Source organism: Lygodium microphyllum, unplaced genomic scaffold (assembly GCF_053477565.2).
Source record: "Lygodium microphyllum isolate KBCC unplaced genomic scaffold, Lygodium_microphyllum_v1.1.10 scaffold_379, whole genome shotgun sequence".
Lineage (NCBI taxonomy): Eukaryota > Viridiplantae > Streptophyta > Polypodiopsida > Schizaeales > Lygodiaceae > Lygodium > Lygodium microphyllum.
The window spans coordinates 1-60,644 of record NW_028229845.1 but is presented as its reverse complement, the minus strand read 5'-3'; the positions used below and the strand labels follow the sequence as shown (position 1 = coordinate 60,644).

Sequence of the window (60,644 nt, the reverse complement as noted above, 5' to 3'; positions counted from 1 at the left end):
TCAAGCATTTTGCACATATGGCTTCTCCACTTCATGACCTTACAAAGAAGAAGATCTCTTTCCAATGGAAGGAAGAGAAGGCAGCCTTCACACGGCTGAAAACAGCTCTTACTTCTGGACCTGTTCTTATCATTCCAGATCTGGTAAAACCATTTGTGGTGGAAGCAGATGCTTGCGGTGATTGTATTGGTGCAGTGCTAAATCAAGAAGGCCATGCCGTAGCCTTTGAAAGCCGCCGTCTAAATGATGTGGAGAAAAGGTATGACATTTATGAAAAGGAGCTCTTAGCAGTGGTTCATGCTTTAAAGATATGGAAACATTATCTTTTAGGCAATGAATTCCTTATTAAAACCGATCATCAAAGCTTGAAGTATTTCAAGACTCAAAAGCATTTGCAGGAGAAACATGCAAGATGGGAAAATTTCTTGTCTATGTTTCATTTTCAAATTATGTACACTCCAGGGAAACAAAATGTAGTTGCTGATGCACTTTCTAGAGTGCCTCGCATTGCAACTATTACAGTGGCTCATCATGAAGATTTTCAAACGATGAAGAATACTTATGATGAAGATACTGATTTTGCAGCAATTTGGTCAAATTTACAGCAAGGAGATTCTCATCCAGATTATTCCATCAAAGACGGTTACCTTCTCATGAACAATCGCCTTTGTGTCACTCTTCCTGTTCGACAAAAGGTGCTTAAAGAAAGTCATGAACCCCCTTATGCAGGGCATAGAGGGAGGGCAGCCACTCTAAGTGCAATTGAGCGCTACTTTTATTGGCCAACATTACGAAAAGATACACATAACTTCATTGAGGCTTGTCTGGTATGCCAAAAATCCAAATATGATAGGCAGAAGATTCCAGGATTGTTACAACCTCTTCCAGTGCCCAAAGATCCATGGGAATCTATCACAATGGATTTCATCTCAGGTATTCCAAGAACACCTCAAGGTCATGATATGATTTGGGTCATAATTGATAGATTCAGCAAACAATCACATTTTATTCCATGTCATAAAACATTGAAATCCGCACAAGCTGCAAGACTTTTCATTCAACATATCTTCAGATTACATGGTATGCCTTCTGAGATCATTTCAGATAGAGACTCCAAATTCACAAGTAACTTTTGGCATGCTTTATTTGAGAATTTGGGAACCACTTTAAAGTTCTCTTCAGCTTTTCATCCTCAAACTGACGGCCAAACAGAGGTGATGAATCTCACTCTTTTGGATATGTTGAAAGCTTATGTTAGTGAACATAAGTCACAATGGGAGAAATATCTTCCATTATTGGAGTTTGCTTACAACAATACAGTGCACTCATCCACAGGGAAAGCTCCAAATGAAATAATACAGGGTAAAGTGATTCCCCCTCCAATTATTCGCACTAAAGATAAGATTTTTGCTGCTGATGAGTTTGCTTCAGATTTAAAAACCGCAGTGGATCAAGTTCGAGCCACTATCAAAGTTGCCCAAGAGCGACAAAAGAAGCAAGCAGATAAACGAAGAAGACCTTTGGCTTTTGAAAAATGTCAATATGTCTTGCTAAAGTTTGATAAAAGCAGGCTCAAACAAGGTTCTGGTCAAAATTCATCTTTTCCAAAGCTCTCCAGTAGATACTTTGGACCCTTCAAAGTGATTGAGAAAATAAATGAAGTTTCTTATCGACTTGAGCTTCCTACTCATTGGAAAATACACAATGCTTTTCATGTAAGTTTGCTAAAACCTTACATAGGACCAGAACCAAAGGAACCCATTACTGAAGATCCCCCAGAAGTTGAAGAAACAGAGCAACTCTTGGAACCTGAAAAGATTTTGTTTCTCAAGGATCGAACCACGAGAAGTGGCCTTGTGACACGAAAATTCTTACTAAAATTCAAGAATCTACCCACAACAGATGCACAGTGGGTAGATGAAAAATTCATGAAGGATTACCCAAATATTCTACAGCAATATCAAGAAGCTTTTCAGCTGAGGACAGCTGAATAAAAGCCAGAGGGCTGTCACAACTCTATAGAAACAGAATTTGTATCCTTTTTTCATTAATTTGTCTATATAATGATTTATTAAATTTATTTTCTTTGCACTAATTAGATATAAAGAAAAGTGCATTGGAGCTGGCCACTGATGAGTGGTCACAGGTTATGGTGGACCCACGCGGTGGGTTAGAGAAAAGATAGTTCACACTTCCACCTATATGACCCGATTGGGCGCCTGTGACTAGAACTCACGCATATCAGGGTTAGACTCGCACACAGAAAGGATTGATGCCTTGAAGTGTGGGCTAGATCCACTAGAACAGACAGTTACAATCAACAAGATGGCATGATCATGAAATGCTTGTATAATGTGCATGTGTGGGCTGAAAGCTTGAAATACACATTTCTTTGCATAGGAAAGTCACATGAAGATTCGGATACCATTTTTGCGATGTACACGGAAAAAGCTTTCATATGATACCCATATTGGGGGGTCCCTAAATTTTAGGAGATCCCTAAATTTTAGGAGGTCCCTAAATTTTAGGAGTCTCGAATTAGCCTAAAAATGCTAGTCCTAAAAAATAGGGATGTCATTCTCAAAATAGTAAGTTCTGTACTCTGACTGTGCTTACTAAATTTGGTTGTTTCTATTCTTGACAGTATTCAACCCAAAAAGGAAGGCCATAGAGAAGAGACAAGTGTCAAGACACTTGTCACACAAGTTTCCAAGTGTCCCACCACTTGTCACATCTCATGACATGTGGCTGGACACTTGTCTTGTGCTACTCCACTTTCCCCTTTTGTACTAGCTCTCCCCTCTCCTATAAATAAGAGCTCGTTTTTCTTCATTCAACATCATTTTTCTTTGCTGTAAACTCATGTACAGCACCCACAGATAGCCAGAAACTGGCCCCATCCATCCCCATCAGCATCCCCCACTTCTCCATTATCAAATTCCTCCATATGCCATCTTCTATCACTGCTGTTTTACAAGACAGCAAGCTTGTAAATTCATTACAGCACCTCCTTCTTGAGCTTTTTCTTCCATTTTAGCAACAAGAAGCAAGCCCTATCCATGTACTGCTGATCAACGATGGAGAAAGGCTAATTTCCCCTTTTTCTTCTCTCATACTGTAAAGAAATCAGTTCTTATTATTGCATAATAGATAATGCATGTGTGTTTGTACATCTTTGCATGATCTTGTGAGAGTGAGAATTACCTTTTTCTCACTCTCAGGTTGATTGTATCTGAGCTCTTCCCTAAGGGACTTGGGTTGAGCAGAAATACATTCCTTCGGGGGGGGTTGCCCATCTTCAACCCTCAATCTTGTCTCCATTACTTTTACATTTTCATGGCTATAATTTTGTGAGTAATTTTCATTTTTAGCTTTAAGTGTTCATTCTCTTTTATATTAAATCTTGAAAACAAGCGAATATCATAATTGTTAAGCATACTACGTTGTTCGGGGTGTTTACATTGGAAACATGGCAAAAAGCCTCACATCCAAAGACACACAAATGACTATATGATGGAGGTTTTTCAGAACATCCCCCCCTTCCAACCTGACAACCAATAGTAGTGCAAGGGAATTTATATATCAAATATATAATAGTAGTAACTACCTCAATCCAAAAATATTATAGTAAACCTACCTGGCTAAGTATACTATGAACTCTCTCTTGAATCATTCTATTCATGCACTCTACAATACATTCTAGGGTGGGGTGTAAGGGGCAATCAACTAATGCTTAATATCCCATTCATCACAAAAATACTCAAATGTTGTAGAGACATATACGTCCCCATCATCTAATCTCAAGCATTTTAGCCTATACCTAGGCTGGTTCTCAACAAGAGCAAGCCAATCAACGCATTTGATTTCTTCTCTATGGAATATGCCCATACCTTATGTGGATAATCATTAATGAAATTCACAAATTACTTTATGCCACCTAGTGATTAATAAGACATGGGACCACATGCATAAAAAATGAACAAGATCTCGAGGCTTACCCATATGCATAATACCAAACTTCTTATGAGAACTACATGTCTACCTACCATAAAGACAAGGATCACATGAATCAAAACATTTATAGTCAAGAGGCAAAAGATATTGCAAATGAGAAAGCATTATCATTCCTTTTAAGGACATGTGTCAAGGGTGAGTGCCATAAAGATACATGTGGTATGTCAGTCATATCCAAAACATGGTCAATAATTTCAAATACAAGCAAGGAATAGAGGTTTCTAGTCTTGGTACCTCGAGCATAAACAAGATTCCCACCGGTAATCTTTCATGTGGAATTGCTAAAATCCACATGATACCCTACATCATCCAATTGTCTAACAAAGAGTAGGCTTTTGGTCAAAGTTAGAACATGGCATACATCACGCAAAACAAAAGTTCTCCTTGAAGCAAACTACAACCTAACATCACCAATGCCAATAATATCCAATGCCAAGTCATATCCTAGTCTCATAGAACTTGTCGTGCTTCAATAGGAATGAAATCAATCCTTATACAGGGTAATATGAAATAAAGCCTCTGATTCAAGTAGTCAACACTAAGAAAAAGTGGATGAGGCATCAATAAACTGACTAGTATCAAGAAAAGAAGTTTTCAAGATGTAATCATCATTAGACTCAAGCTCTAAGGCATTAATCTCCTCAATTTTCACACTGGACTTATTAGGAACAATGCTATGATCTTCAGACTTATCCTACACTTTACCCTTGCCTTTCTTCTTGCACTTATCAAAGCGTATCTTATGGCACTATGGCCTAATATAACCCTACTTTCCACAATAATGACATATAAGAGAGGCCTTATCTCCTCAATTTTCACATTGGACTTATTAGGAACAATGCTATGATCATCAGACTTATCCTCCACTTTACCCTTTCCTTTCTTCTTGCACTTATCATAGCGTATCTTATGGCACTATGGCCTAATATAACCCTACTTTCCACAATAATGACATGTAAGAGAGGCCTCATGACCACACGACCCTCTATAAGACTACCCACAAGACATAGACCTCTATGAGTCTCTATCATTGTGGTTGTCACCGCTCTTGTCATCACGTCTACCCTTAATAGTTAATGCATGAGAAGTACAGGTAGCATCCACATTCTGTTTGTTTATCTCCTCTATGAGTAAGGTACCCTCAACATCTTAGAGTTGCAAACTATCCTTACACATAGCACACATGACAGTATGAAAAGTGTCCCATGACTCATAAAATATCATGAGCAAGAACAAGGAAGAAAGATTATCCTTAAACTCAATGACCTATGAAGTTGACTAGCTACTCGTGAGACTAAGACCTTTGTAAGTCTCTACCATAGTGGTTGTTACCGCTCTTATCATCATGTCTGCCCCTAATAGTCAATGCATGAAAAGTACATGTTGTATCCATGTTCTTTTTGTTTATTTCCACTGTGAGTAAGGCACCCTCAACAACTTGGATTTTCAAACCATCCTTACACATATTAGCACACATGGCAGTGCGAAAAGTGTCCCATGACTCAAAAAGTATCAAAAGCAAGAATAAAGGTGAAAGATTATCCTTAAACTCAATGCCCTGTGGAGTCAACTAGCTGAAAATCGAGTGAAAATCATTCAAATGCATAAAAACACTAGTCTCTTCCTTCATGCGAAAATTCATGAGTTGTTTCAACCAATACATCTATGAGGTAGGGCTTTGCTTATCATAAAGATTACATATCTTCTCCCACAATTGTCAAGCATTATCCTCAAGTACCACAACATTGAAATAATGTACTATTTATATGATAATGGTTTCAAGCAACAGCATGGTGTTGGCCTTGATTGCTCAATTAGATCTCGATCTCTATCAGATGCACGCTAAGATGACTTACATGGAAACTTGCATGATGAGATTTATATGTAGTAGCCTAAGGGCTTTTAGGAAAAGGGTAGAGAACACCTAGTGTGCAAGTTGAGAAAGAGCCAAGTTTATGGTCTTATGTAGGCACCTAGGGAATGGTATCATAAGTTTAATGCATTTATGGAGTTATAGTCTTACTCTTGCAGTGATATGGATCCATGTCTCTACATGAAAAAGGCTTGTAATGGCAGCCTTATTATCTTGGCACTTTATGTGGATGATATGTTGATTGTTGGGAGAGCTCATGATGAGTTGGATGTTTTGAAGTCTCATTTCAAGGTGAGCTTTGAGATGAAGGACATGGGGCATTCCTCACATATTCTTGGTATGTGCATCACACATGATCACTCTAAGCGGCTTCTTTACATGTCACAATTTCATATGCAAGATGTTAGGCCTATTGGATATCCTTTATCTTCCCATATAAAGGTCAATCAAGCCAAATGTCCCCAATTAGATGAGAAAAATGCCAAGATAACCAAGATCTATTATGTATCCGTAGTGGAAAATTTGATGTATGCCATGATAGCCACTCACCCTAACATAGCATTTGCATTGGAAGTTGTGGCACAATATATGGCTACATCTAGCCAGGGACATTGGGATACTGTGAAGGGTATCACAAGATGCCTGAAAGGCACTGTAGATATGTGTATTTGCTATGGTGGTTAGAATATTGTATTTATGGGTTACATAAAATCCAACTATGCATGACGACATACAAACAATATAAAGTCCACCTCTAGGTATAACTTGAAGGGAGAAGCCAAAGTGGAAACACGAGCAAGCGGAAGTAAGAGAGGTGTGAGCTATGGTGGATGAAGCAAGAGAGCAAGAGAGAGAGAGACTTAAAATGTGGAAACTTCAACAGTCACTGTCAGTGTGGGTACTGTAGGTGTGTGGGTACTGTCAGTGTAGTAATACACGGGCGACTAGGCATAGGCACCTTTACTCCCAACAATCTCCCACTTAAAGATGAATGTGCCTTGAGTGAAGAATAAATAAGAAAAAAAAGTGACAAATTACAATGTGTACATAGAGTGCAATAGGATGAGGAATAAGGGTCATCTTATCCAACACCCCATCAACTTCCTAGGGAAGGCAAAAAGCTCTACTGAGAAACTTTTCATAAGCATATCTTTAGGATTTTGGTCATTTGAGATCTTGACAAGATCAACATACTTGTCTTCAATGGGCTCTCTAATAAAATGGTACCGCACCTCAATGTGCTTCATGTTTGCACGGAAGACTAGATTCTTGACTAATCGGATATCACTCGTAGAATCCGAATACAATGTAGGAACCATGTCATACCAAGGTCTACCACCATACGGCCTACTAACCAGAGAGCCTCCTTGTTGCAAGTCTCAGTAGGCTATAATATACTCAGCCTCTGTAGTAGAAAGGACCATGCATTTTGGCACCCTAGACATCCAAGAAACACTACCCCCCAAGCAAAGGTAAACACATAGCTAGAGGTGGATTTTCTACTTGCATAATCAGAGTCAACATACTCCATGGCTCCTATATCTTGGCCACCATAACATATACACATATCTGCTATGCCCTTCAGGTACCTCATGATAACCTTGATGCATCCCAATGCCACCTTCCAGGTATAGCCATATAGTGTGCCACAACTCCTACTGCAAAAGCTATGTCAGGACAAGTAGCTATCATGGCATGCATCAAACTACCCACTGTAGATACATAAGGGATCTTGGCCATCTTGGCCTTCTTCTCATGAGACTGCAGACCAGACTACAATAGAAAATTGGCATGGCTCACCTTCACATGAGAAGGCAAAGAACAACCAATAGACTTAACGTCCTACATAGGAAACCGCTCAAGGACCTTCTAGGTATACTCCTTTTGTGACAAGTAAAGAAGCCCTTGAGAGCGGTTACGTGTAATGCGCATCCCAAGAACATGTGAGGCCTATCCCATGTCTTTCATCTCAAAGCTCTTCTTGAGTTGACTTATTAGAGCATCTAGCTCATCAGGAGCTCTCCCAACAATCAACATGTCATCGACATAGAGTGCCAAAATCAAAAGGTTGCCATCACGAGCCTTCTTTTGTGTAAACACAAATTCAGATCACTATGTGTATATCCTTGTGAATGCATAAAAGCATCAAACTTGTGGTACCATTCCCTAGGTGCTTGCTTAAGGCCATAAAGGCTCTTTCTCAATCTACACACTAGGTGTTCCTTGCCTTTTTCCTCAAAGCCCTTAAACTACTGCATATAAATCTCCTCATGCAAGTATCCATGTAAGAAAGTTGTCTTAACATCCATTTGATAAAGATCTAAATCTAATTGAGAAGCCAATGCTGGTACCAGTTGTAGGTTAGTCATCTTAACTATAATAGAAAAGACTTCCTCCAAGGCAACACCATGATATTGTTTAAAACCCTTAGCAACCAATCTGGCCTTATAGTAGGCAGGCTTGGGGTGTCTAGGAGTTGTACACCCACATGGCAATGCACACTTTCCACCAACCAAAAGAACAAACTCTCATGTATGATTTTCTTGTAAAGAGTCAAACTCTAACTGCATGGCCAAGAGTGACTATCACCACATCACATAACCTCATCATAAGTGAGAGGCTCACGTGCATCTGTCACTATCACATAATCAATGAAGGGTTCAAACCACTCAAGAGGACATGTGGCTCTAGCAGAGCATCTCAAGGCAAGCTGAGGAACCTAGACATTCTGTCTAACATCATGGTCATAGGCTAGTAGAGCATCTGTTGCTACTACAAGCTATCTAGCTGGCTGTACAAGAGCAAGAGGCTTCTCCTAAAAGATAACCTGACATATCTCGACTATCTTCTCAGGCTGCTTATGCACCTTTTCCTCATGGAAAACTACATCATGGCTATGGATGACTTTTCGAGCCTGTGGATCCCATAGGCATATTGCCCATCTCACCTGCATCCCCATAACCAAGAAAGATGCATTTCATAGACTTACGATCCAACTTTGTGTGCTTGTCCTTGGGTACATTGCAGAAAGCCTCACAAAATCAAAGATGTGCAAATGATCATACGAGAGAGGTTTTCCAGACCACACCTCCTCTGCAACCTAAAAGTTGATAGAACTACAAGGAGATCAGTTGATCAAGTGTATGGCAGTAGTCACTACCTCAGTCCAAAATTGCTATGGTAAGCCTACCTAGCTAAGCATAATATGGACCCTTTTTTGTATTGTCATGATCATGCGCTCAACCATACTATTTTGGGGTGGGGTGTATGGGACGGTCAACTGATGCTTAATACCCCTTCCATCACAAAATTTCTTAAAGGATTTAGAGACATACTAACCTCCATTATTTGATCATAGGCATTTCAGCCTCTACCCAGACTGGTTTTCAACCAATGCAAGCCAACATTGAAAGGTAGCCAAAACATCATATTTCATCTTTATGGGATATGCTTAGACCTTATGTGAGTAATCATCAATGAATATGTGACAAAGTACTTTGCACCTCTTAACGACTAACAAGGCATACATCCACAGACATTAGAATGAACAAGAGCCAAAGGCTCCCCATGCACAGAGTGCCAAACTTCTTATGTGTACTATGTGTCTGCTAGCCATACAAACAATTATCACATGACTCAAAACACTTATCATCAAGGGGCAGAAGATACTACAAATGAGTAAGTATTTTCGTTCCCTTTAAGGACATATACCCCAAGACGATGATGCCAAAGAGATACATGTGGAACTCCATCTACTGACAAAACATGATTCACAGATCCAAATACAACCAAGGGATATAAAGTGCCAGGCTTGGCACTCGTGTCAGAACAAGGTTTCCATGGGTGATCTTCTAAGAAGAATCCCCAAAGGAAACAAAGTAACCATTATCATATAGTTTGCCAATAGTAGAGATAAGACGCTTCATGAGAGTGTCAAGAACATTATGCAAAGTAAACATACTACTTGAATGAAACTACAGTCGAATATCACCAATACCAACTATCTACAATGCTAAGTCATTCCCCAAATGGACAAATCCAGTCATATTGTGATAGGAGTGAAACCGCTCTCTATGAGGGGTCACATGAAAGGAAGCCCCTGAATTCATCAACCCACACTAAGTAAAACTAGGCAAGGCATCAGACTGACTCATCCAAATAAGAAGTTGCAAGTATGTAATCACTATTAGAGTTAGGTTGTTGCACTACATTGATCTCTTCAATCTTAATACTAGACTTAGCAAGAATAATGCTACGATCATCAGACTTGTATTGTGCTTTCCCTTTGCACTTTTCCTTGTGCTTGTCATTGCGCATTTTATAGCACTAAGGCTTGATATGTCCTGCTTTCTCACAATAATGGCATGTCAAATCAGACTTACGTCCACGTGACTTAGTGTGAGACTATCCATGGGACTTAGAATAAGACTTCTGCAAGTCTCTACCATGGTAGTCATTCCCGCTCTTACCATCATAGCAACCCCGAATAGTCAAAGCATGAGAAGTACGAGAAGCATCCACATTCTTCTTATTGATCTCCTCTGTCAAGAGTGCACCCTCTACATTAGACAATTTTAGCCCATTATCGGGTACATTTACACACACAACAGTACAAAATGTGTTCCCAAGACTTAGGTAGTATGAGCAACAAGAACAAAGGTGGAAGATTGTCCTCAAAGTCAATACCTTGCGATGATAGCTGGTCAATGATAGCATGAAACTTGCTCAAATGCTAAGAAACATTGGTACCTTCCTTCATGCAAAGGTCCATAAACTGCTTTAGCCAATACATCTGAGAAGCAGGGCTCTGCTTATCATAAAGATTATGGATTTGCTCCCTAAGATCCCATGCAAACTGTCCATTTGTGATAACATTATAATAAACCTGCTTGTTGAGGGACAGGAGAATCGTGGACCTATAGAGCTCATCTAAGTCATCTCATACATCTTGATCATGACCTTCAGGCTGCTTAATGCTTTTACGTTTGATCAACCTAATTTGAAATTTCTACACCAAGACTTGTCAAATTTGGGTCTTTCAATAGCCATAATTGCTACCATCCAATGTTTCAATGTTGAAGATGGCACTGTCATTTGAATGACCAACCATACTACAAGAAAAAAAGAGGCACAATACAAACCAGACAAGCTACTGTAATCATTGCAAAGAGCCCCAAAACCATTGTCAAAACGAGATGAAAATAAGAGGTAATTGATCATTTTATTTTAAATCAATAGATTTGGGGCAATGCCAGATTTGAACTACATAAATGAGGCACTTTATTGACTGGGCTAATTGCCTTCATTATTTGAGCTAATTGATATTGACCAAATAATGAGCTATCCACACACTATGACCAAAATAGCATCAAATGGAGGAGACTTGTCTCATAAATAATACAATAGTCTACACTTACAACATGCTGAAAATGAAGGAGACTTGTCTCATAAATAATATAATAGTCTACACTTACAACATGCTGAAAATGAAGTACAGCATAGTTAAGCTCACTGTAAATAAAATCCAAAGCTCAACGTAACATCCAACTGTCAAGTAAGTGGTTCCCACAAGAGCAAAAGTTAGATGCTAGACGAGCAAATAAAGCTCAAATCCTCATGTGAGTGGCATCCAAGCATCTAAGATACATTAAGTACATAGTTGGGAGCATAAGATCCGATAAAAGCTTCATAGACCTTTGAAGCATCCAATGAAGTAATTGACAACAAATGTCAAATGTCATAAGCTCAAATCAAAGCTCAAATGCATTCAATAGCATAACCAAGCATAGAGCTTCAATGTCATGCACCAATACATTCGATAGAATGCCCGAATAGCATGAAAGAGAATTAGGTATATACTATCCCTGTTAAAAGCTTGTTGTCCACCACTATATGTAGTACAACAGTAAAATGATAGTTAAGACTGAGAAAATATGAGCTCAATCAAAGGCCAAAATCATTCCGAGAGCATGGCCAAGCATGTGGCATCAACCATTGACATGAATGTATCATCCCAAGTAGCGAGAAGCATCAACAAGCAATAGGCATATGCTTTCATTGATAAAATAACCTTCAACCCTGCTTATTATAGTAGTAAAAATGACAGTAAAACTGTGCCAAATATGGACTCAAATCAGTCCAAAACCTTTCCAATGCATTGGCCAAACAAGTGTCCATCATCAAATGAGCATCTCGAGAGAATCACATAAGCCAAGAGCATGACATTTCCCAGATAAATAGCATTTAGCCCTATTATGACAGTAGTGATATCTATGAGAAAATTGAGCTAAAAGAGTGCTCAAATTAGTCCAACATCATCTCAAACTAATGACATATGATCCCCCAAGTATTCGACAACAAAACATAGGTATACGAGCATCTTGAGAAGCTTATATGAGCTCTAAGCCTTGAAGATATGATTGTCCCTATTTTATAACAACATGTTGCCCTATTTACACAGTTAACAATTGAAGCTCAATGACTCAAAACCAATGCTCAATGTTAATGGTCAATGCCTGGAGGAGTGGTTGAGCAAGCACAAATATTTGAAAGTGGCAACAACTAAAAAAACGTATTTGTATTTCCAGCCCTAAATATTGAATTAAATACTCCTAAAATAAGCTCAATATAGGCTCAAAATTGCCCTAAGATGGCCCCAATAGGTCCTGAAAAGTCTTAGAGCAATGAGAGCTCAATATGAACCTCAAGAGGTGGAGCTATGGCCGCTAATGGTGAAACCCTATTGTAGGTACCTTGAATGAGAGAAGCAATGCCAGATTGAGCTTAAGCTCATGGAGAATGTGGCTTTGATACCAGTTGAAGGGAGAAGCCCAAGTGAAAGCATAAGCAAGCGGAAGCAAGAGAGGTGTGAAGAAAGAAATAGAACCACAGGAAAGAGAGGGGTAAAAAATGAACGACGAGGAACAAAAGAGTAGTGTCTTTTGGTGCGAAAATTCAAAAATACAAGATTTTGCAATTTCCAAGAGAATAAGACTAAAAAGGTAACACTTAACGTCCATTAAAGATTGAAGATATTTAATACCTGACCTCTTAAATGAATCATACGTTCTCTCATTAATCATGTTCAGGCAGACAAATTTGGAGGGTTTTTCTCTTCTAAACCTCCTCTAATTAGCAACTTAATCATTTTCTTACGAGTGTCGTTTTGAAACGTTTTTGGCCCTAATGTAACTTTTGCACAAGAAGCCAAGGAGGTTAAACAGGTCTTTGCAACAGTGCAAGTAGAAGTAGGAAAATGGAAAGCCAAACTCAACTTCTTAGTTATTCCCATGGATAATTTTGAAGTCATCTTAGTTTTGGAATTCTATAACAAGTATGTCATTGCAATGTTTGGGAAGGGAGTTAATGAGATGATGCTGGACATGCAAGGAGAAGGTATTGGAGTACCTTATGAGAGAATGCAGCTACCAGGTAGAATATCAATCAAAGTGCAAATGAAGGAGAACAAGCCTATAGTCTCATGCCAAACGACGAAACTAGGTACTAACCAACCAAGAGTACCAACCCAAGCATCGCCTTGCCAGGTTACCCATGTTAGGCCTCACATCATGACATACAGTACCAAACAAGTGGAGAAATCAATAAAGCAAGGAGATATTGTGTATTTATGCATGATTCATCTCATCGAGCAAGAGGTCATCAAGAAGCCTAAACTCCAAGTTGGTAATACAGAAGTGGAAAAAATACTTGAGGAGTTTAAGGATGTGATACCAATAGAACTACCCAAGGGTCTACCACCCAAAAGAGACATGGACTACAAGATCGAGCTCATCTTAGGGGAAAGTCCCACTAGCTAGACCCCTTATTGTATGAATCACACTGAACTCATGGAATTGAAGAAACAATTACATGAATTAGAAGAGAAAGGTTTCAATTGACCCAGCAAATCTCCCTTTGATGCCCTAGTGCTCTTTGTCAAGAAGAAGGATAGGGGACTCCAACTATGTGTAGACTATAGGGCCCTTAATAAGATCACTATAAAGAATAAGTATCCCATACCCCTAGTTGAAGACCTCTTAGATAGGCTACATGAAGCCAAATACTTCAGTCGTATAGACTTTAGGTTAGGGCACCATCAAATTCGCATATAGTAGAAGAATATATTCTTGAAATAGCATTTCATACCGATATGGAAGCTTTGAATGGCTAGTCTTAGGCTTTGGATTGAGTAATGGATCGGGCACCTTTTGTGGCCTAATGGATAGAGCCTTCTATCCCGAAATAGATGTCTTCATCATTATCTACATCGATGATCTCCTAATGTATAGTAAAACTCTAGAGGAATACAAGAGAAACTTACACCTAGTTTTTAAGAGGTTGAGACAACACAAACTATATGCCAAGCCTAGTCGGCATCAAAGTAGACCCCAAGAAAGTAGAAGCCGTAAAGAATTGGCATATGTTAAAAATCGTGAGGGAAGTGCAAGAATTCCTTGGTTTCACAGTGTTTTGTAGAAGATTCATCAAGGATTATAGCCTCGTCACCACACCTCTCTCCCACCTCACCAAAGGGGATAATAAGTTCACATGGGGAAACGATCAACATGCCACTTTTGAGCTGATGAAGAAATGTATGAGTCAAACCCCTGTCCTTAAAGTACCCAACTTCACAAAGCCTTTCGAGATCTAAACTTTAATAAGTGTAAAACACTATCGAATGTAAATGAGTCCAAGGGTATTTATGAGAGCTGGATTTTAGGACCCGATTTGGACACATTCTTGAAGCGTTGGAGCCCATTTTTGGAGCCAAAAAGTGCTTGAGAGGCGTTAAAGAGCCAATTTTTACGAAAAATCAAATGGTGGCAGATAGCCAAGCTAGACTTTTCCTAGATGCATTTCGATGCAAGGAATCCAACGCAAGTCTCGGTTCGTCGATCGGAGGTTATTTGACCCCCCATTTAATCCCCGTAATTTTTTATGTTATAAAGCAGCCACTGGATTCGAGAGCCAAAAAGTATATGATGGGGCCCAACTTTATAGATTATGACATCACAGAGCCAGTCGTCTAGTCGGATCGCGAATCAGAGTCCGTGTGCACCCCAAAACAAGCCGAAAACCCTTCTGCGAGAGTGTGAAAGCGGTTTTTTTGAAGTGGACATTTTATAAATGAAATGAAATGAAACTCTAAATGAAAAAAACATATTGAGATGCAGGGAGGGGGATTTTTTGATTGACGCCCCATTTTTTGGGGGTTTTTGTGGCTCTTGGATGCTCAATTATGTAGAGAGAGAGAGACGGAGATCCCCAATCTATGCAGAGAGGGCAAGATTTTGATGGTAACCATGTGTAATATGAGGAAGGGAATAAAATTCTGATTTTTAGTCTCTCTGTCCACTCCTCTCTCTCCCCTAAGAGGCAATTCATGTGGAAGAAGCCCGATTGATGAATGCTCCTCCGACGTGGTATCGGATTGCTTCCAAATTGAGTGGGGCTGAAGATGGATGATTGGAGAAGGGTTGAGCATCAATGCTGGACTATTTTGTTGTCCCGAATTAGACTTTAAAAAACCCGCAATAAGGAAAAAAACCAGTAACTCTCTTTTATGAATACAAATGGTTATTTGTTTATATTTTATTGGTCAAATGGTGTTCATATTGGATCAAAATTGGTAGACATGTTGTTTGTTGTTTGTTTAATGCTTGTGTGGGAAAAAAATTAGAATACATAATGCCATAATACTGAAAATAATTTACTAAAACCCAAAATACAAAGAAAATGGAGTTTTTAATCATTTTAAGTTTGATTTAAAAATGTATGAGAGATGAAATGTGAAAAATGAGCAATTCTCAGTTGTCATATTAAAAAAATGAGTGACTCTCAGTTGTCTTGATAAATAAATAGAAAAAATAGAGAAAAATTAAAAAAAAAGATTTTTGTGCTCCAAAAAATAGGAAAAAATATGGATAATGTTCGTGCATATTTTGCAAGGTTGAGGCATGAGGTATAGCCTTAGCTCACCCTTGTTTCTATGTTTTAGTGTGTTTTTATTGCTTTATAAATCAAAATTGACAAAATTAAAACCCTACACCTATGCAACAATGCAACACATAAATGGTAGGGAAAAAAGAAGGGTTGTGGAAGTGTTTAAGTGCAAAAAAATGAAGTAAAGACGGATAGTTTGATTATGCATGTCATATAGAATGATAATAATTTAAGTTTTAAGGGGCTAATAGCACGAGAACTCAGTGCTAGTCTCCATATATCGAAGCATACGTTTAGTGAAGATCATGAAAGAGCTAGTTTTGCATATCACAAAATACTGATTTGATAAATATTGTTTGTGCACTAGGAACATATGCTCTATGCATGGCGCATGACATGATATAATCTCTTGGATGCATAACACTTGTATGCTAAACATTGACCAACGCTAAGTGTGTGACGATGTCCTAAGCTGTAGGTTAGTTGTACGGTTTCCTTAGGACTCTTAAGCGAGGATCTATATAATCGTGGATCGTACAAAACAAGAAAAGAGTAGAGTTTGTGTGTTATGTTTTATATGCTAGACAGCACATCTTGGGGCCAATTCCCTTGATGTAGGAGAGCTGTAGTGGAGCCGCGGCAATCAACTGAGAGGTGCTTCCTATGTTTGTGATATAAGGTATTATACCTATATATTATGGGATCTCCCTCTGAGGAGAAGGGAAGGTAAACGTTGGACTATGTCCTACTACAAATACAAAATCGATATTATAGTTTAGTATAGTGTGAGCCTTAGACGCTCTTGGTCGTGAGGCCGTGTGGGATGTCTTGTGTGTCTTAGAGGTCTAAGTAGTGCTAGAGAGCCAGTGTTGGGCCCGTTTTAGGTCCGGCAATTTATCAACACATTCAAAATAAAAATAATCTAAATTTAGTGTATTTGCAGAAAAACATAATTCTCATTATGAGAAATATCAAGATTATATATGATCATATGCATGTGTGTGTGTGTATATAGGTGTTTTTTTACATATATGCATGCATAGACGAATGCGTACACATGTGCTCATAAGTAATATATAGATATTGATCCATTCATAATGCATGTCTCTCTTATATATACACACAATGGGGCACTCTTCCTAAACACATACATTCGATATTAGTGTGCTTACATAGGTCATAATTATTGTATTTATTTCTAGAAATAAAGGCATATATATGTATATATATCTATATATATAAGTGTCATGTATACATATACATATATATGTTGTCATTTACCTAATTAGCAAAAGAATAAAATAAATTCACCCTTAATGTTAAAAACCTCATGTTTGACACTTCATTCCTATAGTGAAAGAATAGTCAAATGGAAATAATGATCACACAAACAAAGAAGAAGAACTCAAAACTCTAGTTGAGCATAAATAAATGATATCAAACATGATTATAATCTAAAGAAGCAATTATTCAAGTACAATTGAGCCACAAGTGCACCTCAAGGTGTAACCCACCTGGGAAAATACAACATATTTTTTAGGCCCTCTCCATACATCCCTCTACATGAGTGTAAGTGCATGCATGAGTGGGTAGATTAGGCCACAAATTGTCTCTCCTTTACACCACTTATGCAAGTTTGGCTACAAATTATATTTCCTATCACCTCATTGGCATCTACTTCTTGCAACTCCAACTATGGTTGCATGTGCCTCTTCTATCCACTATGACGAGAAAATGATGATATTGAGACTTAGGTTATTTATACACAATTTAAACCCCTCTTCATCAATATGCTCACTTTTTTAATGGGCAAAGTCATCATTATCACATGCTATTTTCACAAGTTGTAGAAAGAAAAACATAAAAACGAAATGACGATAATGAATACTCATTATAAACTTTACCAATGGATTGACAAATATATTCATACATTTTTTGCAACTTGTACGTATACTTCAAGCTTACATGCATAGATACATAAGATAGGTTTAAGTTTGGGAGACCACAAGGAAAACCTTGCCTTTCAATTCAAGCTAAATGATTGAGATAGAGATGATAACTAAATTTTAATCGATTATAACTTCATTTTAAAGGCTTTGCAAAATTTGAGGTACATGTTTCTTTAGGATATAGTGATCTTGCCAACAGGAGAGAGAGAGAGAGATGAATAGTTGGCCAAATCAAGGTAGTCACTACCAACACATATCCTTTCGAATCTAAGTGAGCTCCCTTTGGATGTATTAATACATGCATTTGTTGATGTCAATATGCCGTATGAATCCATTCTGAAGTGGGCACCATTTATGTCCTCTAAGACCATCTCCAAGCTGCCATTACTCTCCAATGTTGCATTCCTTGTAGTGCACATCCACACATAGATTTTGGAGAATTGTGTCTCTTCATCTATGTAGCAAGACAACCAATCCCATATTCATTCAAAAATCAAGCTTGGTTGATCCCTCTCTCTACAACAATAGTCTTGGTACATGCCTACAAAAGAAAATTTCTATTAGATGTGCACTAGACATTGTTGACATCAATTAGTAAAAATATAGCCAAGTTCTAGAATATCTTCCACCCATCACAAGTGCTTTCTCTACATTATGTCATGTGAAAATGGGCACACTACTTTGTTATGTCCTTGTTGGGCATGAAAGGTACACATTGGCCTCTTCATATACTAGGACATATATTATGGTAAAACCTCTGGCTATGCTAGCAAAGTGGGATGTCTAGCAATTGAGCAAAAAAAAAACTACTAGCTTTGTATACCATTGTCATTTCTTTGCTCATATTTTGTTTATCACCTCCCTTTAGGTAAAAAATTCTTTCTCCCATGAGTACGAGTCTTACACAAATCACATAATCCCCTATCAAATGAAAAGGTTTCCAACACAATATACCAATCATTGAGTCTTGGCCCCAACCAAGCGTTTTCTATCTTTTGAAATCTAGGAATTCCTAGCCTTCTTAATCTTCTGTCTTCTACTTGGATTTCTTCCCCTCTTCCAATGCTGCTCAATATAGGAGCTTTGTGATACAGAGAAATCCTCTTTGTCCAACCTTCCCTCCTCCAAAGGTACAATTAAATCATTTTGAGATTTGGGAGACTTCATGGACTTGTGATTCTTCTTTGAAAATTTTATCCATGAGGGCAAATACAACATAGCCTATAATCCATATTTAATCTGAGTTGCACTCGATCCTCCAATGTGTTTGCTGTTAAACCTAGAGCAGTCAAAGAATGTCACAAATCTGTTTAAAATCAGGTGGAAAAATAAGCATTCATATATCCAAAGTTGGTATTTGTGGCTTCTTAGTAGCAAGATACATTGCACTCTCATCCCTTGCTCCATTGAGGTAAGTCGTTCCAAAATATGTGTCAATTTCTTTTTCAATTGAGAAAACCGACTAGTAACTTTCTATCACAGGGTGTCCAAGGAACCATGTCTTTTCACACTGGTACTCCTTGGATATTAGCCACATTAACACTATAAAAAAAATGGATGTGAGCATTTGGTCATAAAAATTCTCACCATAAAGGTGTAAAGACTCTAATATCGTAACAAGGCAATCTAGTGTCACCATTGTAGTAGTGATAATAGAACTACTAGTTGGGTCCAAAATAGTACAATTGAAAGACTTAGTAGTTTCATTAACATTTTTCAAAAAGGTTAGTACTAAGTGGTTCACTAGGAAAAGGAAGGTTTATAGATTTGAAAAAGTCATCATCAAACAATACATCTATAGAGGCGTTCTTGACCTTAGGAGTAAAATAAAAAATTGAAAGCCAATGTTGAAGATGAGAAAATAATAAGAGCTAGAACAACAAGAATATTTTTAAATTCAAGAGCAGTTGGTGAACCTTGAGAGCACATCCACATACCTGTCAAATGGACTTCCAATTGGACAACTATTGAATGACCTACTAGTGGTAATAATATCAATCACCACTACTATGGACCTTACCACATCACTCAAGTGCTAAACAAAGTCACATACAAGCTCGATCTACCAGAAAGCATGTGTCCATAATGCATTTTATGCACGTCTTTTGTGTAGGTTCTATCCTAATAATCAGTGGGGGCAATAGGTGCCACTGCTTCACTCCAATTACCCCTTCGAAGTAGAAGTATTCCTTCAGCACCGAGAACACAAAGGGTACGTCGAGTATCTCACAAAGTGGAAAGGATGTCCTCTCAAAGAAGCCACTTAGATTTTGAAAGCAAAGGCATGTGAACATGGCAATGACACCTTCACCACCTGGCTCAAGGAGAATCCCAGCAATTCTTCCAATGCCCCTTCAATCGTCCATAGAACTTATCATAGGCCCAGTAATGCCTCTACTCCTCAAATATAATTGAGTCGAGGGTTGATTCGCATGGTAGCCAAAATAAACCACAGCACCCAAACAATCTAGATAGGAAAATACTGACCAACTTGATAGGAAAAGCTATGTTAAGACCCCCAAGTCCTAGTGTGGCAAATATTGACCAGTATGATAGTAAAGGCTGCATTAAGACCCCGTTAATGTGTCAAGTCCTAGATCGGCACACTGGCCAGCTTGTTAGAAGCAGTTGTGTTAAGACCTTGGATGAGTCAAAGAACCTCTACCCTTAGATTGCAAAGGCCAGTGATCCAGTAAGTGAGGGTGAGTGTAAAGACTTTGGAGCTATACCATGGCGTTGCTACCAAAAACACCTATATAGGGAGTAGTAGTGACTTTGAGCCTTGCTTGGTTTCCACTCTACGTGTTATTCCCTATACCTAATGGTGAACCCTCAGATGTGTGGCGCCACGAGGGTGCAGTCCTGGGATGTGCCTATGTTGTACAGTTTCTTTCGTGGAATAATACAAGCGTATATCTTGCTCTCACATATCATGTTATCTTTCTACGTGGTGTTGAGTGAACGAGTGCAAGTGCATCACATGCAGCTAGGTCAACATCCCATGTAGGGTGTCACTCATTACAGGGTTCTGATCAATCGCGAGGACCAACTTTGTTTTGTGGGGAGGTGGGGGGCTGCAATGTGGAATGCCCCTCCTCCCCCTCCCAATACCTTACAGAAAAGATGGACACTTGTCATGGTTTACAATGAGAGACAATTGATTCTAAGAAGCCATAGTATGAGAGAGGTCTATCTCACATTGAGAAATATGTACATGGGGGGGGGGGGGGGGGGGGATTGAAAAAGTACCTCTTACATAGGTATTTCCATGTGTTCACACACCTGATCAAAAGCATCACACATAATAAAATATGGTGACCATTAACACTTAGTCACTTTACCAATGGCTCTTCCTTCTTAATTCTCTCTCGTTTCAAGCCCCTCAAATATAGAGATTTGAGATAATAATCCCTCGATAGCTTTGTTTGGAGATGCAAGTTGCCTAATTATGCAGAGCTAGTTTGTCTTTGGGTCATATAAGACTTGAACATCATGGATTTTACCCCATATGGTGGAGGAATAGCAACCAAGCCTTGATCTCATATTGAATTAGAGTAATTCTAGCATCAAAGAAAGAAGAGCTATCGAAGGTAGAGATGAGTACTATTGGCTTGCATGTGTTTTATTATCAAACCTAAACAAATAGTCATCATGGAGTTGAGGAGACAACAAAACGAGGCCCCATGAGATGAAGGAAAATTAACTTCTCTCCTCCCAACCAAGTGCAATTAATCGATCTTTTCTCAAGAAATGCATAAGTTTTTTTCACTAGTGAAGATTTTGGCTCATGAAAAGGTAAAAAAACTAAACATGATCTAGATTCTAAGGCATCACAATTAAGTAAATAGAAAACAAAAAGAAAGTTAAACTTGCAAGGGTGTTTAAAATTCGATATTCAAACTCCCTCCTTTTTGCAAAACTCAGCATTCACCCCATCTCACCCCTCCTTTGCAATCTTCCATTTTATCAATACCTTCTCTCTCTTGCATTGCAACCTATATAAACACTCAAACATGAGGATACCAAGGTACTCTCAATAATATATTTGGAGTCCAAAGAGCTTTTGTTTCTCAAAAGTTAAAGACAACAAGATGATCATCTTCATTAGCAACTTCAAAATGTGCTATACAATTGCAAAACAAGTGATTGGCTATGGGCACCTCCTTTCCTATGTAACACTATGGCCATTACAAAGGGAAACATTTCAATAATTTTGTTTATGAACAACCATTGTAGACCATAGGCACTACAATTTAATCATTTTAATAGGAAATTGTTTGTGAAAGTTCAACATACCTTTTTGTAGCAAAAACTTTGTTTGACCTATCATTGACATTTCCTTCAAATTGAAAGTTTGCATTTGCTAAGTACTTGTTTTACTTGACTCCAATTCTTTCTATTGAGTATTCATCAATGTCTCAAAGAACATAACAAGATAAACCAAAGCTTATAACATATTTCAATGAATAAACTAGGAGGTTTTGAATGCTCATGTATTCTAAATAGGTGATACTACTTTAGACCTATCAACAAAATAAAAATATTCTTAAGAACTCTTTATACAACGTTTGATTTCTTGGAAAATCCTCATTAAAAGCAAAAAGGTTGAGTTGTTTGTTGTCATATATTTGGGTGTTGATTTGAGCTTACGTTATGCTGCAAATAGACAATGTTGTCACTGGAGTTTGTGCCGTTTGTGCAACAAAAGCATCCTTAGTCCATAATGCTTGCACTTGTGTGCAATCAAATATTAACTGTCTATTGTCATATATTTGGGTGTTGATTTAAGCTTATGCTATTTTGCAAATGGATAATCTAGTCACTCTAGTTTGCACAACAAAAGCATCCCTGGTCCATTATGCTTGTAGCTTTGTGCAATCAAATGTTAACACATACATTTAGCAATACAATAGGATAGAAGCAGTATATAGCCTCATTGTCAAAACTTCTATCTCTACCTACATAATCTATTGAATTTGTATATCTTCTCATCCTCTCCTGCTTTCTAATGTGGATGAGGCATTAGAATGGTGGCTGACGCATCTTCATTGAATTTAAAAACGCATGTTATTGGATACCTACCTTTTGACTCTTCTTTCTTTCAAAGATCACCTCAATACACTTTATTTGTCTCTCTTCATAAGGTTCCCTCCCATATGTATTTGCTTTTTTCACGATCTCTTCTTGTGTGTACAATATTCACATTGTACACCAAGATAATATGTTCAATTTATACCCAAAAAAGAGAAAACAATGTATATTTCTTTGATTTTAGATCATGCAACCACTTCATCCGACGCTTAGCTACTTCCTGGTGCAACAAACTCTGCAATTTGAGCTCATCCAAGTGGGCTATAGTCGTAAACTTCTTGAATAGGGTATCTTCATCACCCAAAGAATGATTGATTGCGAATCTTATGGTCGACAACTCAATTTATAAGGGCAACACATACTCCTCCCTATAAACTAATTTAAATGGGGTGTGGCCAGTGGCTCGTTTAAACGTTGTGTTATGTGCCCAAACCGCCACATATAATTTTGTATCCCAGTCCCGTTTCTTTTCAGAGACTATCTTGGATAGGATATCCACAAGATGCTTATTGATACTTTCACTTTGTCCATTTGCTTGGCAAATTATAGGGGATAGTCTTGTTATGCTTAATTTTTCAAGTTTCAGTTAGACTTTTAATCACCTTATTCAAAAAGTAAGTTCCACAGTCCGATACTATTTTCTTTGGTGGACCAAAACGGCAAATGATCTGCTTTAGTAAAAAACTCGCACTCTCTTTTGCATTGTCCTGTCTCGTCGCCCTTACTTCTGACCACTTTGTAAAGCAATCAATGGCTACTATAATGTATCTCTTCTGAGTAGTAGGCGACCGGGTAATGGAACCCACAAAGTTGATGCCCTACTTTTCAAATGGAAAAATAGCCATAATAAACGTAAGTAGTCGCTTCCTATTCTCTACTGTCATGTCTTTGGCATATATCGTATCTCTTGACATACTCAAATGAATCTTGGAATATGGATGGCCACCAATATCTAGCTCTTAAAGCCTTCTGTGCCGTCAACCACCCAGCAAAGTGCCCTCCACAAGCGGAGTCATGGCACTTCTCCAAGATAAATGGAACCTCATCAGGAATCACACATTGACGATAGATATCATCAACACCCTGCCGATATAGTGTTCTTGTGATCAAAGAAAATTTCAATGACTACTGTTTAATTTTCCTCTTCTCGGATTTGGATAAAGTAGCTCCAATCTCTCTCGTAGATAAATAGTGCGTTATAGCAGCATACCAGGAGGGAATAGATACCGTGTCAATCTTAAACAATGTTTCCATGTCACTTCCTTCAACCAAGACCTCTTTTGGCTCTCTGAAATCCACAAGACATTCCACAATGCCCTGTAGCTTCGATGGCTTGCTCTTGATCTCATAATCAAAGTCTTGCAAAGTGATTAACCACTTTGCTAATGAGATCTTTTACCTGACTTTCATAAGTCATTAATCAGGAAGGGCTATGATTGATCAAACAAATGCCATATATCGTTATCTTCTTAAAAAAAGAACTTGAAAAAAATTTATACCAATGAATGCCAATGAAACAAAGGTGATCAAGAGGTTCATATACAAGAGGGAAACCAAAGATGTACGCATACGCACTCTAGCCAATGAGTACAGATGCAAAAGTTGAAATGCTTCCTCTTGAGCCTCAGAATCTCTAATGAAATCTCAAAAAGGTTTTTGCATTTCTCATCGGAATTCCAAGAATCTATGTTTACTAGCTTCACTGTTAACTAGCTTGATCTATCTACATGTTCCACTATAATCATGAACTAGTTATGCTAATTAGTTAGCTTACCATATCAACGTGCTCCATAATATTGGTTGAACCAATGAATAGGAAATACTAGTGGCTTTTAATGTAAACTATCTTAAAATGTCACATCTTCCTCTTCTATGGGGCAAAAAAGAACTACCAGGTGGAATGAATGGAAAATACTAGTGGCTTTAAATGTAAACTAGCTTGAAATATCTGCATCTTTCTTCTAATAAAAAGAATTACCTAGTGGCTCCTTGTTAAGAATAAAAGAACTAGCAGCAAGAATAAAAAGTTTTGGCCCCTAACTTGTTGGAGCAAGAATTCTGCATGAGCAACCCATTTCGAGCTCAGGGATTTATATTAAAAGCCTTATCATTGTTGGTAATTACAAGCAATGGGAATGAGATTAGTTAACATCTGCACAGATGCTGCATCGTGACTTGTACCCAAAATGTGTTTGCTTTCAATCACCTCAGTAGGATTGCAGTTTCTCTCCAAGAAGAGCATAGTGTAAAATTGTGGAGAATTCCCCTCTTACCTTTACGATTTGAATATGCATTCATTGAAAGGATTGGTACTATACAGAAGAGGCTTATTGATATCTCCTAATCACATCACCTGTTGTCCTTCTGGAGGCTATCCTCACCTTACTTTGTCCAATTTCTACAAGAGGAAAGAACCACCATTAGCAGACCTCCCTATGTTTCTCAAAACCTTTGACAACCTTAATTGCAACCAGTGAAAATGCCAACAGGATTACAACACTATCATGCAATAACCAAAGTTTCCACTTGAAAATCAGACATGACTTAAAGACATTTGACAACCAATTGCCAACAGGATTACACATTTACTTAACTAGGGATACTTTCATTAATAATTTATACAAGAAGCAACAGATTTCACCTGAAAATCAGACACCCATAAAAGGTAGCTACCATTCATGAACTGAGTTTGGGTGATTCACCCTTTCTACATCCAAACCCCTTCTGATGAGTACTTCCAAAACTAGAGGGATGTTGAATCTAACAAAAAAAGGAAATTACATTTCAAGGCTTACACAATCTCATTAACCTGACAAGTGGACCTGGACCCTCTGGGGAGGCCTGACTGACTAGTGTGGGGTTCCTCAATTATCTCCTCCATGCAGTCTTGTGTTTGACATGAGATTTCCACTTGTTCATCTGAGGTGGACGAGATGACTTCAGGGATGGCTTGTTCAGCTTCTCTTTGGGCTACTGAGAGCATGGCAGAAGAGCCTTAGAAAGATTTGACGGGTTCTATGCTGGGGATGAATAGATGCTATGAACAAGAGGTGGGGCAGTTCCCACGAGCACCACATGATTTCTGACCACCTCCCAGCCTTTCACTCGAACCCTTGGCTGGTAAAATCTCTGCCTAACAGTGAAGCAGCTTGCAAGCATACTACAGGACTGAGGTTACAATAATTGATCTATACTCAGGAGTTACTGAAGTACTGAGGGATGCCTCTCTGCTACAAGAGCTTACAGCTCGAGCAATACATGTTGCACCAAGGATTGATGATGGAGCTCTCAAATAGCATTCTTGGCTAGGGAGATTATGTGCTGCGAGTTTCAACCTCATCCAATATGGTAATGAAAGCAATAGCATGGGCTTGTCTAGTGGAGGTGATGAAGTGTGCCAGATATAAGGGCTTTTCCAGCACCATGATGTGTTGGAGTGTGTAGGTAGAAGATTTGGCAACATGGATGGGTGCTGGAGAGTATGGAAAAGTTCTTGGCCATGAAAACATCACTGCAGCTGCATTACGTGATTCATTCAGCCCAGCAGCCAATAGCATGTTGTCCACATAAAGAATAAAGATCCACAGATCCTTGCCATCCTTGCAAAAGTACAGCATGCTCTCTACAAGTGAATTGCAAAAACCAAGAGCAATCAAGTGAGCATACATCTTCACACGCCATGCCCAAGGTGCCTGCTTCAATTCATACAAGACCTTATGCAAAGACACACATTGTGTTGAGCCACTTAGAGATTGCCACCGATTAATCATATTTTGGTTGCACTTTTCTCACTCTCGAAACAGTCCCAAAAAGAACAATTTCATTAACTATGTGAATCTAGAGCTTTGGTAGGACAACTGGCTCCAAAAGTTCAATAAAAGGGAACCATTACTCATTGTCACTTTCATCCCTCATTCTCCCACATCAGTGCCAGCTATCCTACCATTCTGCTGCCTACATCATCATTGGCATCACTATTATTATCATCTCCAACTGACACCCTGCTGTCCTCATAAGTTGTGCTGCTGCCTGCAGCCTGCTCTTGGCATCTTGCAGCCATTTCCAGCCCTCTCTCTGACATCGCCACTCTTTTCCAGCCATTGCTATCACATGAGATAGCTGCATTTTCATCTTCTTCTCCCCTGATGCTCATTATTATCAGCACTGCAGCTGTCATCATCACTTCATGCTGCTGCATTTTCATTCCCAGCTTGCTACTGCTCCTGAGCCACACTCTGACTGCTGCATTTTGACCACTTCAGGCTTCTCCTCTGCCAGCGGTTGACTCTGATAGCTGCATTTTGCTGCTGGGCTGCTTTTCATTGACAAGTCTGCCGTGTTTTGCTGCTGATCATCATCTCTCAGCCTCCCTGTCCCTCCACATTAAAAGTCCTGCCATGTTTTGCTGCTGATCACCATCTCTCAGCCTCACCGTCACTCTCCACATTAAAAGTCCTGTGTTTCAGCGCTCCTCAGCCTCACCGTCCCTCTGCACATTAGAAGTTCTGTGTTTTGGCTCTCCTCTTGCTTACGCAATTACCTGGCAGCTTGTCCTCATCATTGACGTTGAGCATTGGTGGTCTGCTGCAGTTCAAATCCATTCTAGAAGATGACACTCGTCCTCAGCCTGCTCCCACGAGAGAGAGTGGTTGTTGGACAACCCTTTACTCCTTGAGCATTTGTTACATAGTTGTCAGGTACGAAAGGTACGATATGGTACGGTATGATAAAATACGGTACTAAATGGTACCTTAAGATTTTATAAGGTACGGTACGATATTAGTACGACAAAAAAATAACTTGATTATTTTGGACAAAAGATAATAGAATAGATATTTCAAGTCTAAATAGCAATGCTATTAGAGTATATAAGATAAGTACTTGAGGGTAACATGTGAAGGCCCAAAACCTAATGCCGAATGCGCAACATGCGCTACTGCTACCTACAACTTATAACTACATAGATGGGAGTGGATACATCATGCATGCATGATCATACAAATAAGAGAAGTGTGGGCTTGAGAGAGAGAAGGTTGAGAGAAATTGTTTGAATCTCCAATAACCTAATCTCATGGGAGAATCATATTAATATAAGAAGCATTTAGCTCGTCCCAAAGTGCAGTTCGAATGGGAAAGATGCATCCATTAAGTTGGTACCTTATGGTACTAATACATAAGGTACGGTACCTTAAGTATAGCATAGTATCAAACCTTTTGTACGTGGTACTAGTGCAACTAGAGAGAGAAAGAGGCTAGAGAGAGAGAGAGAGAGAGAGAGAGAGAGAGAGGCTTGGGAGAGAAATAAGAAAGAAAGAAGAAAAAAAAAAGAAAGAAAAAAAGAAAGTTGTAGACTTAAAGTAGAGTGGCCAAAAAGTGCCCATTTTTTTGTACTAAATCGTATGGATACGTACCGTAGCGTACCGTACGAATCGTACCGTATGGATCAGTCCGTACTACGTACGGAGACAACCCTGATTTGTTATATCGCACTTTGTATTGAGTTTTCAGCATTTATTCATTTCCTTCTTCATTGGTACTTCTTTTAACGTATCCTTGCATGCTATTAGAGCTAGTGCAAATAAAAGAACTACTCTAAACATTGGGCTTGAGTGAGAGACATGCAATGACACATGATCTCAGTCACCACCACCCTTAAAGCATCTTCTACATCCTTGGACATCTAGATTGTTGCTAGTAGCATTGGTCATAGTAGTCATAGCTTGACTTAGTGTGAATGCAATAGGGGCGCTTTAGGGTTAGGGCAATTGGATCCTATTTACAAGACTCAAGGCTCATTGTGCACATCATTGCGATTACCACTCATTGACTTTAGGCTTGTTGGCCAATGTGTCTATACATTAGGACAATGTGGGATGGCGATATGAGACACTAGCTCTTGGAACATGGTTATGATCTAGTATGCCACTAGCCCCAGCCTCTAAGGTGAGCATATTTGGCTCTATGATTTGGAGGTGAGTTAGATGTCCATCCCCTTTATGTTCTATGTAGTATGTGATGGGTATATGTCTCATGTGTAGGTTAGATCCTAGGGGGATGTTTCATTAGTATCAAAGTGCAGGACAAGATAACATGCACATGTAGGCCATCTCATGGGCTATGTGTTGATACCCTTTGGTCCATACTGCAAGCTCCCTACACATTTGAATTGTCATTAAATGTACTTGTTTCCCCTAGTGTCCTAGACCCTAAGTGACAATAGGGTTAGGGTTTCATATGATGGATAAGCTATTTAGGGTTAGGTTTTATTATAAAAAGACACTTAATATTGCATTATTCATTGTGATTGTCTTGAGCATTGTACTCTCTCTAATTCATTAATACACCACTCTCATTTTGTGATTGAGTTATTGTGCATCAATTTAATTCCTGCATTATCTTTCATTCCCTCTCAATTAATAGTGCAATTACTTCACACCTAGACCAATAGTGGTATTAGGGCTACTTACCTCCATTGCCATCACTATCGCTTGTGACCATTTGCCACCAGCCATTGCCATTGAGCCACTAACAGTAATGGCTGCCCTACAAGCCATTGCTGCAACACTGATTGAAGTCTTCTTGGCAACTGCACCCCGTGCCACCATATTTGCTTGCCCACTTCATGGGACACTTTTCCCTCGTTGCCTTAAGTTATGCCCCTTGCCATAACCGCTGTTAGTACAGCCTCTGTAATCATCTACAACTTGCACAGTTCCCACAGTTCTTGGGTTTCTTCATTGTTCTCTTCAGAACAACAATCTTGCCTCATCCTGTGCAAACCTATCCAAACCTGCTCGCAAACAACGCCAACATTGTGCAAGATTTGGCATTTTTTGGGGACATTTGCCACCATCCAAGTATAAATGTTGCAATGATTCTTTGAAATTTTCTTCAATTTCTCAGTAAAATTAGGGCTTTTACCATTCTAGCTTAATTTCACTCGAATTTCTTTGGAAAGTTTGAAGCTTTTTTTGGAATTCGGTAAATTAATCAAAATCAAGGTTTAATTCAGCTTCAGGCACTATGTTCAGCTTCAATTAGGTAAATATATCATCCTATTTCTTTAATTTCTCTTCAATTTTCGAAAAAAAAATTGGGGCTTTTCCCTAATTTCCCTTTGAGGCACTTCAAATTTGGGGCTTTTGCGTCAAATCACTTTCTTCAGCCTCAATATGTAGATGGCTAGGCATAGGCAGCCTTTAACCCCCAACAACCTCCCACTTAAAGATAGATATGCTTGAATATGAAGAAAAACCAAAATATTCAGCTTGCTGGCCCTACTTTTTCCTTGACATTGAAGAAAAAATCCATTCTTTGGGTGCATTTATTGGGCAAATATTCTAAGATTCTACTATTGTTCGCATTATCAAAGCATTTTCAGCCATTAACACTTCATTTCAGCATATTGCTTATTACCACCTTGTTCCATAATATTTATTTCACAAAATTATTATTTTCAGCATATTTTTCTCTCTCTTTATTCATTTCACATTATTTAACTCCACTAAAGCCACCAACAACTGTTATATCAATAGTCATCATTACTCAAGGATTAATTCTCTTTCTTTGGAAATTATTATTTTATTGCTGATTTGCACTTATGACTAGCAATAACAATGATTTTTATTGGGTGAACTTGGTGCCAAAGACAAGCTCGACAACACAAACTATCCTATGTGGACATATATGATGCGACATATTCTATAGTAAAGAATTTATGGAATATTGTGAATGGCACCTCCAACTTCAGGATAGCCAGTAACTTCTTCCTTCGGCTGCCCACACAGAAGCCTCCGCTCGCAAAGAACAAGGTAATATTCTTGCATATTCATTAGTGGCTATGGCATGCAACAAAGAAGCTTTTTCAATTGATCATCGGGTGGAAGCAATGAAGGAAAAAATTGATTCCATCCATTTGAATGAAACTCAGGAGCTACATGACTTGCCTCTCAGTAAACACGTAATAGGTACCAAACAGGTTTTTAAAGTTCATTTTTTAAGGAATCCACAAAGCCCGCCTAGTTGCTAAGGGCTATGCACAACAACACAAAATCAAGTTGGAGGAGACCTTTGCTCCTACATCTCACATCACTACCATCAAGTGTATTATTACCCTTGCTGTCCACTTTCATTGGGAAGTGCATCAATTGGACATCAAGACAACATTTCTCCATGGGTACCTCACTAAATAGGTATCTATTTCACAACCTCTAGGATTTGAGGTCAAAGTTCAAGCACAAAGTTTGTCATCTCAAGTTGGCTTTGTATGATTTAAAGTAGGCTTAACGGGCTTGATATGCCTATACACATTCTCATATGTTGCATCTTGGCTTCCAAAATAGCCCTAGAAAGGCTACTCTCTGCATACAACATCAAGGGTATGATTTTAACATTCTTGTACTTCATGTTGATGATATGCTTATCACTCGGACGATGCTAGTCAAATTGCAACATTTAAGCCTGATTTACAATAAACTCTTGCCATGACAAATCTTTGTCTACTTCACTATTACTTGGGTATCCAATTTGCCACCATTAAGGGGGGCACCATCGTGACACAATCCAAGTATATTGGATAGCTTCTTCATTGCTTTAGATTCAAGGACTACAAGCCCGTACTACTCCCTTGGAGCTTAGTTTCAAATTCACTTCTAATGACGGTAGCAACTCCTTAACCCTACTTTATATCAATAGGTTGTTGAATGCTTGATTTATCTATGTCACACGAGGCCTGATCTTTAGTTTGCTATCTCCCAATTTAGCAGGTTCATGAACAGCCCTTTAGTACTACATTGGCCAGGAATGAAGCATATCTTTTGATATCTTAAAGGCATCTAGGATCTAGGCCTTTTTAACAAGGCTAATTCTTTGCTCACTCTTTGCATGGATATTCAACGATTGGGCTGGAATTTCAAATTCTCCTCTCTCTCATAGTGGCAACTACTTCTTCTTGGGTACATCTTTTGTTTCTTGGTTCAACAAGACCAATAGTAAGGCTGAGTATAGAGCAGCATTCACGGATACTTCCAATTGTGATGTTGAGCACAAAGTATCGTTCACGACTACACTTAAGTATATTTGGCTCTACAAGTTACTTGTAGATCTCCATTCGCACCAGACGGCTCCAAGACCTATCTACACTAATAGCCAAAGTGCTTTATATTGCATGGAACCTAGTGTTCCATGCTTGCACAAAGCATATTGAAGTTCATTACCATTATGTTTGAGAGCAGTTGCAGCTGGAGATATAGAGCTGTCTTGCATACCCACTAGAGACCACTTGGCAAATCTTTTCACAAAGGCTCTTCCTCAACTAAAGTTCCAGGCTTTTCCACAAGCCTTGAACGTGATTCCATTTGTTCCATAATCTATCATATACTCTACACTATCCTAGGTTGCTATACCACTTGGATGAACTTATGCAATTATAACCTTATATCTCATTCTTATTTTTTCTAAGATTTTGTTGTTGTTCATAGATCAATCTACCCATTCCATAGAGAGGACTTTGTAGACATCTCATGGACTACGTGTTGATCCTTTTGATCCAAGATCTGGGCTCCCTAGGCATTTGAACTATCATTAATCGCAATTGTTATCCCTAGTGTCCTAGATCCTAAGTGACCCATAGGTTAGGGTTTCATCTAATGGTTGAGCCATTCAAGGTTAGGTTTTATTATAAAAAGACACTTAGTGTATCCCTAGCACATAAGTGTGGCATTATTCATTGGGATTACCTTAAGCATCATACTCTCTCTTATCCATTAATACATCACCTCTCATTTTTTGATTCAAATATAATGCATCGATTAATTCTCATATTATCTTTCATTCTCTATCAATTAATTGCGCGATTACTTCACACCTGGACCAACAACACAAAGCCATTGTGCGCTCATAGGGCCAAGCTGGTCCGTGCCTAATAGGTACACTTTTGTCTCAAATAGGGTGACATGGGATGCTACTAGTTGTGTCATGTCTCATGTGTAAGTGGGAGCCTAGAGTATGTTTCATTGGTATCAAAGCATAGGATGGTATGGAATGCTACTAGCAAGAGGGTGTGGAACGCTTTTATCTCGAATAGGGCGGCTCCTAGCGAGAGGGGTATCCATAGATGACATGTCTTGCGAGTAGTGGATACGACAAGGTGTCACGAGGACATGAAATTTTATTGTTTTGCTTAGCATTTGATTAAAACTTAATCAAATGTGCTAATGTGACTTGCACAGTTGGTCTATACCAATTTATTGGCCACTAATGTCAATGGTGGCATTAGAGACTAGGTATTAATTAATTATTAATATTGGTCTAAGGGATAATAGCTGCTCATGGCCTTAATGAGCATGGTGCCTTTATATGAAAACACCAAAACATTGTAAACATTCCTTTGGTGCATATCTAATCATCCATCGCATAATATTGTGCATCCATATTTCATCCATGTCTCCTTCAAGGGCTCCAATTGAGGCTCAATGGATGCTTTCTCATTTCGAAGCTCCCATGTGCATAATGCATCTACACATGGACCTTCCCACTCACACCCTATACGGCTTACTGCCTTGACTATCTTCTTCCATTGATGTGTAGTAGCCACATTGAAAGGAATAGCACACAATAAATAAGCGTGTGAGTTTCCTAGTTGCCTCCACATTGCTGAAATCTTGCATGGACACTTACACCATGTAAGGAGCCCTTTTGCCCACCACCACTAGAAGATGGCAACAGAATTCTTTTTGCACTTGGATCCGATACGGATATGGATGCACTTCTTTTTGACGGGCCACTAGCACCTCCAATTTGGATAGCACCACTAGGCCCACTAGCCTCTCTTTGCTCCACTTGTGCTTCATTAGCCCGATGTGGTATTGCATGCGAGAATTTATTCTCTTTTAGCTCAATACCCATACGCTTTCAGCGCCAAAGATAGAGACTTACTGTTACTTCTGCCGGCACATTTCCACAAGGCCCGATGTCTTTGTTGGGAACGCATGCCAAGTGGTCTTTCACGTGTGTTATGCTCCCCGATTTCTCCAATCCACAATAGTTGCACCACAACTTATTTGATCCGCCGAAGCCCGTATCCCTTGATTGGAGTAACGTGCCTCCAATATGGGTTCGGCACCATGATATGATGATTAGCCTTTAGATAATGGATTAAAGAAGAAGAAGAAGAAAAAGGAGGAGGAGGAGGAGGAGAGGGAGAGCAAGACAAAGACGAAGACGAAGACAAAGAGAACGAGAAGGACGAAGATGATGACGAAGAAGAAAAAAAAGAAGAAAAAGAAGAAAAAGAGGAGGAAGAGGAGGAAGAGGAGTAGGAGGAGAAAGAGGAGGCGAGAACTAGAGATCCAAGGAGCAGGCGGCGAGAGCTGGAGTGTGCCACGTGAGTCAAGAAGCCTAGAACGACTCAAATCGCGATCCGGCACGTGCCATGAAGACATGTATTTTTGAAACCTCACGTAACATGCGGATTAATTTTTAATCACATGATTAAGTAAATGATGCACATGTGAGGTGCAACTGGGTTAAAGTAAATTCACGAGCCCGGAACTCGAAGAAATCACAAGATGTCAAAGGCAAAAGTTGTTATAAGTTATACCGCACAGGTACTTGGTGGTATCTGGTGCTAGTTGTTGGCCTAGGTCATCCATTTGGCCATAAGTGTCAATTGGTGGCACTAGAGAAGTGGTATTTAATGGTACCTAACGCCAATCTGATGGTCAAAGATGGCGCAGAGACACTCGGGAATGGAAGTTGCCTAGCCACTTTAATTATTGGACAATCAAATTATTTTTCACAGTACCGAAATAATTATTAGATTAATTTTCAGTAAAAACCATTTGGGAAGACTGCCACTTGTGAAAAATGCCCATGCGAGACTAAAAAACGTATTTTAGAGGTTGGAGAGAGGCATTTCCATAAATTCAGCTTGCAAGAGAGAGAGAGGAGAGGCTGCTGGTCTGATTTGCAGCCATTGGAGGATCTTCTGAGGCAGCCAGGGGCAAAAGAAGACCAATCAACAGAAAGCGAAAGCACCTACAGGCTGCTGAGGCAGGGCAACAGCAGTAAATGATTGATTTTCTTCAATTCTTTGCATCTACATGCTGTTATGGCAAGGCAGCAACTGCACTTGACTGATTTTCAATCATTCTTCGCAACAAAACTCTGAATTTTCTCTCTCTACAGCTTTCCCTATCATCTCCCAGCCATTTCACAGCCTTGCTCCGAAGATCTCACCATTCGGATTCTTGGAGACTGAGAAATTGCAAATTTCTCTGTTATAATCCCTAATTCACAGCAGAAATTAGGGTTTAACAGTAGCCTTGGGAAGTGTGCCAAAAATTGGAAGCTCCAAGACTTGGATTCAACAAGGCAGAATATGAATTTCAGCTGAATTCAAGTGGAGGACTAGCAAGCCATTGATTTTGGGGCATTTCCATCGTCTATGAAGTGGGTGAAGGCCAATTGAGTACCCGAATCAAGGGGCAAAATAGATTGAAGACTTGCTGGTCACTTTGGACAGCAAGGGGAGTTAAAATACCGAAAGGGATTGGGAAAATCCCATTGTAAGTCAACTTTTTCTTCAATAAAGCTAAAGAAATACCGAAAGGGGCACCAATTTTGGGGCCAATCGGGTGTGCATTGTCCAAGATCAATAGGTAAATTTGTATTTTCAAATTTGCATTTATTGTTTGCTGCTGTAATTAAGTTGTAATCAGGGATTTACCACCCTATCCGAGGAGGAAGGTTGGTTTCAATGCGCTAGATAACCAGCATCGTAACGGGCCGCAGGATCGTGAAGCGACAATCTGCCGTTTCCATTCTGGTCCGAAACGACTGGTCCATTTTGGCAGCTCCGAAACAACGTTTCGGGATACGATGGTCTTTAAGAAGGGGTAATACATAACATCTTTTGGTTTGGAAGTAATGAGGAAGATAGATATTTCTTTGAAAACTCCAAACAAGGTAAAAAAAGAAGCAATAACTTGCAAGTATCTTCTCTCTTCCTTTTCCTTCAAATACTTTTGTTTCTCATGGTCATACTGTAGTAGGTACATCTCATTTTGTCAGATTTAATGGACCAAAAAAACCCATGATATTTCACACATCTGCACCCATCACAAATCCATTTGGGCTCCCACCCATCCCTCCCTCATCTTCTATTGCACGTTCCTTTTAGTCTCCATTAAGTGCACCTATGTTTCCACCAAACACCACACCAAGGGATCCACCATCATGCACAACTTTTAGGACTCCTTTCTCCTATTCGGGTGGTGTAATTGTGATGGGAGATCATCCTTCCACGCACACACTTTCGAGTTTTCCCCCTCCAAGGCATTCTTCGAGTGTGAATCATTTGATACCACAGTTTGCCTCTATGGCTTTACCTAATGGACCACTTGGTCATTCTATTGTGCTCCAACCGACTCTTAGACAGGGCTATCATGTCCCAATGCCTCCACCTACACCTTTGACACCTCACGAAAACACTTTTGTTCTAGTGCCTCCATAACAATCGGCACTAATTGGACTTCAACAACCTAATTTTGCTTACCCTACTTCTTATCCCCCCCTTATCCTCCACCATCTTATCCACCACCACATCACACTTATCCACCTCCACCAACACCTCATGATTCTAGCTTCTCATCTGCCAAAAACTCATTCAATGACAAGATTCATTTTAACGGATCTAACTACACCACTTGGTCTAATTTGATGAGGCATGTCTTAGACTCCTAGAACCTATGGGATCTTACGCAGGATTTGAAAACCCAACCCAATTCTGCACTTGTTCCATATGAGGTTCTCCACTCATGGAAGGCTCATAATGCCTCCGCTATAGTTGAGTTGATGCAGGGCTTACTACTTGAATTTCATTCTCACCTTCAACATTTCAACTTAGTCTCAAAGCGTTAGGCACACTTGACTGACCGCTATGTGGCTCGAGATAGGACCCGTCGCATTAATCTTAACCATGAGCTTCAGATTTTCACCATTAATGATAAGGATGACCTTAAGGTCAAGATGTATGAGTATCACTGACTCCTTGCTAAGTTCTCTACCATGGGGGCTCCTAAGTTCCCCGATGACCACGTTGCGTTGTTAACAAGTTGCCAAGGAAATACTTTAACTTTGTGCAACATGTCATCTCGCAGCCTACTATGCCCACATTCTATGAATTTGAGTGTTAATCCTTACATTATGCTAGGATGTTCGATCAACTTTATGGGGCATCTCTTGTAGCGGAGGCTCTTGTTGCCACTTCTCAAAAGGGGTAACAAGGGAAGGGTAAAAAACCTCAGATTTCCACTCACATCTCATCTAGTGAGACCCAAGGGAATAACCAATCCTCTCTTAAACTACAGTGGCCAAATGTACCTAAGAAGAATAAGCATTGTTAACATTGTTAGAAGGCTGGCCATTTTGACAACGAGTGTCGATCAAGGGCAAGAGGCACATAGCCAAAATCCAAGTCTCAGACCCCTGCACCCCAGCAAGGTAACCCTCAGAAAGGGAAACACGGTGGTGGCAACCAATCTCAAGGGCAATGGAAAGCTCAATCTCACACTACCACCGATCAAACATCATGGTCGATAATGTTCTCAACGCCAAAGGACTTGTCTGATTGGTTTGCAGAGGCCCACATCGTCTCTTTAGAGGCATCAGATGCGAGTCTCGTCCATATCTGTAAGTTGTCTTTTGAGAAGACGATCGCAAAGGCCCACTTGTCACAGCCGAGCACTTTTGCTCCTACTTGGATTGTGGACAGTAGAGATACTCATCACATGACCCCTATAGATGACATTTTTCTCACCAAGCATCCTACAACTAGGAGAGTCAAAGTAGAGAACAACTCCTCAGTCAAGATTCAGGCTTGTGGTCACATTGAGTTTTGTCACTAATGAGAGCCAAGATCGCACTATGATGGATGACGTTTATCATGTCCCCCAACTTGGGGTGAACCTATTGTCTGTTCAATAGCTTTGTCGATTGGGGTGAGTTGTCTTCTTTACATCAACTGCACTCCAAGTCATTGATGACAAGACTGGTTTAGTCGTTGCTCGCAACAAGGCACATCCTAATGGACTTTATCAAATGATGCACTTTCTTACCGTACTGACAACTAAAAACTCGGATGTCTATCGCTTCTAGGCTTTAGCCACTGCATGGGAGCCTTCAAGTAGTACTGAGCGTCTCTAGCATTACTGCTTAGAACATCTTGGATAAGATTCTCTTTATGAGTTGTCACGTCACCAGATGGTTGATGGCATTCTCCGCTTGAAGCTATCTCGAGAGGTCTGTAAAGCATATCAGCTTGGTAAGTAGCATCGTATCCCATTCCAATAGCACTCCACTCATAGAGCTGAAGCTCCGTTGAGATAGATTCACGTTGATCATTGTGTCCCGACAGCCACTGCTACCTTAAATGGTGTGCTTTACTTCTTTTTGATAGTGGATGATTTCTCTCGATACATGTGGGTTTACTTTCTCAAGCACAAGTCTGATGCTTTCACATATTTCAATGCTTGGGTACTGCTAGTTTATAACCAGACTTGACATTGTATACATACCATGAGGAGTGATAGCGGTGCCAAGTATCTCCCATAAGTTTTTGAGTTTCTACAAAAGCATGGCATTTCTCGCCAACTCACCTCCACCAACTTCCCTTCCCAGAATTAAGTCATAGGGCATAGGAACTAGACAGTTTTGAACATGGCACACTCTATATTAGTCGCAACAAAGCTTCCCGATCGTCTATGTGTTAAGGTTGTTAGCACTACAATATACATCCTCAACCGATGTCCAACCGCGGCAGTCCCTCAATGGACTCCCTACCAAGCTTTCTTTAGCGAGAGGCCTATTGTTTCTCACTCTAGAGTCTTCGGGAGTTGTACATACATGCACACCTGACAACAAGATAGAAAACGTTACTCCTCGAGCTGTTCTATAGATCTTTGTAGGTTATTCTTCTGAAGTGAAAGCCTATCATTTGCTTGATCCTCAAACTAACAAGGTGACCGTTAGGAGGAATGACGTCTTTGATGAGAGGGACATATTGCAATCTCATGCACCGGACTCTGACTCCTTACCTCAGCCCACATCATCAAACATTCTGCCTTCAGAGCTAGGTCTATTGCCCGCTCCTGACCTTCCTACGGATTCTTCCGCTCCTAGACCCCCTTGGCCAGACGCCTCACCTTGCTAGTACCAGCAGACTATGCGGGATTCGAGATCCTTCTACCAGATTGCTCTCTGAAGGGCCCTTGAAGATCTACTCGGCTTGCCTCTCAAGATTCATATGCTTCAACCTTTATGGCTGATTACATTGCACATCCCAAGCAAGAGGCTCTCTAGGACCCTTGATGGCATGAAGCCATGGAGAAGAAACTGGATAGTATTGACCGGAATGAGACTTGGACCTTGGTGGATCATCCTAGTCACAAGAAGGTTATTGAGACGAAGTGGAGTTTTTGGACCAAGCCAAAGGCTAATGGGACTCTAAACAAGTAGAAGACTCGCCGTGTAGTATAAGGTTTTCGTCAGAAGCAAGGTATTGATTATGAGGAGACCTTCGCACCCACTGCTTGAATGACAACTTTTTGTCTGCTAGTTGCGCTTGCCGCTCACCACGATTGGCCGCTATACCAAATGGATGTCAAGAGCGCCTTTCTGAATGGTTATTTGGAGGAGGAACCCAGGTTTCCATCTGAAACCGTTTGGATTAAGTGTTTTGTTTGTGGAAAGCTCTTTATGGGCTAAAGCAAGCTCCGAGGTCTTGGTTCTAGAGGATGGACGAGTTCTTACAAACTCATGGATACAATTCAAATCCCTATAATCCAAATCTCTATGTATGTGAAGGGGAGCAAAAATGCCGAGGTGCTATGCACAACGAGAATGGAGTGCGAGAATGGAGTGTGTTCAACAATAAAAAGTGCAAATAGAAAGTACACACAAAGAATAAAAGAATGTATTTATACTTGGGGTACAGTACACATACACCTACAAGGGTGCAGTCACATGTACAAGTAAATATATACACGGGAAGTGTAGCAAAAGGCCTTTACACCCAACAATCTCCCACTTAAAGGTCCTGAGCGAACCTTTAATCAACTCCCACTAGTCGAATGCAATGCTCGTGTTGAGCCTTTGCAAGACTCTTAGTGAGAACATCTGCAAGGTTATCTTATGTTTCGATCTTAGTTAGTGTGACTAGACCATCATCTAGAACCTATCTAATAAAGTTATACTGCATATCAATATGTTTGGTACGTCCATGAAACATGGCATTCTTAGCCAAGCATATAGCACTCTGGCTATCACATCCAAGTACAGGTGTTTTGGTGGGCAGTCCAAAATCCTTGACCAAACAACCAAGCTAAACAGCTTCTTTCGAAGCTTCAGTGGCTGAAATATATTCAACCTCAATGGTAGAAAGGGCTACTATCTTTTGCAATCTAGAGCACCAAGAAACTGCCCCACTAGTCCAGGTAAATATGTACCCGCTAGTAGACTTGCGAATATCCACGTCACTTGCCATGTCTGCATCACAATATTCCTGTAGATCTAACGTATCCTTTTTGTAGCAAATATATTTTCTTTATGTATCCTTAAGGTACCGAAAGATGCATTTCACTCCCTCCCAATGTGCTTTTCCAAGATTCGACATAAACCTGCTCACAACTCCCACTACATGAGCAATGTCAGGTCTAGTGGCAACCATAGCATACGTGAGGGACCCACAAGTTGAAGCATAAGGAGCACCCTTCATAGAGCTAGTTGCCTTATCATCTTTTGGGCAATCTGCTTTGCTAAGCTTAAGATATGGTGGTAATGGAGCACCAAGTGACTTAGCATCTGCCATGGAAAAACAATCAAGTACTTTGTTGATGTACTTTTCTTGTGAGAGATATAAGAGTTGTTGCTCTCTATCTCTCGTCACACGCATGCCCAAAATGTCTTCAGCTGCATCCAAGTCCTTCATGGAAAAGGCTGAATTCAACTGTCTTTTTACTACATTAACCTGGCTCTTATGCTTTCCAGCAATAAGCATATCATCCACATAAAGCTTGAGAGCATGAAGGCATCAAATTTCTTATACCACTGTTTAGGAGCCTATTTAAACCATACAAGCTTCTCTTAAGCTTGCACACCAAATGTTCCTTTCCTAGCATAATTGTAAACGCCCCGAACAACGTAGTATGCTTAATAATTATGATATTCGCTTGTTTTCGAGATTTAATATAAAAGAGAATGAACACTTAAAGCTGAAAATGAAAATTACTCACAAAATTACAGCCATGAAAATGTAAAAGTAATGGAGACAAGATTGAGGGTTGAAGGATGGGCAACCCCCCTCCCCCCCCCGAAGGAATGTATTTTTGCTCAACCCAAGTCCCTTAGGGAAGAGCTCAGTTACAATCAACCTGAGAGTGAGGAGAAGTAATTCTCACTCTCACAAGATCATGCAAAGATGTACAAACACACATGCATTATCTATTATGCAATGATAAGAACTGATTTCTTTACAGTATGAGAGAAGAAAGAGGGGAAATCAACCTTTCTTCATCGTTGATCAGCAGTACATGGATAGGGCTTGCTTCTTGTTGCTAAAATGGAAGAAAGAGCTCGAGAAGGAGGTGCTGTAATGAATTTACAAGCTTGCTGTTCTGTAAAACAGCAGTAATAGAAGAGGGAATATGGAGGAATTTGATAATGGAGAAGTGGGGGATGATGATGGGGATGGATGGGGCCAGTTTTTGGCTATCTGTGGATGCTATACATGAGTTTACAGCAAAGAAAAATGATGTTGAATGAAGAAAAACGAGCTCTTATTTATAGGAGAGGGAAGAGCTAGTACAAAAGGGGAAATTGGAGTAGCACAAGACAAGTGTCCAGCCACATGTCATGAGATGTGACAAGTGGTGGGACACTTGGAAACTTGTGTGACAAGTGTCTTAACACTTGTCTCTTCTCTATGGCCTTTCTTTTTGGGCTGAATACTGTCAAGAATAGAAACAACCAAATTTACTAAGCATAGTCAGAGTACAGAATTTACTATTTTTAGAATGGCATCTCTATTTTTTAGGACTAGCATTTTTAGGCTAGTTCGAGGCTCCTAAAATTTAGGGACCTCCTAAAATTTAGAGACCTAAAATTTAGGGACCCCCCAATATAGGTGTCATATGAAAGTTTTTTCCGTGTACATCGCAAAAACGGTATCAGAATCTTCATGTGACTTTCCTATGCAAAGAAATGTGCATTTCAAGCTTTCAATCCACACATGCACATTGTACAAGCATTTCATGATCATGCTATCTTGTTGATTGTAACTGTCTGTTCTGGCGGATCTAGCCCACACTTCAAGGCATCAATCCTTTCTATGTGCAAGTCTAACCCTGATATACGTGAGTTCTGGTCACAGGCGCCCAATCGGGCCATATAGGTGGAAGTGTGAACTATCTTTTCTCTAACCCACCGTGTGGGTCCACCATAACCTGTGACCACTCATCAATGGCCAACTCCAATGCACTTCTCTTTATATCTAATTAGTGCAAAGGAAACAAATTTAATAAATCATTATATAGATAAATTAATGAAAAAGGATACAAATTCTGTTTCTATAGAGTTGTGACAATAATAAAGCCCTCTGGTTGTTTCATGTACAGCTCTTCTTCTAGATCACCATGCAAGAATACAGTTCTAACATCCATCTAATCAACTTCAAGTTCCATAGATGCTACAATAGCAAACAATACCCGAAGAGTGGTCATTTTGACAACAGATGAAAAAACTTCCCGAAAGTCAATCCCCTCTTTTTGTCTAAAACCCTTAGCCACAAGCCTAGCTTTGTATTTGGGTTTGCCATCCACACACACAATTTTATAGACCCATCTGTTAGGAACAACTTTCCTGTCTTTGAGCAATGGAACCAAATCCCAAGTATCATTCTAGTACAATGACTTCATTCCTTCCTGCATAGCTAGCTCCTACTTTTTCTTTAACTCACATGATAATGCCTCTCTATATGTGAGAGGCTCACCCTCATCTGTGAGTAGAATGCAGTCCAACAAGGGATCAAACCTCTGGATAGGTCTCCTGACACATGTAGACCTTCTCACCCAATGATCTATGTTATCAGGTAATGGATCTACATCTAAAGGAATGTCAACAACCTCATTATTTGGCTACTGAACTGCATTTTCAGGTTGTTATAATACATTTTCAGGCTGCTGTAATTCATTTTCAGCATACTGATTTTGTTGCCTAGGCTAATTTTCAGCATCCCTTTGCTGCCCATTTCCATCTGGCTCAATAATGGCACACTGTTTATCAAAAGCAGCATCAAATGGAGCTAAATTTTTAGTGGCTGATCATACTGAAATTTCACTTTCTTTTTGTCAATCACTAGATGTGGCATTTTTCAACAGCTTTGATTTATTAAATACCACATCTCCGCTGTATAGTACCTTTTTCATGCTTGAAACCCAAACTCTATAACCCATTTGACCTTCATCTCCATAACCGCAATGAAGGTACCTTTGAGGGATTTCATGTCAAGTTTGGTTCTGCTATCAACACGTACATGTACATAGCATTCGCAGCCAAAGATCCTCAAGTAGTCATATGAAGCAAGTTTGTCAAACAAACCTGCTGTGGACAGCATGCACCGAATCTTCTCACATAAAGTGTGATTCATTCGCTCAGCCACACCATTAGATGACAGATTATAAGGAGTTGTAAGCTTCCGTTTAATCCCATTTACATCACAAAACTTATTCAATTCCTTAGATACATATACTCCCCCATTGTCTGTTCTTATGCATTTTAGTTTTAAAACCTTTTGAGTATTAACAAATGCATAAAACCTTTTAAAGGCATCCAATGCCTCGCTTTTCTAATTAAGCAAATATAGCTTTCTAGAGTGATCATCAATAAAAGACACAAAATAACAAAAACCACTATGAGTTTTAATTGGCATGGTATATACATCACAATAGACTAAATCCAAAATACATACCTTCCTAGAGACTGCATGAGGGTATGAACTCTTTACATGTTTTCCCAAAACACAATCATCACAAAAGTCAAGCTTTGAGTTTTTCATGTCAACTCTTCCAAATGAAGAAAGTGCCTACATGCCCTTTTGGCTCATGTGTCTAAGATGCTTGTACCATAGCTCTATGTGTGACTACACTTCTGCAACTACAACAACTTTCTAGGAAGTGCCTTGCAGCAAAGATAATATAGGGTTCCCTTTTTACCGCCTCTAGTGACAAGCATGGATCCTTTCTGTATCTTCCACATTCCACCACCAAAGGTAGTGAAGTAATCCTTGCTATCTAACTGCCCAACAGAAAGCGAGCTCTTCTTAATGCCAACTACATACCTAACATCATAAAGAATCAATTCCAGGCCACTTTTTAGAGCTAGGTGTATGGTGCCCACTCCTTCAATATCACATGCATTGTTATTCCCTAGGTAAACTTTCCCAAGGTTACCTGCTACATGAGAAAAAACACACTCCAAAGATGGAGTTACATGAATTGAAGCACTGCTTTCAACAATCCATGATTGTGACAAACCATCATGAGCAAACAACAAGGCATCTATCACATCCCTTTAGTGATATACATGTCTTCCAGTATCATAGCATGTGGATCTGAAGATGCAACCAACAAATCAGCATCTTTATTTTCTTCTATCTCCTCAATGACAACATTAGATACGACAATTGCCTTCTCTGTTTCTTTAGGGATAGAGCTGTCATCCTTCTTATTCTTTTTGCCTTATGCGTTAGTCTACTCCTTGCATACTTGCTCCTTTTTATAGTACCTACAATCGGGCTTTTTATGTCCTTTGTGCCCACACTGATAGCAAGTGACACCTCGCCGTTTTTCCTTGCATTTGCTGCAATTTTTGTACTTATTTGTGGCATTTGACCTCTTTTAAATTTGTCCTCTTACATTACAGGCTAATCCACTATTTTCTCCACTTGCCTTGCGTCTAATCTCCTCATTGAGAATAGAACTATGCACACCATCAAATGTCAAGTTGGGTTTGTTGCTCAATGACACAACCAATGCTTCCCAAAAATCTAGCAAAGTCGTGACCAAGAAGATAGCCTTCAGATTAGGATCAAAAGTCGGCAAGCCTGCATCCTGTAACTAACTCAAAATACCAGTAAATGCATTTAAGTGCTCTGAGACGAGCTTAGACTCATCAAGCTTCAAGTTTGACCAACTTTCACATGAGATGGACCTCATTGACATGATCCATATTCTCATACGTAGCCTTGAGTTTCTCCCAAACTTCATACGCAGTGGTGAGTCCCTTGATATCAACCAAGATATCATTTGTGACTGCCATTTTGGCGTAAGTAATGGCTTTCTTATTCATTTTAGCCTAATCCTCATCTGACAAAGTAACACACTTATGTTCTACAAAAGCATCATTACAATCGTTCAGAAAAAGTATACCCTACATACGATCTTTCCAAAGATCAAAGCCATTGCTGTCAAATTTGCAAATCTCAAAAAGATTCTTTGTGTCAAATGTAGATGCACTGCCAGCCATTTTCAGCAAAAACTAAAACTGCAACAAAATGCTGAATACTTTCAGCCAATAGCAAGGTTGCTGAATATAACAGTAGGTACACAAACTTGCACTTCCAAAAGTGCCCAAGAAGCAGATATTTTGCTGCAATTTCGGTCCCAAAGGCTGATTACAGCATATAGATGAACCAAATCTGGTACATATGCATAAAAGACAGCTCCCACTTCAATAATACATCACCATAACGCCCAAATGCAATAACTCAAGTGCCATATGTACCACTGTTTCACTGCACAATGAGCATCCAGCAATACATGTACCAAGAGTAGCTGCCTTTTTTATAAAAAACATTTGATACATCCCAAGTCTAAATTTCTCCCACTCAACAGTGAATCCACTGTAATTTCACTATCAAAGCACAAATCGGCTCAAAATACATCATTGATGCAAAATGCCCCAAAATTTTTGCAATAAATCTGCCCCAATTGCATTAATACATCATCCGGAGTGTCAAATACGGGCAAATGTTGCAGAAATTTCAAAATTCTGCAAAACCCCCAAATTTCGGGGTTCAAATGTGCACAAATGTCAGTAAAATTGGCTTGAATGAGCAAAATTTCACTTCTACATGGAAAACCCCAAAATTTCCGGAGCAAATGCGCAAAATGTCTGCTATTTTTGGGTCAAATGTCTCTGTTATGCATGAACAGCATCAAATCTGGGAAAGTCCCAAATTTCGGGCACAAATCTGAGAACTGTGCAAACCCCCATCACTAAGCAAGGGGGCCCCAAATTTCGGGCACAAATCTGAGAACTCTGCTTACACACCCAAACCCCCGCTAGTAAGCAAGGGGGCTGGCTGGAGAAGAAGCAGGGGAATTGCTCGCAATAAAAATAATCTAAAAACGATGATCTACCCTGAAAATGTGACAAAAATGTTGACGTTGACCTGTCGAGAGCCTCCCGTGACCTGCGCCTGCTGATAGCCTCACATGAACTACACGTGCTTGAAAAAGTTGCCGCCTGCTGCCACGATCACACCTACAAGCTGTCGCCTGCTTGTGGGAGGTGATGACTTGCTAAAATGTGTGGCCTTGATGCGCATGCAGCTGCCTACTCAAAACAACCTATTGTTTTCTTCGCACACGCACGCTGAAGTTGACTTGCCTTGGCTTTCAGAAGCGTGCACACCTTTGTTGAAGCTCTGATACCAGTTTGAAGGGGAGAAAAAGTGCCCAAGTGGTGTGCGCAACGAGAATGCAGTGTGTTCAACAGTAGAGTGCAGAAAGAGTGGAGACTTGAATTGAGTGTACTGTTTTCTTCGCACACGCAAGCTGAAAATTGACTTGCCTTGGCTTCCGAAAGCGTGCACACCTTTGTTGAAGCTCTGATACCAGTTTGAAGGGGAGAAAAAGTGCCCAATTGGTGTGCGCAATGAGAATGCAGTGTGTTCAGCAGTAGAGTGCAAAGAGAGTGGAGACTTGAATTGAGTGTATATGAGTTTGGTACACACAAAGAATAACAGAATTTATTTATACTTAGGGTAGAGTACACACACACTTGCAAGCGTGCGGTCACATGTACAAGCAGGTATATACATGGAAAGTGTAGTGAAAGGCCTTTACACCCAATAGTGCACACTACATGCACGGGGATCAACTATATCCTGTTGTACGTCAATGACTTCTTATCACTAGCTCGGATTCTACTGCCATATCGAAGATTAAGGCCAAGCTTTTTACTACCTTTGAGATGACTAACCTTAGTCTGTTATCTTATTTCTTGGGGGATGTAGTTCTATCATGAGGATATGTATTTTTGAAACCTCACTTAACATGTGGATTAATTTTTAATCACATGGTTAAGTAAATGTTGCACATGTGAGATGCAACTGGGGTTAAAGTAAATCTACGAGCCCGGGACCCGAGGAAATCACGAGATGTCAAAGGCATTAGTTACTATAAGTTATGCGCATGGATACTTGGTGGTATCTAGTGCCAATTGTTGGCCTAGGTTATTCATTTGGCCATAAGTATCAGTTGGTGACACTAGAGAAGTAGCATTTAATGGTACCTAACGCCAATTTGATGGTCAAAGATGGCGCAGAGACACTCGAGAGTGAAAGATGCCTAGCCAATTTAATTATTGGCCAATCTGATTATTTTTCAAGGAACCGAAATAATTATTAGATTAATTTCCAGTATTTAAAGACTAAGAATTAATATTTAATTATGGATAATGTTGGAAAAACCATTTGGGAAGGCTACCACTTCTCAAAAATGTCCATGCAAGACTGAAAAACATCTTTTAGAGATTGGAGAGAGGCATTTTTAGTGTATTTAGCTTACAAGAGAGAGGGAGGAGATGTTGCTGGTCTGATTTGTAGACATTGGAGGACCTTTTGAGGCAACCAAGGGCATGAGAAGACCAATCAATAGCAAGTAACAACATCTATAAGCTGTTGAGACAGGGCAGCAACAGTAAATGACTGATTTTCTTCAGTTCTTTGCATCTACAAGCTATTGTGGCAGGGCAGTAGCTGCATTTGACTGATTTTCAATCATTCTTCATAACAAAACTCTGAATCTACTCTCTCTACAGCTTTCTCTCTCATCTCCCAGCCATTTCATAGCATTGCTTTGAAGATCTCAGCATTTGGACCCTTGGAGACTGAGAAATTACAAATTTCTTTGATGTGAATCCTAATTTATAGCAAAAATTAGGGTTTAGCAGTAGCCTCAAGAAGCGTGCCAGAAATTGGAAACTCCAAGTTTGGATTTTTCAGGGCTGAATGTGAATTTCAACTAAATTCAAGTGGAGGACTAGCCAACCATTGAATTTGGGGCATTTCCAACGTCTATGAAGTGGGTGAAGGCAAATTAAGTGCCCGAAACAAGGGGCAAAACAGATTGAAGACTTGGTGGTCACTTTAGACAGCAAGGGGAGTCTGGATTGTGAAGGGGATCGGAAAAATCCCATTGTAAATCAACTTCTTCTTCAATAAAGCTAAAGAACTACCGAAAGGCGCCAATTTTGGGGTCAATCAAGTGTGCATTGTCCAAAATCAATAGGTAAATTTGTATTTTCAGATTTGCATTAATTGTTTGCTGCTGTAATTAAGTTGTAATCAAGGATTTACCACCCTATCCGAGGAGAAAGACTGATTACAAATCCATTCTAAGGGAAGTATTTTTATCTCACAGCAAAAGTGTGCCCTTCAGCTAGTGGAACAATATTGCACCAATCAAACACGGCCTGTGACCACCCCTCGTGATCCCACTATCCATTTGTCGAAGCATACCCTAGGTAGCCCTTCCATGTACACACCTATCGATCTATTGTAGGCAAGCTTCTTTGGTTGATTCATACTAGGCCAAATTTAGCATACTCGGTTAGTATACTTTGTCAGTATTTTTCAACACCTAGGATGTCACATTGGATTGCTCATTTTTGTATGTTGAGATATTTGCAATGTACTTTTCATTATGAATTGACCTACAAACACGGTTTATGCTTACAGAATTACACCGATTCTAACTAGGCGGAAGATCCTGATACTCCGCGTTCCCATGGCGGTTGCCTCTTTTACACAGCTCCCATTTCTTGTTGGTCAAACCATAAGCAGAAGATGGTGGCGGCTTCCACGACAGAGACTGAGTACATGGCTCTCTTTGATGGTACCACTGAGGCCATCTATCTGAGGAGCTTGCTAGTTGCGCTTCAATTCCCTTGTGATTATCCTACACTAGTCTATTGAGACAACCAAAGTGCCATTACCCTTGCGGGCAACCTAATCATCACCCCTCAGACATGGCATGTGGGAGTCCACTTCCACTTTACCGAAGAGCAAGTTGAGCTAGGTACTATTCACCTAGAGTTTGTGCCTTCAAGCGACAATTTTGCAGACATTTTGACCAAAGTGGTCAATCGGCCGATCCTGCAATACATCCTACCTCTGATTGGCTTGGGTCCACCCTCCTCTACTTCTTCAGATTGACAAGGAGAGGGTGCTTTCCTCTTACTTCTCCCTCCAGTTTGAGAGGGGGTAGTTTCTTCTCTTGATCAATGATTATGTTTACAGTTTAGTTTTAGGCATTTCAAACATTTATTCTTTGTATTGTACTCAAGGACATTTGTAACTTTATCCGCACTGTGAGGATAACATGACTGTAAAAGGGCACTAAGACAAGTGAACAATTCCCCTGCAAGGGCATTGTCTAGTGGCATGGTTGAATCACATTCTCCATGAGTATGAAATCTTGCATACCCCCTTGCATTACCCCATGCATTGGCATTCTATTCATGTGAACATGCATCTGTGCATATTTATCCCTTTTCGGTCTTTCATGAATAGTCGACTCTGGATCCACCATATTCATGGCATTACACATGGCAATTCTCCATGGCAGTTTCCCCATGCTTGCTTGCTTGCTTGCTTGCTTGCTTGCTTTACTTGGCTTGCTAAGCTCACCATCATTTTTTTTGCCTCTCCATATATTCTCCATATGATTGGCGCATACACACTTCCATTATCCTTAGGCACTTATCCTAGTAAAGTGTGGACTAGGTTGGTTTGTTTTTTGAAGGACTTGGATTTGTTTCCTATCTAATACTTAATTGGTTGCCGCCCCTCCATTACCTATGTATTCAAACAACAAAAAAACAAAAAACCAAAACCTCCATTGTTGATTCTATCCGCCTTTGCAAGACTTGGTAGGCCCCTCGGCAGCTGACAAGCACCTTGGGTCCAATGCCCTGGCCTCTCTAGGGTGATCACTTGGGCTCCCTTGCTGAGATAATCATCGCCTCTGTAGTCTTGGCAGGCCACTCGGCAGCCAACGAGTACCCTTGGTCCGATGCCCTAGCTACTTCGCAGTGGGATGTCTTAAGGTAAACAAAACTTTAGGCTCGCCCCCTTTTCTAGCCCAGTTTTGGGCCTAATAGGGGATTTTGAGCTAAGAAATGTCATTAGTCTCTTCACTAGCCCCAAAACAACTTACTTTATGTCTATTTTAGACTTATTTTACTTAAAACCCTAAAATGGGGTGTGGTTCAAGAAAGTTAAGTGGGGGCTCCCAAACTTCTATTAAAAAGCACTTTGCCCTTGAATCTTCCCAATCTCGTTTTTGCAAATTTCAGGTCTTTCAGCTTGCTGCCCACACCTCAGATGCGGAGGACATCGTAGTCCAAGTTGGCCATTGCTGTCTACAACAGCCTGGCGCTTATTTTCAACCTCCGCCTACTCTTCAAAGTTGATTTCAACCTGCTAATTGTTGCTGCTAAGCTTCCCTACTGTCACCAACCTGCCACATCATCAACCAGCCTGCGTTTTGCTGTTGGAGCTGCCGCCTGTACAACTTTCTCTCTCCTTAGCTGCCGCCTCATATTACAGGCTGTCGCCAATGCTGGCTGCATTCGGCAGTTTTCACTCTCCTCAGCTGTTGCCCAACCATAACAAGCTGTGTTTTGCTGTTTTCTCTCTCCTCGCTTTGCGTTTACTGCGTATTCTCTCTCCTCTCTGCTGTCTACATAAAATCCAGCACTCACACTACTGCATTTGCTGGTGTTCGATATCCAGAGGCCGCTTTGCTATATTTCGAGATCTCTTCAGAGTACGACACACTCCAACTCATTACCCCTACCCTAATCCTCGAGATACAGGATTTTGTGGTACATTATTCACTCTTTGCATAGTGTGTTTGCTGCATGAGTATTGTATATTAAGCAATCATTCACTTCATTATTATTTACTATGTTCATTGTCTATGAGTAACCCTAACCCTAACTATGTTCTATGTTATCATTTTGTGCTTTGTCACACGATTGGTATTGTGTTTTTGTGTTTAGAGCATCTCATCATAGGGTTGTCCTAGCTTGCATACGAACCAAGGGCTCTCCTTGTTTGAGTATCTGTTACACCAAGATGTCATCTATGATGGCAAGATGTGATCTACAATGATGGTAATATATGATGCCAATAGAAACTACAAGGGTATACAATATACAGTGATGTGAGTACAATAGAGAGAGTGGGAAAATCTATAGATCTGCTAGCCCCATCCATAGGGGGTTGGGGAGTAGAATATGTCATACATAATTGGGGAGATGGTGTAAGGTAGTATCTAGTCTAATCTCCACTTTCTTCTAGGTACTGGTTGTGGTGTCGGAAAATCTCCCTCATCTCTCTTTGGTCTAGCTGTTGCGTCTATTACCCCAATCTCCATGGTCGGCGTGATGCTCTAATCTCCTCAACTCTTTGCACTATCACCCCCCTTTGTGTCAATCATGTGTGTGCAGTCATCATTTGGAAGAAGTCAATGAGCTGTAACTTCCTACCTTCCCTATGTGTCATGCCATCTTCTAAAAGTGACGTATGGAGTCTTTGGATCTCGATCAGGAAGCAGCCTAATCAGCATTGATCTAGTGACTCCATGACAAATCTCAAAGAAAAGTCAACCCTTAGTGCTTCTCACTCTCTATCTCCACCTGACACAATTTACAATCTGCTCTGTGTAAGAGATATGAGCTACTCTCCCTATCTCAATCTCAAGCTAATGAGATGAGACCCTAAGCTTACAAATGGTAACACGCATCTGCTATGACATGTATACATCCAAATATCCAAGTGTCACAATAAAGTTGCTTGCTATGGTCCTCAAAAAATGGTCTCTGTAGTAGAACATCTTCGTAGGGAGGGGTTTTCGAGGTGAGATCCATGTGTGTGATGTACGTGTAGTTGGTAGAGATCCTATCACGAGGACAAAAGTTTCTCTCTAAGTGAGAGAGGTGTATGGAGGGGGAGTCAAGGCCATACTGGAAGTGGGGCATGTGATTCGTGTCAATTCCAAAACCTATAAGCCATTGCTCTGTTCGAATATCAAGCTCTTTCATGTGTGTTTGACCGACATGAGCTGGACACAGCTAGTCTGGCTAGATCAGTTAGGTACATTAAATAAGTCGGTTCTACTTCTGGTGTGAATGGTCTTTATGACCTTAGGTTGTATATGCACTAAAGTGTGTTTTGAATGAATAATGAGAAGAATGGAGAGAGGAAGTATGTTGCTTCACTCTGGGTTGCTCTCTTTTCTCCATCCATAAAAATGAACATGGTATCAGAGCCATGAATGGGCTCACTAGTGGAATGCACTGAAGAAGAAGACTTGAAGACTCACTTGAAGGGCTGGAAAAAGAAGAGGACTGACTGTCATTTCCATCAATGGTCACACAGAGGTATGCATTGTTGAGCATTGGATTCCTATTGCTTGAAGGAGGAGTTGTGGCTTGTTGAGGAGTCTTCCAAGGCTTGATTGAGTATTAGTGTGGGCCCTATCATGATCATTATCATCGAATGGTCCTGTTGTACACTCATGACAGACCTACGTGTTTGCGCCTCATGAAGGCATGACTCCTACTAAAGCCAAATCGACATGAGTACTATATAAGAAGTCATCAAATGCTTGTGAGCATACATTGGAAGGTAGTTCAAGGTTACAAGAAGCCATTGCTTGTGTTGGAGCTCTGTTATGAGCTAAAATCAGAGTACACAGACCTGGGACAGAAGGTTGAACTGCTGTATACAGAGTATACATAGCATATGCAACACTTTGGAAAAGCCTTGAAGCTCTCTGACATGCTTTATGGACCTCATTGGAGCCTAGGAGCACTCTGGAAGACATATGTATCAGTTCTCATGCCTTTGAGCTGAAATCCTTGAAGAAAATACTCAGATCTGGAAGTGTAAACAGGCTGGAAACCTGTCTCAAAACAGTGGGCAGCAAGCATTAGCTTCCATTGAAGCATTACATAACACTTGGCTGGCATTTGTCATATGTATGACATGGGATATGTCTCCTGGAGGTTTTATGGATTGAGTTGAGCATTAAGTGATCATGGGAGTTGGAGTCTAAGGCTGGTAATTACTGCAGTGACATTGTCTTAGTGGTTGCAAGCAGTAAATGCAATCTATGACTTGGATTCATGAAGACAGGATGCCTATAGTTACCCGAATGCTCATGTATTGAACCTAACACTTCAAAGTGAATGTCTGACATGATTTGAGGCTGTTTTGGAGCTGGATAGACTTTGGTTTACTGAGAAGTTGCTGATTGCAATCTGTAAGCAGAAGGTTTGACACTTATACCTGCTATCTATGCACTGACTTGTGCCCCGTTGGTTATGCTTGGACTGCTACATGTACTAGCAGATGTCTATGAAGGTTTGGGACATGTATGACATGTATATCACTCAGTTTTGGGCTTGAAATCACTGCTGGTCATTCACAGAATTACAGTTTTCAGAATGCATGTATGTATCCTGGCAGTGAGGTTGGAAGAGTTTCAACTGAAGTAAATACATTGAATCTGTATTGACTATTTTGCCTACAGGTTAGGCCACTTGGTTGTGGGCTGTTTTGGATTGTCAGTGGGCTGAAATACCCTGTTTTTTTACTGCAATTAATTGCAAAAAACTGTCATAATCCATAAATAAAGAAGCCAGGGATCCAAACTGGTGCACCATACATCATGGCTCGTGTAACCAGCAGATCAAATAGTCATCTCTGTGTGCTATAGCAAACCCTCAAATGTCAATGGGTGCCAAACATAAAAGTTATGATAAGTTATACTGGCAGATACTAGGTGGTGCTTGGTGTAAGTTTTGGCCAAGGGTATTTATTTGGCCAATAAGTCTCAGTGGTGACATTAAGAACTAGGCATTAACCAATTACTTAATGCTAATGTATAGAACCACTTGGGAGTAAAAATAGTTTGGCCAATTTAATTTTGAACGGGCATATTAAATTTTTTATACAGGGACATATCGCTGAAAAATCTAATTTGAAGGCCGCCACTTGGCAAAACTTGCCCATCCAAGTGAGGGAGACTTTTGGGGGCTGGTTTGGCCTCATTCAAGCATCGTGGAGGTTGGGAGAGGAAGAAAGAGAGCTACAGCTGCAATTTTCCAGCCATCGGTGATCAACCCAACCATTGGGGATTGTCAAAGAACTGCTTCTAGCTGATCACAATGCCATTGGAGGCAAGTGACAGCCCTTGTATGCTGTCTACAGGCTACCAACATCAATTTTGGAAATTGGGGCCCACATGGGTAGGCAACACCATGTGTGACTCCAATTAATGGTGGGTTGTGGTCAATTAGCCATTTCTGGCAGGGCAGCAACAAATTTGAGCACTTTCTCGTAGACATAAATCAAAATTTTCTCTCTTCAGCTTTCTCTTTGCTCTACAAGAAATCCCCTCAGTCATTTTCAAGCTTTGGTGAAGAGCATCTATGTTTTTTCTGTTGTAGACCCTAATTGCAGCAAAAATTAGGGTTTCGTCTTAGGACTTGAAATCAGCGACTAGAATTCAAGCATTTGCCAGAGATTTCAAAAAGCTAGCTATCCCAATTGCATTTGGGGTTAGATTTGACCAACTGAGGGTCAATCAAAGGCCAATCCTTGGATGAACTAAGGGACAAATTGATAAGAAGATTTGGACGTCATTTAAGGCAGCAAGAGCCATTGGCAAGCGAAAGAGATTGGAGCAATCTCAGTATACTCATCCGGTTCTAATACAAGTTAAAGAAATACCTCAAGGGGCGCCAATTTTTGGGGTTCAGTTTATGTGAACTTTATTCTTGCTGTAATTAGTGCTTAATTAGGTTATATACCCCCCTATCTGAGAAGGAAGGCTGGTTTCATGTGACCCTTGCTATTGAGCTCCAATCAAAAGCAAGCTGAGGAACACTATTAGATGGCCAAATCAGACCCTGAAACACAACAAGGAGGAGGTTGGAGGTTGCCATAGGCTAAAACAGAGTTACCAACATGTGGATGATGGGCGCCAAGTTTGGCAACACGTGAGAAGCCTCCAGGAACTTAGATGTCCTGCATATCAAGGTGTGGACAGCAATGGAGAGTGCTAGCAAGTGAATCTTATAATGAAGAATGAATGAGAGAGGTGTGTGGTGACAATGACTAACCCTATTTATTGGGAACATTTGGGCTTTTGTCCTACCATGCATAATAAATGCCAATTATGCAAATAGAGTGTTTTTTGGGACTAAAAATGGAGACCGAGTTTAGGGATTAATGTAGTACAGCTATTCATTAATGCACTAAATGACTTTCCTTGCTCAACAGCCCCTCAAGCTTAAAAAGACGCGCTAAAGAGAACTCAAAGTGGCCTCCAAAGAGAGGATACTATCCTCGTCTCCATGTTGGACAAGATGCAAAAGCGTAGCCACTAAGTCATGGCTGAAACATCCAAGGCTTCAATCCAGGTAGAACCTATAGGTACTAGATAATCAATAGTGAAATGGCAGCTTGAGGAGAGCCTCTCTATCTAAAGGTCAATCACACATGTAAGGGCTTTTCGCCAAGGTGAGTGAAGGACAGCACAACAAGTAGTAACCTTCTTTGAAATTGGAGGAGGAAGATTTCCCTCTAAAGCCCCCTTTACATCCCCCTTTGAAGAAGATAGAGAATCCAGAAACTCATGAATCACAACCTCCAATGTGTCTAATGACAAAGGACAACCAATAATGCCAAAGAAGGTATCTAAGATTGCAATGGAACAGAGCTGATAGATCCCAAAGATGTCCTCCCAATACTGAGTGGAAGAGGGATAGGAGGGACGGGTATCTAAGATCCACACAGAAAGGGGGGGGGGGGGAGGTATCACAAATGATCTCCTCTACTCTGATACCATGTGGAGAAACAATAGGGTTTGTGGGCAGGGACACAAAGTATGTGTAGTGAACATGGTGACAAAGAACTCAAAAGCATAGAAGAAGAATGAAGATGAATCAGCAATCATGCATACACACACACACACACACCTAGTAAACAAAATCAGCATGATCATTTTTACCACATACATCATGTCTGACAGCCAGCTTGTATTAAAGGCTCCATATCAATATGGGAGGTTGCCATGGGAGCTTATGAGTAGCATCTCAGGTACTGAGAATATACTTGACGACAAAGCACAAACGTACCAAACCACTAAATACTAGCATGGGAGGTTACCACGTATAGATGCAGATTGTAATATACAAGATGGCAATCATGCATGAACACAACTAAAAAAGAAAATCAACATGATTGCTGCTACAAGATGTGTGTTCGCGCATCATTGCCAGCTTCTGAGTAGCATCTCAGGTACTGAGAATATACTTGATGACAAAGCACAAACATACTAAACCACAAAATACTAGCATGGGAGGTTACCATGGATAGATGCACATTGTAAAGTACAAGATGGCAATCATGCATGAACACAACTAAAAAAGAAAATCAACATCATTGCTGCTAGAAGATGTGTGTTCATGCATGATTGCCACTTCTATGAGAGGGTCCCTATCAATATGGGAGGTCGCCCTGGGAGCTTACAACTACCATTGCTAAGGTAGTGAGAATATATATGACACAGTGGACAAACATACAAGATGACTACCTACTTGTATCAGATGTCACCACAGATAGATACAGTGCAGATCGGAATCTACAAACAGATACATTCCTGCAAATGTTAAAACTTACCACAATCATATCTTGGATACGATTTGTTTGAATCTTCCTATGGGGGCGAACAATTTCATCTACCTGAATAGAAGCAGCGCCATGAAATTTGAGAAGATAGAAGTTAAGGGTCTTATCAAGACAGAAACAAAGAGTAAAGACCAAACAGTGGAGTTGAAGACTTACCTTTACAGCATCAACCTCAAGCTGTATTTCAACCAGTCGATCAAGCAAGCAATCATGTTCCTGAGGCATTTCCACTTCATTATTACATGCATGAATGTTTGAATTGGTCTAAGTAAACTTACATGCATGAAGGTTTGAATTGGTCTAAGTAAACTTACATGCATGAATGTTTGAACATGAAGAGATAGCAGGCACACTTGACAAGGATCCTTCCACTATAGTTGACATTAAAGAAAGAACGACATACTAGGATATGTCCAAGGACTATGTGAAATACAAAGTAATTACAAACACACTGCTTGTCATGAGCACATGTATTTTTGAAACCTCACTTAACATGTGGATTAATTTTTTATTACATGGTTAAGTAAATGTTGCACATGTGAGGTGTAACTACGGTTAGAGTAAATTTACGAGCCCAAGACCCAAGGAAATCACAATATGTCAAAGGCAAAAGTTGCTATTAGTTATGCCGCATAGGTACTTGGTGGTATCTATGTTGTGCTAAGAGATGCACTTAGCCACTTAAACAACCCCCAAAACATGCTTATTTTAGGCTTATTTTAGCCAAAACCCTAAAACGGGGAGCGGATCGAGAAAGTTAAGTGGGAGAGAATCTAGAACCCTAATTTTCTCTAAATTGGCAGCCAGACCTCCACTCTTTCACAATCTCGTTTTTGCAAGTTTCAGGTGTTACCAGATTGCTGCCCACACCCTGGTCACAGAGGACATCTCCGCCCTTGCTGTCCATCACTGTTCCCTACAGTCTGGCGCCTATTTCCAGCCCTCCACACACTGATTGCTGCTGTTTCTGTCTGACAGCTAACTTCTGCGTTTGCAAGCTCCAGCTGCCGCCCTGACAGTTTGCTCTCTCCTGTCTGCAGTCGCTGCAGTCTTTCTCTCTCTTACAGGCTGTCCTGCCTGCGTTTTCAGTTTTTCTCTCTCCTGCAAGCTCCGTTTTTAGTATTTCTCTCTCCTACGGGCTATCTTGCTTGCGTTTTTAGTCTTTCTCTCTCCTCACTGCTGTCTGCATCAGATCCAACTTCTCACTGCTGCGTTTGCTGGTGTTCGATATCCGGAGGCTGCCTTGCTGCGATTCGGGATCCGTTCGGAGTACGACACACTCTCCAGCTCATTACCCCTGCCCTGATCCTAGAGATACAAGAGTTCGAGGTTTAGTATTCATTCACTGCATAGTGTGTTTGCTGCATGAGCATCATATTATTAGTAGTCATATCATTTCATTTATTCACTGTGTTCATTGTCTCTGAGTTACTCTAACACTAACCCTAACTGTGTTATTTTTATCAGTCTGTGCTTTGTCGTACAGTTTCTGTTTATGTTTTTGTGTTAGGGTATTTTTCTTTACATGGTATCAGAGCCTGGTACTCTCTGAGAAACCTAGGCCTTTAATCTGAAAGCTCTTCACAAGAAGCAAGAACAACAGTAGGTTCAAATGACTCGAACACATCAACACCGATTCAGTCTCCAAATCAGCCTATGCTGAGAACTGAGCGAGAGTGGGCCGATCAGCTTGCTCCACAAAGTTCCGATATGGTGGGAGAAACATCTGAGTACATGGAAGAAAAGATAGGCAAGCTGACCTCTGAAGAATATAAACTGATCATAGCCTATCGACAAAAGAAGGTTGAGAAGCTCTCCCGAAGGATTGCCCTTCAAGAAAAGCTTCTAAATGAAGGTATGCATGGATTTCACTCTTCAGATGTTGCACGTAAGTCTGATGATGTTGCAGGACCGTCGAGACCTCCATCAGGGATGGGCCTCCCTCTTGGAGAGCAAGATCCGGAGTATTTCCATTTTTTCAGACTCTTCCGTCCTCTCCGGTGCAAGGTACTTTTGATTCGTCTTTTGTGCCTTCTTCTTTTACCTCTTTTATTTTACAATATACTGGTAGGGATCATGTGGAAGAAAGAGTCCAGTCTGTTGACTACGGAAAAGGTCCTCTAGAGAACCAATTCTTGTATGTTAATACACGTCGCGGGGATTATAAGAAAAAGTCAGGTAACTCTTCTTCTGTCCTTCCTTCTTTTCCGTCTACTTCACATAATCAAAATGAATTTGGTGTTTCTTTCACTTCAATACATGGTGTATCATCATCTTCGTAGTTTCATTTTCAGTCTTTAAATGATAAAAATGAACAAAAAGAATCTGCACCTTATACACCTCACTTTCAAAACCCACCCATCCCACCACATTCTTCCGCTGCTTCACCACTTCCATTTACACCATTTACATTTCCATTTCAGACATCTCATTTCGCACCGCACATCACACCGGGGGGTTATGGAAACATAGGCACATCCTTTAGAACCTCATCCTTCCCTCAACCGGGTGGTGTTCCACCTACCTCATACACACTTTTAGGATCATTGTAGCCTAGGTATCCCACTCAGTCTCTCCCAAGTATGGATCAGTCGCCTCCACAGTTTGCCTCCATGGCATTGCCTAGTGGACCTTCTGGTCATAATGCTATGTCTCAGCCTTACTTTGGACAAGGCTATTGTATCCCAATGCCTCCATCTACACCGGCACCTTATGGAAACATTCATATTCAAGTGCCTCCACATCAATCGGCACTCATTGGACACTCACAACCTACTTCTGCCTACCCATCTCTTCCCTCTCCTTACTCTTATCAGACACTCTCACCTCCACCATCTTTCCCACCATCATCTTACTCCACCCACCCAACACCTCATGGTTCTAGCTCATCTTCTGTCAAGAATGAATTTAATGACAAGACTCATTTTAACGGGTCAAACTTTACTACTTGGTCGAATTTGATGAGACATGTCATTGATTCACAGAACCTATGGGATCTAGTGCAGGGATTGGAACCCCAACTCGATCCCGCATTTGTTCCATACGAGATCGCCGCTCATGGAAGGCTAGGAATGCCTCCGCTATTGTCGAGTTAATGCAAGGCTTATTGCCAAAATGTCATTCTCAGCTTCAACATTTTGACTTAGCGTCAGAGCGATGGGGACACTTGACTGACTGCTATGTGGCTTGAGATAGGACCTGTCGTATTAATCTTGACCATGAGCTTCAGCTTTCCAAAATCACTGACCGGGATGACTTGAAAGTCAAGTTGGCTGAGTATCGACGTCTCCTCGCTGAATTCTCCACTACAGGGACTCCCAAGTCCTCTGATGATCAAATCACATTGTTCCTAAATAAACTCCCCAAGAAATACTTCAATTTTGTGGAAGGAACAGTTTCAAAGCCTACCGTGCCTACATTCTATGAATTTGAGTGTCAGCTATTGCGTTACACACAGTTGTTCGATCAGTTTCATACGAATTCCTCTTCAGAGGGGGCTCTTCATGCTCATTCTGAGAAAGGGCAACAAGGGAAGGGCAAACCAAACCAAACCTCCACTCAAAATCAAAATCAAACTCAAAAGCTAAATCAATCTGGGGATTCTTAAGGAAACTCCCAGTCACAACTCAAACCTAGGTGGCAGAATGTACCTAAAAAGAATAGGTATTGC

At 40.2% G+C, this 60,644-nt stretch overlaps 1 long non-coding RNA gene across 1 annotated transcript; it reads right to left on the bottom strand.

Moving 5' to 3' along the window:
• Positions 1 to 24,489: 24,489 nt before the first annotated feature.
• LOC148008101 (uncharacterized) lies at positions 24,490 to 59,313 on the bottom strand. The gene is made up of 3 exons (XR_015690255.1): positions 57,131 to 59,313; positions 56,966 to 57,028; positions 24,490 to 25,267 (listed from the first exon to the last, which is right to left on the bottom strand). It is a non-coding gene; the product is annotated as an uncharacterized LOC148008101 (long non-coding RNA).
• Between the last annotated feature and the right edge of the window lie 1,331 nt (positions 59,314 to 60,644).